The 72,089-nt window shown below is 40.2% G+C and overlaps 2 protein-coding genes across 2 annotated transcripts in view; one reads left to right on the top strand and one right to left on the bottom strand.

Annotated features, from left to right (window-relative positions):
• Positions 1–24,626: 24,626 nt before the first annotated feature.
• Positions 24,627–65,386, top strand: LOC105048545 (uncharacterized). The gene is made up of 23 exons (XM_010927879.4): positions 24,627–24,878; positions 26,661–26,876; positions 27,299–27,329; positions 27,475–27,656; positions 30,533–30,692; positions 32,596–32,692; positions 36,296–36,465; positions 43,427–43,593; positions 44,330–44,515; positions 44,624–44,713; positions 46,542–46,622; positions 48,575–48,718; positions 52,635–52,717; positions 56,747–56,885; positions 57,019–57,102; positions 58,877–59,038; positions 59,122–59,209; positions 60,823–60,900; positions 62,202–62,268; positions 62,346–62,445; positions 64,639–64,755; positions 64,845–64,901; positions 65,029–65,386. Exons 1-23 carry the CDS (start codon positions 24,765–24,767, stop codon positions 65,167–65,169), a joined length of 2,754 nt encoding a protein of 917 aa, XP_010926181.1. The 5' UTR covers positions 24,627–24,764; the 3' UTR covers positions 65,170–65,386.
• A 6,326-nt stretch (positions 65,387–71,712) lies between these two features.
• Positions 71,713–72,089, bottom strand: part of LOC105048543 (putative pentatricopeptide repeat-containing protein At1g10330) — a 1,963-nt gene continuing 1,586 nt past the window's right edge. Inside the window, exon 1 of the mRNA XM_010927878.4 lies at positions 71,713–72,089. This exon is cut by the window's right edge and continues 1,586 nt beyond it. The gene's annotated coding sequence lies outside the window, so the exon portion shown is untranslated.

Raw genomic sequence — 72,089 nt, 5'->3', positions numbered from 1 at the left:
GCCTCATGTGGAAAAAAATTTTTTCTCCTTATAAGCGTGAGTCCCCCTTAACTCATGATCGATGTGGCATTCTATTAGGAAACCTAGATGTATCTCTTGTAGAGCCAGGGTCCATAGCATTCCATTAGGAGCCCTAACTTTGGTATTACTTGAATGAAATGAATTTCTGAAGTTCTAAAATCGGGCAACCATGGCGTTCAGACTTGCATGCCAACCTTTTAGTCGGCTCTCACTTCATTCAAATCCTCCCCTATTAAAGCCCACAAAGAATCCTCCCCTCCTCGCATCCCAAAACTTCCTCTTCTCATTTCTCCTCTCACGTCCAATAACATAGACCCTTTTCTCCTCCTTCCCCTCCTATAGTTATCGATATTTGTTCATCTACCTTTAGGAATGATGGCGAGGTTTCTCCTCATTTTGAAATTAGCCATGGCTTTCACCACCTCTCCCACCTCTGCAACCACTAATAGAAATGAAGAACATGCAACCGTGGCATCGTCTTCTGATGAAGGCTTTTCAGAAGATGAATCATCTCGGTTATAGGAATGAACTGTTTCCTTGCCCGGTACGAAGCCGGAGTCCCAAGGGAAGCCCTGGCCCTGACCGCTACAAGAAAAATGTGAACGTGATGAAGGACAAACTCAACTGCGGGTGATGCGGCCTGAGGTGCCGATGCGGGACGACATGCATGCAGCGGCGGCAGATAAGTTAACGCGATGTTCGATCCCAAGAAACTGTGGGAGCTGCAACAACAGGTGAAAGAAGGGAAGCTTCGCTTAGATGGGATGTGTAACCATGCTTGATTAGAAGTTTCTTTAATTTGTGGGGATTTTAATTGATATAGCTAGCATTAATTCATATTTTTCATGGGAGCATTTCTTTCTTTCTTTCTTTCTTTTCTTTTTTCCCGAAGTTTGTTGGAGAATTGATTAAATTTGCTAAGCGAGGAAGTAACGATAGCTAATGGAATTTGACTATATTCTTTGTCGGAATAAATTAAAACATTCTATTAATATATTCCATGGCTGAGCTGCTGAACTAAATTAAACCTGTTTAGTGGGCATTAGATATCACAGAGAGTGATAATGCAGAGACCCAAAACCTTTCCCAAAAAAGATAGCTTTCTGTTCAAGGTCTAAATCCATATATTCATTCGTAAACATCACGATCGGCCCGTGATCAACTCTAGTAAACTAATACTGCAGTATCCTCTAATCCACATAAATTATGGGATGAGTCGATTTGGATACTATTTTTAGCAACCTAGTACTTCATGCAAAAAGAGTAGTCAGAAGGTATTTTTTAGGTTCCTTGGCTTTGCATAAGTATCCAAGATCTTTTTAGCAAATAATCAATATAAGTCTAAGTATATGTGTACGAATCCTCACAGATACATTGATGGATGCATGACGCTTCATCTATTTTGGATGGATGCCTTCTAAAATTTATATTGTGAAACAAAACGCAACAGCCTCCGTTCTCTAGAAAATAAAAGGTTTCCTTACCCTATGGCTTCTCCTATAATTCTCTACCCTCTTCCTTTCTCTTTGAAAAATAAAGGGCATTAGCTTTCCCACCAATAAGTACCAACATCTTCTTCTCCAACTGCGATGATAAGAACCTTTATTGAGGCATTTGATATAGGGTGATCCATTCAAGATGAAGGATGATATAGATGGACGTGATGAGATCATTGCATTTAGTTGCATTATGATGATCCTACGTGGTAGTAATTTTAAGTCACCTCTACTATTTCAATCAACCCCTAATCCAGTGATGAAACATTCATCCTTGAGGTTGGAAATATAAAATCACCCCGAACAATGATCTTGCACTGAAATATGAGGATAAAAATATCCCTCAATCTAGCAAAAAAGATTGGTATATCAATATACTGTTAATATATTATATCAATATTATATATCTGATATTATATTATATTTGATATTATATTATATTTATGATATATATTATATTATTAATCATATTATTTTCATATTATGATTCAATGATAATTTTAAAATAAAAATATCTTATCATACTTTATTTTGTATAATAAAAGTATTTAATATATTACTTCTATTTGTCTTTATTTTTCAATTAAATAAATATTTGTATTAATAAATAATATATTATAAGTATGAATAAAAATATTAATTCCATAATAGTAATTAATATATTTTTATAGAATTATAATTTATAAGACTAATAGATATATTTCTTATAGAATCTATTATTATTAATATATTAATAAATATATTAATATTTTATTTATAATATATATTACATGATTAATAAATATATTTTTATGAAATATATTCTGGATATTTTGGTATTATATAATCAGTAAGCTTAAGTTTCCATGGAATGCCAAAAAGGCTACTCATAGCTTTCTAAGGATCTTTAATTATGGGACTATGGCCTACCAAATGCAGTGATTTTATATCACTGCTGATCAGATTACTATAGAATTTGGATCATTGATGATTATAAATTACTATGGTGAACCCATTTGGATCATCAAATGCTATATATAGGTTTAAAACTTGAGCACCATCAATCACAAGCTCCATAAAAGCCCTTCATTTTTATCACCCTCCATCATGTCCTCGTTGACGGTAGGGGTGGCAATTGGATCAAGTCGGGTCATAACAGGATCGGATCAAAAAATATCAAATCTGAATCCGATTTGTTTATTAAACAGTTCAGATTTTTAAATCTGAACCTGACCCATTCAATAAATAAATCATCTGATCCGACTCGTTTAATCTATTTATTAAATAGTTAACCTATTTAATAGATTCGATCTAACCCGTTTAACTTGTTTATCATTTAATCTATTTATTAGATGAACAACCTGTTTAATCGATCCAATCCAATCCATTTAACAATTAGAACATCAAAGAATGAAAGAGAAAAAGGAGGCTCAGATTCACTATTTCATCTATAATTAAATCAAAACAACAACAATCAGTTGCCTATAGAAGAAGATCGTCCAAAATTATTGCTGTTAAAAGCAGTCGAATCAGCAAAAAGATATTCAAAAATCATCATAGCCTCCCTACACAAATCTTAAAACAAATCTCTGCACATTTTGAAATTCAGTATAAAAAATTGAAATCAAAACTCAAAAAAAAAAATCCAAGATCTCGAGTGGTCAATCCTCCTCAGCGATGGCCATTGGGGAAGAAAGGGCACCAACCACCAAAAAGAAAAAAAACATCTTAGATCTTGAGTGGCCAAGGCACCAAGTGGTACAACCGCACAAGCTCCCTCGACGACAGCCGTTAGCAAAGAAGGCACTAGCCACCAAAAGAGAAAAAGAGAGAAAAACAAAAATCCTAAATCGCAAACATGTACCTAACCTCCATAGCTCCACCTCCACCTCCGCCACGGCAACCTGGAGATTGAGGAGGAGGGGGACGTACGTCTCCTCCACCTTCACCACCAGGGAGAGGCATGCCACTACTGCCAGCCCATGTCATCCACAGACAACCCCCTATAGCCCGAGCCTGTCCGACAGGTGAGGAGGAGAACGACGAGATCTTCATCTCCAACAGGCCCATCCTTCCGGAGTAGGAGCACATGCAGGAGGAGGGGTTTGCTCCGTGGGAGTGGCATCGTGAATGGATCTGGGTGAGGCGGAGGGAGTGGGAGAGGCAGTGACAGATCATGGAAGGCACGAGGGCTTTAGGGCTTTTTAGGAGAAGGAGAAGAGGAAAAGATGGAGTGGGGGGACATGGTCTGCGTGGATCGAAACAGCGATGGAGGATCCTCGACGATGGGAAAGACGATAGGGGATCCTTATTGATGCTGCTGCCTGATCGGTCAATAGCAAGAAGAAGAGCAAGGGAGCAAGCAGAAGAGGAAGAGGAAATGGGGGCGTCACCTGTAGTCCCTGGTCGCCCGCTAGGGTTAGAGGAAAATAGAAAATAAACCAAATACGTAGTGGATTCTTTCCACCTGTGAATCGCAAATGTTTTAAATGAGTCATCCTCTCCAACCCAAATTTATTAGCCCAGGTTATATAATCTGACCCGACCCGATCCATAACTTAAACGGATTAAACGGGTTAAACAGGTCAGACACGTAAAATCTGAATCCGATCTATTTATTAAATAGGTTAAATGGATCGATCCATTTACAATCCGAATCCGCTTAAGTTAAATTCAAATCTGTTTAAAGTGGATCGAATACGGATTAAATTGATAGATCGGGTCATATTTTGCCATTCCTAGTTAACGGGCTGTTAGGTGTGGAAAAAGAAGAGGACAAAGAATGGAAGATGTTCTGTTTTGTTTCATAGTATCAGGTTACTCTAGATTACTTACGATTTTAGAAACCATCCGATGCAAAATAGATGAGGTGGCATGCATCCACCAATGCACCACCCTTCGATAACACGATATATTGTTTGTTTAGTGCATGATTGGAAAGTTACAAGCTTTTGAATTCAAGTCTTTGTGTGCTTTAACGTACAAATATGTTACGTCTTATGGTCTAAATAATTGACTTGGAAGATGGTTGCGATATTTTGGTACAGTATGGTGCCACCTCAGCCATGGACTTCAAAATTCATCCTCAAAAATTTTGCATCGACAGAAATACTGAGATGACAACATGCATTATCGAAACCATTATGGAAAGCCACTGACCTTCGAGTCAACCCCCAACTGACCCCTGGGTCTGAATTCTATTGACTTTCGCATTGATATCTCATCGTCAGTAAGAATGAAGTCTCCAACCAACACCGACCTCTGGATTGAGATTTCACCATCCACCAAGGACCAGGCCCCAGGCTCATATTGATATAGATCTAATCAGAATAGCACCTCGACTGTAGACCGACCTCAGTCTGCCAACTCATCTTGCCACGTGGGTATTCTGTTGGAATCTCCTAACAAACTTTCAAAGTGTGGCCACGTGGACATAACAAACATCCATAACTAACAACCTACGACTCAGACCTGACAACCTATAGGTCTCAGCCTAACAAACTCCGACACCTTCCTATATAAGAAGGTAATAAGAGCACCCTTAGGGCAGGCTCTGGTAAACCAATCCAAGCCACTCTCAGCTTCCATACTGTCTGTCTCTCTCTTTGTGCTCAAGCTTCAGCTAACTTAAGCATCGGAGGCCCCATCTCTAATGCGAACAAATTTTTTTTGTAGGTTCATTCCAGTGCCTCGGTGCCCAAATCTCTCTCCGCCCTTGGCTACATCAACACCTCAGGAGCCTTGAAACAACAGTGCGCATAAGTTTGCTAGTTATCCTTTGAAAACATTATGATACTTAGGCAATTAGGTGTATTATGCTTTTTCGTTAATTTAAGAGGAAGGGGTTAATCTTCCTAGGACATGATTGACATATTGCTGGCATGTTCAATAATGCATGCATTATCATGATCTATAAAAGATAAAATTAAGCCATACCATTTGGAGGTCTATTAGTTACAAGGGGATTGTTGGGATATACCGACTGACCCCTGTACGCCGACTTACCCTCAGACCGGTCCGACCGACGTCCGACTCTACCGATCGGACCGACGAACGACTCCGATAATGACGGCCGATAATGATTGTCGATAATATCCGACCGAAGGTATGCCGACTGAACAGATCCATACTGTTCCCGATCGGTCGAGCGGTCGAACCCATATCACCGACTCACTGTCGGGGGTGGCAGCCAACGTCCGACTTCCACAAGGCACCAGATCAGCCGACGGTGTTCTCGAGTCATCACCCGATGTTCCGACAGTCGAATACCGACATACAGTCGGCCAAACCGTCCAAATACCGTACAACCACTATGGGCTGTCCTCTTGCCAAGGACATATTGTACTACCATCGTGGGGCATTATCCTGCTAAGGACATGGGTTAATAACCTGACGACCCACATCAATTTGACAGTCCCCGGCGATTTGACAACTCTCCAGTTGTCTGCACCATTAATGGCGGGACCATACCGCATTCTACTATAAAACAGGGTAAGACAACAGTCTTGGTAAGCTTTCTCAAGCATGGATAAGCTCTCTGAAGCACCTCTAAGCTCTTGAGCTCTCTAGCTCTCTCTCTCTCTCTCTCACTGAGTTCCACTGTTGCCTAATCTCCTCTTTGACTTGACCGTCGGAGGGTCTCCGCCGGAGGCATCTCCGGTCAGTGAAGACTTTTCTTGCAGGTAAGCGACCTCGACGATCGGACGACGGGGGGATTGACCGCAACAGATTTTGGCGTGCCAGGAAGGGGCGACAGAGGTAAGACAGCGAGCTTCATAGAGCTTGAAAAACCTCTCGAGATGACGAAAATCAGGGCTCAGCGATCGAGAGCTACCAAATCGGTGAGGCACTTTTCTCATCGAGAAGAGGCCCCTCCTTTGCCCTCCATAGCAGAACTCAGCTCTCCACACCCGATGGTGACCACGGAGGCGCAGATCGTGGTGATCATGCGGCAAATGACCGTTCTAACAGACGTGGTCAAAAATCTCCAGCAACAACCGGCTCAGTTGCCGCAACCATCGGCGGAACAACCGGCGGTGCACCCTATGCCGTCCAGAAGCAGCCGCTGACGCCTGCATCAACTTTCGTCTCCTCCTCAAGAGCAGCCGTCTCAGCACTCCCATCGAGAAAGAGTGAGGCAGACACGGTGCGACACCCACCGATCTCGGCATCCTTCTTTTTTCTAGCTGGAGCGGGCAAGGAAGGAGAAGCGGCTGCGGACACCGTCCGTCTCACTCTCAAATTCATCGGGAGGTTCGACCCCTGGGGTTTTCCAACACCGACGGTTAGATGACTACGAACGTAAGTTCGAAAAAATCAACAGTTGGCTTGTCCAGCTCCAGGCGGATGGTCAGAAGTCTTCGAACGATGTCGACTTCTGGACCATCCAACCTCTCTCCCGATTTATCCTCGACGAACCGATCCTTAGTCGGTTCAAGATGCCTCATGTGGAGCCATACGACGGCTCCACCAACCCAGTTGACCATCTGGAGAGCGACAAGGTTCTCATGAGAACTCAAGGGGCAACCGACGCCCTCCTCTGCATCGACTTCCCCGCCACGCTTCGTAAAGCTGCTAGGGCCTGGTACTCCGATCTCCGCTCAGGATGTATCCATTCCTTCGGATAGCTCGAACATTCCTTCATGGCCCATTTCAGCACCAGTCAAAAACTACCACGAACCTCAAACAGTCTTTTCTCCCTCAAGCAGGGAGAAAATGAGACACTCCGACACTTTGTGGCCCGATTCAATGCGGCCACACTTGAGGTTCGGAACCTCAACGAAGACATGGCTATCTCAGCCATGAAGAGGGGCCTAAGGGGGTCCCGATTCACATATTCCTTGGACAAGACCCTCCCCCAGACTACGTCAAATTGCTGGAGCGCACGTACAAATACATGCGCACGGACGAAGGAGCTTATGACCGACGCCTGACCGAGGACACGGGTCAGAAGGAGAAGTGGAAGAAAAATTGGACTCCTGCTGAACCCAACAGGCCCCACCGATAGACGAGTCTCGCTCCGACGACGGAGTCCGAGACTGATGCATCGCAGGTATGACTCCTACACCCCTTTCTCTGCTCCTCGTGCGCAGATCCTGATGGAGATCGAAAGAGCAGAATATCTACGACGGCCTCGACCTCTGAAGGCAAAGGGCCTCGACCAATGCGGCTCGATCGCCGAACCTACGGCTCGATCGCCGAATTTATGGCTCGATCGCTGATCATCGAATCTACGTCGATCGTCGATCATCGAACCAACACGACTCGATCACCAAACCTATGGTTTGATCGTCGAATCTATGGCTCGATCATTGATCGTCGAATCTATGTCTCGATCATCGATCATCGAATCGATGGCTTGATCGTCGAATCTACGGCTCGATCGCTGATCGTCGAATCTATGACTCGATCATCGATCGTCGAATCGACGGCTCGATCGCCGATCATCGAATCTACGGCTCGATCATTGATCATCGAATCTACGTCGAATCTATATCTCGATCGTCGATCGCCGAATCTATGACTCGATCATCGATCACCGAACCGATGGCTCGATCGTCGAACCGACGGCCTCCGCCTCTGAAGGCAAAGGACTTCGATCAATGCAGCTGGCTAACTTGCCGACTTAGCTTCGACTAAGAAAGGCAAAATGCCAAAACGACCGTAATTCGACTTGCGACATGCTGACTTGGTCACGATCGATTGAAGGATATTCAGCTTGCCACCGTTTATCATGCACCACGACGTACCCATCCGACCAAGGTCCGGGCAACGGATATTCGACTTGCGACATACCGACTTGGTCACGATCGATCGAAGGATATTCAGCTTGCCACCGCTTATCATACGTCCCAACGTGCTATGCCCGACCAAGGGCCGGACAACGGATATTCGACTTGTCATCGTTATCCTATCCGAATACGTCGGACGCCACTCAACTATCAGACTCTACGAAATGATCATGCCAACGTGCACGCCCGACCAAGGGCTGGACAATGGATTATCGACTTGTCATCGTTATCCTATCCAAATACGTCGAACACTACTCGATTAACAAATTCTACGACGGAGATTGAAGCGGCGGAATATCTATGACGGCCACCGCCTTTGAAGGCAAAGGGCCTCGACCAATGCGGCTGGCTAACTTGCCGACTTAGCTTCGACTAAGAAGGGCAAAATGCCAAGACGACCGCGGTCGCACTCGCGACATACCGACTTGGTCACGATCGATCGAAGGATATTCGGTTTGCCACCGTTTATCATACGTTCCAACGTGCTACGCCCGATCAAGGGCCGAACAATGGATATTCGACTTGTCATCGTTATCCTATCCGAATATGTCAGACGCCACTCAACTATCAGACTCTACGAAATGATCGTGTCGACGTGCTACGTCCGACCAAAGGTCGGATAATGGATATTCGACTTGTCATTGTTATCCTATCCGAATACGTCGGACGCCACTCAACTATCAGACTCTACGGAATGATCGTGCCGACGTGCACGCCCGACCAAGGACCGAACAACGGATTATCGACTTGTCATCGTTATCCTATCCGAATATGTTGGACACTACTCGACTATCAGATTCTATGATGGAGATCGAAGGGGCAGAATATCTACGATGGCCACCGCCTCTGAAGGCAAAGGGCCTCGACCAACGTGGCTAGCTAACTTGTCGACTTAGCTTCGACTAAGAAGGGTAAAATGCCAAGACAACCACGATCGCACTCGTGACATACCGACTTGATCACAATCGATCGAAGGATATTCGGCTTGCCACCATTTATCATACGTCCCGATGTGCACGCCCGATCAAGGATCGGACAACAGATATTTGACTTATCATCATTATCCTATCCGAATACATCAGAAGCTACTCGACTATCAGACTCTACGGAATGATCGTGTCGACGTGCTATGCCCGACCAAGGGTCGGACAATGGATATTCGACTTGTCATCATTATCCTATCTGAATACGTTGGATGCTACTCGACTATCAGACCCTACAGAACGATCGTGTCGACATGCTATGTTTGGAATTGACCGACACCAGACCCGACGTGCACACCCGACCAAGATTCGGGCGACGAATGCTTGACCTACAGTCGAGACAACTCTCGACCATCGGATCCTATGCAACCTGTACGACAGTCAGGACGCTGACCTATGATCGGGGCTTGCACTGCCCTTAGCACGGTGCATGCCACTGACTATTTTGATCGGGTACACTGGATCCTACCGAACATCCTAACGAGGTATGTCGGAGCTACGACCTATACTCTTGAGGATGGCTCGGCAAATCAAATACTTTGAACCGCATGCGGGAAAAATTTTGAAAAGTCTTTGATTTCATTTAGTTGAAGTGACTTACAAAATTGGGCCGAAGCTTGATTACAAATATCAAAGATGAAACAAAAACAAAAGAATACAAAGATAATGGCACAGATACTTCGACTATTCGTCGGAGTCGACTTCTTGCACCGGGGAGAGTTCGAGAGCAACCGGTGTGCCCGCTCGGGTCAGGGTGGGACCGGAGGTTAGAGCCGCCTCACCTTCGGCAGCTCGTCCCACCGGTAGTGGGTCGGCCTCCTCCTCTGCGGCTTGGTCTTCCGACCCTGGAGGGACGACACTGCTCAGGTCGAGCTCCGGGTGCAGACTCTGAATCGCATCCCGGGCGTCCTCATACCCCACCCGATAGGAGGAGAAGCTGCTCTCGAGAAGCCCCTCTCGGTACTCGTCGGAGCCACGGAAGTCCTCCACCACCCGGCTCAGTGCCTCCTTGGCCGACTTCACCTCCGCCTTCGCTATGTCGGCTCGACTTGGGCGGAGGACAAGTTCTCCTCGGCCTTAGCCAGGTTCTTCAGGCTAACCCGAAGCTGTTCGTGCTCGGCCTCGAGCTCTCTGACGCAGCCATCCTGCTCACGCCGCAGTCGGTGAACGGAGCGGGTCTTGCGTTGGACCTACTCGCAAGCCGACTGAAGTTTGGCCTCTGAGGCGGCTAGGCCGTTGGTGAGTCGGGAGACCTCCTCCTGGAGCCTAGCCTCACGATCGACCGACAACTTCAGCTGGTCCACCAGCGTCGCCTTCTCAGCTTCGACGATTTTGGTCCTATTCTTCCAGGCCATCCAGACGTCGCCGAACCTCCGGTACCCGACCTCCAGCTCGGACATATTGTAGATCAGCTGCAAGTAGAAGGTCGGTCGTCAGAAAAATGAAATGACGAGACTAATAATGAAGAGGAAAGAAAAAGAAGAATAGCTCACCTGGATCATGGTCAGGTAAAAGGAAGAAAGCATGTCGGACATCGGCCGACCCTTCAAGAGCTCCCGGTCGGTCGAGAGAATAGTTGCCTGACACAACCTCCTAGCCAAATTGTGGTTGGCCAGAGCCGACGCTCCTTCGAAAATTCGAACGTCGGACGACGCGACGCGATCCGCCGACCTTGTGTCATCCGTCGGCACCATCGGAGCCTTCCTCCGATCGGTTGCCCAGGCTCGAAGATCGGAGAGGGATGGGAAGCTCGAGCTCGACTGAGTTCCTTTCGAGGGTGCGACGGAAGCCGCCGCAGGTCGTTCGGGCTCACGTGCTTCAGCCCGAACCTCTTCCATGGGCGGGGGAGCCGACACTCCTTCGACTGCCCCCTCTGCCGCCTCTTCCTCGGACGGCACCGCGGGTGGCACCGTCGGCACCGACAGGATGATAACCGGCTCGAAGCTCGATGCCCGTTCGGTGTTGGGCTGCACTGCTGCCGTCGCGACGCCGGCTGGAGATGATTTCTGAGGCCTCTTGGGGGGCCGCGAAGGTCCGACCGCAGGCGCTGGTCTCTTCCTCACCGCATACTGTCGAATGTCGGCATCTGTCAATCTCACCCTCGACGGCATGCCTGCAATTTCAACGAAAGATTAACACAAGTCCGAAGATGGATAAAAAAGACAAAAGATGACCGACAGACCGAACAGTACCTAAGCGAGGAATCGAACTTGCTCGGTGACGAGCTCCCTCTGCTTCAGCACCGACAGATCCTTCAGTCGGTGAAAGTCCTCTCGATCTCCAGCCTCCACCTGACTATTTTCATTCAGCTGAGTCCGAGGGTCACCCCAGCGAGAAGGAAACCCCCAAGGTAGTGGAGAAGAAGCAAAAAAAATTTGGATCTTCCACCCGTGGATCGACGATGGAAGATCGATAATGAACGAAAGACCCTTTCGAAGATTAAAGAACCACCACCCTCGGGCTTTCGGATGGGGTCGGAGGATGAAGAACGCCCGGAAGAGAGAGATGCGAGAAAAGGTTGGCAAAAGCCGACACAATAAAGCAAAACTGATTATCAACCGGACTGAGTTCGGCGCCAGTTGCACCGGGCAAAGCTCGTAATAATCCAAGACATTCCGGACGAACTCCGAAATAGAGAAGCGAAGACCTGCCTGAAGGTCCTCGACATAAAAGGCCACCTGGCCCGGAGGCGGGTTGTTAACCCGACCCTCAGCCCCAGGAGCGAAGAGTTCGAACTGCTCCGGGATACCGTACTGCTCCCTCAGTCGTTCGACATTCGGTCTCGAAAGTGAAGAAACCTCCACCTCCGGGGTCGATTGGGAATCGTCGGTCGGGTTCCCCGACTGATTTCCTCGAGGAGAGGTTCTAGCCATAACGCTAGCCCCAAAAGGAAGAGCAAAAAGAAAAATACCAAAGGAGAAAGGATGCAAGGAGACAAGAATGGAAAAAACTTTGAGAAGAGCTTTCGAAGGAGGATGAAGACGACTACCTGAAACTGGGAGACAACTCGACAGAGCCTCAGCGCCAGAAGCAGGGCAGCATAAAGTGAAGTTTTGGATGTAAGTAGCCGCATATATATAAGGCCCTTCGACGATCGAGATGAAAGTACGTCGAACGAGAGTTTTCTGGATGTCGACACATGGCAGTGCCTGGGCCCTTCCTTGGTCCGACTGTTCGACACACCTACCCCAGATCGAGCCACGTCGCCTCCATCCGCGTAAGCGATTCCGGTCCAATAGCCCCCTGACATGTGGCGGAAGAATCGTGTCTCGGAATTAATTAACCGACGGCGGTTCGCGTTCCCAATGAGACGGCGGTTTGCGTTTCCAATGAGACGTCTGACACCGGATCATCCATTGGTATGGTCGCCAGAGTCGGGGCATGACATGATGGAAAATCACTCCTTTCGCCCGAAACCGTCGTCCACGTGTTCACGCGAGCCAACACGACATCGGACTTAGGAGTGGGGGGGCAACTGTTGGGATATACCGACTGACCCCTGTACGTCGACTTACCCTCGGATCGGTCCGACCGACGCTCGACTCTACCGATCGGACCGACAGTCGACTCCGACAATGACTACCGACAATGGCTGCCGACAATATCCGGCCGAAGGTATGCCGGTCGAACAGACCCATACTGTTTCCGACCGACTGAGCGGCCGAACCCATATCACCGACTCACTGTCGGGGGTGGCAGCCGACGTCCGACTTCCACAAGGCACCAGATCAGCCGATGGTGTTCTCGAGTCATCACCCGACGTTTCGATGATCGAATACCGACATACAGTCGGCCAGTCCATCCAAATACCGTACAACCGCTATGGGCTGTCCTTCTGCCAAGGACATGTTGTACGACCGTCGTGAGACGTTGTCCTGCTAAGGACATGGGTTAATGATCTGACGACCCACACCGATTTAACAGCCCCCGGTGATTTGACAACTCTCCAGTTATCTGCACCATTAATGGCGGGACCATACCGCATTCTACTATAAAATGGGGTAAGGCAACAGTCTTGGTAAGCTTTCTCCAGTATGGGTAAGCTCTCTGAAGCGCCTCTAAGCTCTTGAGCTCTCTAGCTCTCTCTCCCTCTCGCTGAGTTCCACTGTTGCCTAGTCTCCTCTCTGACTTGACTGTCAGAGGGTCCCCGCCGGAGGTATCTCCGGTCGGTGAGGATTTTTCTTGCAGGTGCGCGATCCCGGCGATCGGACGACGGAGAGATTGGCCGCAATAGGGATCATCCACATTTCTTGTGATTCATAAATTCTGAAACCTGTATATATTTAAATTCAACTAGTTTGTATATTTTCAAACCATCAGCTAAGAAAATGCATCGCATCTTAAGTTCTCGCAAATTTATCGTTTCAGAACCACTAATGTATGGTTAGAAATCTCTCAAATATTTAACATTTTTTACTCTTTTGCAATATATGGTTCATGATATGGCCCCTAAAAATTGCTTACACGTACTTCTGTGACGAGATGGCTAGCGCAATTACTTAGCAATACTTAAGAGGATTATTGTCATCATTCCCCCCATTGGCTGGTCTACGCGGAAAAGTTATGATTATGCAAAGATTGTTGTTAAACTAACAGGTTGTCCAAAGAAGCCATTAGTGGCACCACAATTTGTTACACATTGTTATCCACAATGTGCCTGGCTTCTTCTAGTCAGGATATCTTTCTGATATGCATCGTTTAATGTTAGATGTATGCATATCTGCATCATACTTTATCAGTATCATACTTCTGTAATAAGGTAAGGTAATCATACAAGTCTAATATTATATATTTATTTAAATACATATGATAGACTTCTATTAGCAAAAAAATTATATCTTACACCATTTACACCACATGGTCATCCACTTCATTAATCATCTTGCTTGATGCACTCATTACAGTGATTAGCCCATGGGAGGAGGCATGCTCCTTGGTGCAGTGCACAGTCACATTGGTAGATATAGTGTAGGTTGTAATTTTTCCTACTAGTATATGCATCATACAATTCGTATCCAATTAAACCATTCTACTAAAAATATCTAAATAAATAAGAGCGGATCGTATCATCTAAGTGGCACGTTAGGATAACTGAAAAGGAACTTAACAAATTTAAAAAACACGTGCTCATAATTGGCTAGCATATTCCCAATTGAAGGACAGGAGGGCAAGGACTTTCCATCTCACGAGGCATGTGACAACTTCAAATTATATCATACCAACTACTTTAAACGGAACAACTCAAGTTTGAAGGATGCTAGTGAAGATCAAAGGGAAGAATTATAGTCAAGCGAAAGGCATTTATCCTAAGGTCATGTTGGGATATACCGATCGAGGATCCTGACGGACGATCCCGACGGACGACCGACGGACGACCGACGGACAACCGACGGATAACTCCGACGGACCGATCCCGACGGACCGACCGACGGACGACTCTGACGGACGACCCCGACCGACGACCGACCGACGACTCCGACGGACGACCCCGACCGACGATCAATGGACGACCGACGGACGACTCCGACGGACCGACCGACGGACGACTCCGACGGACGACCGACGGACGACTCCGACGGACGACCCCGACCGACGACCGACGGATGACTCCGACGGACGACCCCGACCGACGACCGACGGACGACCGACGGACGACTCCGACGGACCGACCGACGGACGACTCCAACGGACGACCCCGACTGACGCCCGACTTTGCCGACCGACCGACGGCCGCCGTGATCGACCAATCAACGGCTGCCGACCGACCAATCAACGGCTGCCGACCGACCGATGATATGTCGGTCGGACGGGCCTTTTCTTCTCTCCCGACCGGCTGCACTATGGAGTCCGATGCCCGACTCCTGCGACGTGCCCGACTGACTGTCGGAGGGGCCCCAAATTTTCACCCGACGCCCCTCAACTGGCCACCGACCTATGGTCGGTCGGCTCCTCCAGACGCCGTACGACTGCCAGTTATCATCGGTCGGACGGGCCTTTTCTTCTCTCCCGACCGGCTGCACTATGGAGTCCGATGCCCGACTCCTGCGACGTGCCCGACTGACTGTCGGAGGGGCCCCAAATTTTCACCCGACGCCCCTCAACTGGCCACCGACCTATGGTCGGTCGGCTCCTCCAGACGCCGTACGACTGCCAGAAACTGTCAGTCCTGACAACGGCATGCGGCACTGCCGCCTAGGGGCATTATCCCACCTAAGGCATGGGTCAACCCTAGCGATTTGACAGCCCCACGGTGATTTGACACCCTTACGGCGACTCTGACAGTCTTCAGTGAGTTGATAATTCTTCAATTATCCGCGCTATTAATGACGGCGCCATACCATGCTCCACTATATATATCGGAGAGGGCAACAGTGCTAGAGGTCCCTTCGAAACTTTTGGGCTTGCTCCCTCTCTCTTTCTCTCCCTCTCTCGTTGAGCTCCCTGTCTTCATTTCACTGTTGCCTAGTCTCCTCTCTGACTTGACCGTCGGAGGGTCCCCGCCGGAGCCGCCTCCGATCGATGTGGACTTTCTTTTGCAGGCGTACGTTCCCGGCGACCAGGCGATGAGGGGATTGGCCGCAACAGATTGGCGCGCCAGGTAGGGGGACCTTCGACAGCACCAGGGATTGTAATCCCCACGAAACTCGAAACATTCTTTCGAGATGGCAAGAACCAGAGCTCAGCGATCGAGGATCACCGGGTCGGCGAGGCGCTCTTCCCGTCGGGAAGAGGCCTCCCCTCCACCCTCCATGGCGGAACCTAGTTCTCCGCACCCCGCGATGACTACGGAGGCGCAGATCGCGGCGATTGTGCTGCAGATGACCGTGCTGACGGACGCGGTCAAGAGCCTTCAACGGTAACCAACCCAGTTGCCGCACTCGTCGGCCGGGCAACCGATGGCACGTCCGATGCCCTTCAGGAGTAGCCACCGACGCCCGCATCGATCTCCGTCGCCTCCACAGGAGCACCAACCACAGCGCTCCTACCGAGAGGAGGAGGGGCGGCCGCGGTGCGACACCCGTCGGTCCCGACGGCATTCTCCCTCCCAGCTAGAACGAGCAAGGAAGGAGAAGCGACTGCGAACGCCGTCCGCCTCCCTCTCGAACTCTTCTAAAGACTCCACTCCTGGGTCTCCCAGCACCGACGGACCGACGACTACGAACGCAGGTTCGAGGAAATCGACCGTCGGCTTGCTCAGCTGCAGGTGGACGGGCAGAAGTCTTCAAACGACGTCGACTTTCAGACCGCCCAACCTCTCTCCCGACTCATTCTCGATGAACCGATCCCCAGTCGATTCAAGATGCCGCATGTGGAGCCTTACGACGGCTCCACCGACCCAATCGACCACTTGGAGAGCTATAAAGCTCTCAGGACGATTCAAGGGGCAACCGACGCCCTCCTTTGCATCGGCTTCCCCGCCACGCTCCGCAAAGCTGCCAGGGCCTGGTACTCTGATCTTCGATTGGAAAGTATCCACTCCTTCGGGCAGCTCGAGCATTCCTTCGTGGTCCATTTCAGCACCAGTCGGAAGCCGCCACGAACCTCGGACAGTCTTTTCTCCCTCAAGCAGAGAGAAAATGAGACTCTACAACACTTCATGACGCATTTCAACGCGGCCACGCTTGAGGTCCGGGACCTCAACGGAGATATGGCCATCTCGGCCATGAAATGGGGGCTAAGGGCATCCCGGTTCACCTACTCCCTGGACAAAATCCTCCCCCGAACATACGCCGAACTGCTCGAGCGCGCGTACAAGTATATGCGCGCGGACGAAGGAGCTTCCGACCGATGCCTGACTTAAGGCACGGGCCAAAAGGAAAAATGAAAGAAAGGTCGGGCTCATGCTGAACCCAGCAGGCCCTCCACCGATAGACGGATCTTGCCCCGATGATGGAGTCCGACACCGACGCATCGCAGGTATGACTCCTACACCCCTCTTCCCGCTCCTCGTGCGCAGATCCTGATAGAGATCGAAGGAGCGGAGAATCTACGACGGCCTTGGCCTCTGAAGGCAAAAGGCCTCGACCAACGCGGCCCGATCGCCGAACCAACGACTCGATCGTCGGTCACCGAATCAACGGCTCGATCATCGATCATCGAACCTACGGCTCGATCGTCGATCGCCGAACCAACGGCCTCGACCTCTGAAGGCAAAGGCCTCGACCAACACGGCCCGATCACCGAACCAACGGCTCGATCGTCGGTCGCCGAATCAATGGCTCGATCACCGATCGCCGAACCTACGGCTCGATCGTCGATCGCCGAACCAACGGCCTCGGCCTCTGAAGGCAAAGGCCTCGACCAATGCGGCCCGATCGCCGAACCAACAGCTCGATCGTCGATCGTCGAATCAGTGGCTCGATCACCGATCGCCGAACCTACGGCTCGATCGTCGATCGCCGAACCAACGGCCTCCGCCTCTGAAGGCAAAGGCCTCGACCAACGCGGCCCGATCGCCGAACCAACGGCTTGATCGTCGGTCACCGAATCAACGGCTCGATCACTGATCGCCAAACCTACGGCTCGATCGTCGATCACCGAACCAACGGCCTCGGCCTCTAAAGGCAAAGGCCTCGACCAACGCGGCCCGATCGCCGAACCAATGGCTCGATCGTCGATCGCCGAATCTACGGCTCGATCACCGATCGCCAACCAACATGGCTCGATCGTCGAATCTACGACTCCGTCGTCGGTCTGATCGATGAATCGCCAACCCAATGGCTCAATCTACGTCTCGATCGTCGAGGACACATCAGATTCTATGACGAAAATCGAAGGGGCGGAATATCTACGATGGCCCCCACCTCTGAAGGCAAAGGGCTTCGACTAATGCGGCTGGCTAACTTGCCGACTTAGCTTCGACTAAGAAGGGCAAAATGCCAAGACGACCGCAGTCGCATTCGCGACATACCGATCTGGTCACGACCGATCGAAGGATATTCGACTTGCCACCGTTTATCATACATTCCGACGCATACGTCCGACCAAGGGTCGGACAATGGATATTCGACTTGCCATCGTTATCCTATCCGAATACGTCGGATGCTACTCGACTATCAGATTCTGCGGAATGACCGTGTCGACGAGCAACGTTCGGAGGTTGGCCGACCTCCGACCCGACGTGCATGCTCAACCTACAGTCGGGACGACCGATATTGGATCGTTCGTTGATGTGATCGCCAGAGTCGGGGCAAGACAAGACGGAAAACCACTCCTTTCGTCCGAAGCCGTCGCCCACGTGTTCACGCGAGCCAACATGACATCGGACTCAAGAGTGGAGGGGGCAACTGTTGGGATATACCGACCGACGACCCCGACGGACGACCCCGACCGACGACCGACGGACAATCGACGGACGACTCCGACGGACCGATCCCGACGGACCGACCGACGGACGACCCCGACCGACGACCGACGGACGACTCCGACGGACGACCCCGACCGACGACCGACGGACGACCGACGGACGACTCCGACGGACGACCCCGACCGACGACCGACGGACGACCGACGGACGACTCCGACGGACTGACCGACGGACGACTCCGACGGACGACCCCGACCGACGACCGACGGATGACTCCGACGGACGACCCCTACCGACGCCCGACTTTGCCGACCGACCGACGGCCGCCGTGACCGACCAATCAACGGCTGCCGACCGACCGATGATACGTCGGTCGGACAGGCCTTTTCTTCTCTCCCGACCGGCTGCACTATGGAGTCCGATGCCCGACTCCTGCGACGTGCCCGACTGACTGTCGGAGGGGCCCCAAATTTCCATCCGACGCCCCTCAACTGGCTGCCGACCTATGGTCGGTCGGCTCTTCCAGACGCCGTACGACTGCCAGAAACTGTCAGTCCTGACAACGGCATGCGGCACTGCCGCCTAGGGACATTATCCCACCTAAGGCATGGGTCAACCCTAGCGATTTGACAGTCCCACGGCGATTTGACACTCTTACGGCAACTCTGACAGTCTTCAGTGAGTTGACAATTCTTCAATTGTCCGCGCCATTAATGACGGCGCCATACCATGCTCCACTATATATATCGGGGAGGGCAACCGTGCTAGAGGTCCCTTCGAAACTTTTGGGCTTGCTCCCTCTCTCTTTCTCTCCCTCTCTCGTTGAGCTCCCTATCTTCATTTCACTGTTGCCTAGTCTTCTCTCTGACTTAATCGTCGGAGGGTCTCCGCGCCAGAGCCGTCTCCGGTCGGTGTGGACTTCCTTTTATAGGTGCACATTCCCGACGACCAGACGATGAGGGGATTGGCCGCAACATGTCATGTTATGGTGCGTGCATTCCAAATTCTTTATCCACGAGGCATGTGAGGATTGGTGCAATTTAGGATTTATTCCACTTTAACCACACCAACATCCGATAGCAATGATATCACGCAATAAGCCTTGACAGAGCAGAAATTGCATATCCCAAGACAGCCCCAATCGCCAATGAAGACAATGGATCGAAGGTTAAGAACACAAATACCGATCATCTCTGCTCCAGTGCTTTAAAGTCAAATTGTATAGCTAGTTCTCAATAATCATTAGGATATTACATTTAGAAAATCAAAGTTAGCCTTTTGACTAGACAGCAAGCCACAATATTGGACACGCTCCAAGCCATCTTTATCCATATTGACATATTAGGCTTACAAGGATTGCTAACGTACCAACTTACAAGGTTACTCAAAAAAGAATTTTTTTTCATTTGACTCATACTATAGGTTCATCAATAATTACCATAAAATAATTTGAATAATCATTATTTAAGAAAAAATTAAGATATTTCACTGTTTTGCTTTGAGAAATAAATTCTATATTGAGAAAATTTTGATAAAAAAAAACTAGCAAGTTCATATTATACTCTCTATGGATCAAGGATGAAATCTATCTCCTACTTATTCATTAAATGCGCTTTTGCTCGTAACTTATGAAACCCTATGAAAATCAAATTGAACTTGAGAGGTGGTCTTCAATATGCATGATCTTTGGACCAATTGGAGGTGTAAAAAATTTCAACCATCACAGAGCAGAAGATTAACTATAGTTGATTGCATGTTAGAAGATTTGGACGGAAAGAAATGTAAAAATCATCATCAAGAAGAAATCTTTCATTTTACTCAACCCTTAGAAAAGCATGACATATAAATCATTATCGGAAACTGTTGCGGCCAACTCCTATCGCTTGTCATCAGTATCGAGCACCTGCAAGACAGCATCCACACAGATCGAATTGGTATTCGACAAAGACTCCGATGCTTAAATCAAAGGAAGTTGGTGAGCAGTAACTTTGATTGTATGAAGTAACAGAACTTTGACTTAAAGTTGGCTTATCCATACTGTTCACTTACCTCCTCTTTTTATAAATGATTCTGGTGTAACTGTCGAGCATGTAGTCCCGCTTTTTATGACGTTAAATTGTTGGACCATAAATATAGAATTAGTGAGGCGTTACTTCTCCTTAATAGCTGCGACATAGTCGATAACCGTTTGTGACGGTTATGGTATGTTGAGTAGATTACCGACTATACATCGGTATAACCGACTTTATGTCGGTAGAATCTATGAGTGACCATCGGCTATTAGCTCTGTCATGCTAACGCATGCCGACGGTCTAAGCCGTCCGCTGTTGATCGGTGGTAGTCAAATACTAGTCGGTTAATCGATCTTAGTTGATTAGCCGACAGTAGGTTGGCGCAATTTGCTCGATCAGTCGATGAAGAATTGATACTATCTGTTCGGCCGATGAATTATCAGAGTCGTAGTAACCAAAGTTGAGGGTCGATCGATTTACCCCAACAGTTGTCCCCCACTCTCAAGTCCAAGGTGAGTCGACGTGTGAATTGCCATGTGATTTATCATATTGGACGAAGAGAGTTCTGTCACATCAAGTCTCGATTTTGATGCCATTTTCTTCGAGATATGGGTGATCGGCTACTTTATCGTATTGGTAGGTATGATCGTCTGTTATACTGACCGATCGATCTGGTATCAGTTGTTAGTGTTAGACGTCATTTCAAAAAGTCGATTCGATGTCAGACGATATGATTTTGACAAGTAGATTTGTGTCACGTGTTCGAATATTATTGGGTCAGAGTTGTTCATGTAGATAGAGGTGACGTGGCTTGATCTGGGGTAGGTACGTCAAACCATCCGATCAATAGTCGGTCCAGATATTGTCATTTGTCGTCATCTGATAGATTTTCGATTTGATCGCCTTCATCTCGATCGTTGAGGGATCCTATATATATAGGGTCACTCTCAGTCAAATTTTTACTTTTCACTATCTTTGATGCTGGGACTCTGTCAGATTGTTGCCCCAACGTTTGAGATTATCGCTCTCAACTTTCAGGTCAAGTTCATTTTTCTTTTTGAGTTCTTTCCTCTAAAATCCTCATCTTCTTTAGAGTCGTTCTTATGGCTAGGACTTCTCCTTCTCGGGATGATCGATCGGAGAATCTGACTGATGAATCCCAGTCGAGTCTAGATGCGGAGGTCTCTTCACTTTCGAGACCGAATGTTGAGCGGCTCCAGGAGCAGTTCTGTATCCCAGAGCAGTTTCAACTTTTTATCCCTGGAGCTGATGGTCAGGTGAATAATCCTCCTTCAGACCAGGTGGCCTTCTATATCGAAGATCTTCGGATGGGTCTTCAATTTTCGATCTCGAATTTTATTCAAAATATTTTGAATTATTACAGACTTTGTCCGGCTCAGCTGGCACTAAACTCAGTCCGACTGATAATTAATTTTACTTTGCTGTGTCGTATATTTGCCGACCATGCCTCGTCCTTCTCTTTTTTGAGCCTTCTTTATCCTCCGACCTCATCCGAAGGCTCGAGAGTGGTGGTTCTTCAACCCCCGAAAAGGTCTATCCTTTATTATCGATCTTCCATCATCCATTCATGGATGGAAGAACCAGTTCTTCTTTGCTTCTTCTTCCTTTCCTTGGATTTTTCCTTCTCGTTGGGGTGATCCACGAACCGGTCTCAACGACAATAGTCGAGTAGAAGTCGACGACCAGGAGGACTTTCACCGGCTGAAAGATGGCGGTCCCGAAACAGAAAAAGCTTGTAACCAAACAGGCCCTTTATGACGCCAGTCTTAGTTCGGTCCCTCATCTAGGTATAGTATTGTTGGTCGCTCATTTCTGACTTTTCTTTTACTTGCTGAATTGTACTGACTTCTGTTGTACTTGCAGCCATGCAGCAGAGGGTGCGAGTGTCGAATGCCGACATTCGTCAGCATGCTGCCAAGAAGAGGATAGTGTCTGAGGCTGGGCTTTTGCAGTCGTCGAAGAGGCGTCAAACACCAGCTCTAGTCGGCATTTCAACATCGGCTATGGAACTCGACACTCTGTTGGCATCGGTTCCCGAGCCAGTCCTGGCACTGTCGGCCCCAACAGTGCTCCCTGCTGCATCATTCCAGGAAAGGGCGGCAAGGGGAACTACTAAAATAGCATCAGTAGTCCCACCACCTAAGGAGGTTCGGGTCGAGACAGGAGAGCCTGAACAATCTACAACTGCGCCAGTTGCTTCTTCAGTTGGGGCACAGTCAAGCTCAAGCTTTTCCTCGCTTTCAAACATGGGGCTGCCGACAATAGACCGGGAGAAAGCTCCGATGACATCGGTGGAAAAAGTTGCATCGAAGGACCATATGATTTACTTCGACCTTCAAGTGCCTGTCGATGAATCGGCCCTGGTTAATTCTATACTGGCCAAGCGACTGTGCCAGGCTACTCTTTTTCTGGCTGATCAGGAGCATCAGAGGAAACGGTTGGTGGTCAAGATGTTTTCGTCCTTTTATTCGATGATCATCGGAGTAAGTTTCTTTGATAGACTCTTCTTCTTCTTCTTTTTTAAACCCGACTTATCTTCTGTCTGTAGTTGATCCACGACATGTCTGACCTGGAGGCTAGCCCGTAGTGCGTGGAAAAATAAGGTAGCAGCCGCCGATACTGAGAAAGTGGTTGCACTCGAACAACTTAAGTCGGTGGCGGAGCGGAAAGCCAAACTTCAGGAGGAGGCTTTTGACTGCCTCCGTAAGAATATTCATTTGCTGCACGAATGCAGCAATCTGGATGTCCGTGGTGATCACGGGACATGAGAAACTAGGCTCTACTACTGGAGGAGGGAGAGGAACTTCTTTCCATTGGGAAGAGTGTCTTGCTAATCCGGTTGCAGTCGAGCGTTGGGCTCTGATTTTCGTCATGATGTAATGTTGTCTTTCTCTCCTTCCTGGCGCGCCAATCTGTTGCGGCCAACTCTCCGTCGTCTGTCACCGGTATCGAGCACCTACAAGACGACGTCCACACAAACCGGATTGGTATCCGGTGGGGACTTTCCGATGCTTAAGTCAGAGAAAGTTGATGAACAGTAACTTTAATTGTATGAAGTAGCAGAGCTTTGGTCCAAAATTGACTTACCCATACTGTTCACTTACCTTTCCTTTTTATAGGTGATTCTGGCATAACCGTCGAGCACGTAGTCCCACTTTTTATGGTGCTAAATTATCGGGCCATAAATATAGAATTAATAGGGTGTTACTTTCTTTTAATAGCCGCGACATAGTCGATAACCGTTCGTGACGGTTATGGTATGTTGAGCAGATTACCGATCATATGTCGGTATAACTGACTTTATATCAGCAGAATCTATGAGTGACCGTCGGCCATTAGCTTTGTCATGCCGATGCATGCCGACGGTCTAAGTCGTCCGCTGTTGATCGGTGGTAGTTAAATACTAATCGGTCAATCGATCTTAGTTGATTAGCCGACAGTAGATCGGCGCAATTAGTTCGATCAGTCGATAAAGAATTGATACTATCTGTTTGACCGATGTATTGTCGAAGTCGTAGTGATCAAAATTAAGGATCGATCGGTTTACCCCAACAAAAATCACAGGATACTAAGAAGTTAATTGAAAGCTATGGCAAGTTGTAGAATAGCCTATTGCTTATGCATTGCTTTCTGGCCGGCAATCTTTGATAATCCCATACACCTCATCACGTAAACTCTTATATATTTTTTGATTATCTAATAAATAAATATAATTTTTTTTGCTCTCTCTCTCTTTTTACAAGAAAAAAAAAAAAGAGAAGTTAAAAAATTAAAAATTAAAAAAACGAGAAGCCTCTTGCTCCCTTTTTTTTTTTTTTTTATAACTTTCAAAAAAAAAAAAAAAAAAAAGAAAGAAGAACACAAATATCAATTTAGGTTCCGCGTATGCGTACGGGTTCAACAAGTGCACCATGGTCTCATCGCGGCTTCATCAAATCCACCGTCAACGTTTATAATAAGTGGGTCCGATGAACATTGATTGAGTCAACCCGTCGATAAAAACCGATTCGCCCGATCGACGATCGGAACGTTGCGGAACACGTTGCTCAAGACATGTACGGGGCGGGCGGCCAGTGCGTGCTCTGGCTGTCAAGAACCGGCGAGGCCGCGGGACGAGAAAAGGTCTGAGAGAGCCTCTCCGGCGGTCTCTTCGGATGGAATTCCGAGCTCGCGATTACGAAGGAGAAGAGATCGCCGCCGCGCTCCCTCGAGCGCCTGCCCTCGATCATCCACTCGCTCCGCGCCCTTTCCCGTCGTCCCAGTCCCAGGTTCTTTCTTCTCCTTGCCCCTCTCAATTTGCTTTGCTCGTGAATAGAAATCCACTACGCTTTTGTTTCTGTGATTTCGATTCTTGGAGTTTTCGAGGCTTTTAGTACATAACTATTAGGTTTTTCTTGAAATCTTGAATTTAGCCTTTAAACCCCAAGTGCTACTTAATGCGTGGTGGTAAGTTTGTGAGTCTCAGGCGAAGGTTTGATGGTAGTCTTGGATTTAGTGGTCTGTTCTTGAAATCTTAAATTTAGCCTTAAGCCTCAAGTGAGACATAATTTGTGGCAAGTGTTTGGTCACTTTTCTAAGTCTCAAACGAAAGATTTGGTGGTAGGTTTGAATTTAGTGGTTTTAAGCCCCAATTGCTACATAATGCATATAACCTTTTGGCCATTTTGTTGGTCCTACAGCAGAGATTCTGTGATAATCTTGAACTTAATAGTGTGCACTTCTTGAAATCTTCAGTTTTATATGAATCACCATTTGCTGCTTATAATACATCACAGCTTTTTCAGTAATTTTACGAGTATAAAACAAGATTTGATAGTAATCTTGATTTGAGTGGTCTGAGTTATTGAAATATTGAACTTAATCTGAAGCCCCAGATGTTACTTCATGATGGTAACATTTTTGGTCACTTTATGAGTCTTAGATAACAAATTAATGAGTTAAGAAAGGGTCCAGAGGCTACTTGACAAACATTTGCATCTCTGATCAAGATGTGGAGAGGAAGATTTCAAGAAAAATGGAGGATGGAAGAATTTCAGAAAGTGGGTCCCATCATTTGTCTTAACATGGACACTTTCCTCGTTTTAGAATAATTTGTTTGTTCTATTTCTATATTCTACTGCATAGAGGATCAAAGAAAATCTCTGGTTGAGTTTTTGATGTTTGACACAAGATTCGCCATTTTAATATTAAATCAAGAGGATGTTAGCATCACTGATACTGATCTTTAGCACAATGACAAGAGTTAAATTTGAAGGAGGCCAAACTAGAGAAGGATTTTCCTAGAAACGTTCAAAGAAAAAAATTTAGAATGAAAAGATACAGGTGTTGCTTGATTTGATCCTCACAGAAATAAATTAACCAAAAAGACAAGACATACAGGAAAGACAGGATTTCATTATTTACTCTTGGACACAGGCCAGGCCTCAAGTCAAATGGACGCAGGCCAGGCCTCAAGTCAAATAATGGTTGATAGATATGAGTGTTATAAAACTTGATATTGTATGCCTGTTCCATGAGCAAACCTTGTTGGGTATGGTGGGAAAATAAAGACTTAAGACATAAACGAGGGGAGTGTTTATTTATACATACTGTTTATTTTATTCATTTTGTTTTTGGTGGAAGGTCACAGATACTACCAATGCAAATGGTCGAATTGAAGGACCAACTGCATGTTAGGAAAACACAATGTGTTGTCATCCAAAACTTTTATTAGAGCTTGACTTGGAGATGGCTTTTGATTAGATAAGTAGTGGAACCTAAAGAATTCAGGGAAGTTTGTTGGGGTTTTTTCTTTGGTTTCTCTGCTGAATTTCATCCTTATCTTTTTTCATGAGCCTAAAGAATTATAGGAGTATGTTTCTTATACTTCTTTGATTGAATGGTATTTTCCCTTTTTAACTTTTATATTTTGTTGTAGTTCCCAAGGCATAAAATCTTAATCATCGAACTGTATCATAAATCACAAAGATTGGTATATGGCCTTTTTAAATAGCAGTGTGATATAAATATCTGTCATGCTTGACAAGAGGTGTTATTATGATATATATTAGGTTGCTGCTGCTTGTGAGAAGGTTGATTTTGATGACCCTTTAAGAGTACAAACCACAGATATAGCAGAATGTGCTCAAGATGGAAAACATGTTGATGATGACTTGAGAAGAATCCTTTCTAGTGAAGCTGGTCATTTGTCAACAAAAGAATGGGCTCTTTTCAAAAGTTCTTTGATGCAGAAATTCTCCTGCAGCAACATGATTTCTGTTTCATTTGTGAGTTTGTCTGTCTTCATGGTATCTGCAAATATTTAAAATTCAAAGCATTTTTGCCTTTTTTTAAAAAAAAAAAAAACTAAAACGGTCTTTCTCAAAAAAATAATAGTTTGATTTGTAAATACAGAAGTAGCGTCATTCTGATCTCATGTAATTCTTCATGTCGGTTTTGTAACTGAAGTTGAAGAGTTTAAAGTTTCTCATAAAACATGATTTCATTTTTTTAAATGTCAGTCTGTTCTGCATCTTCACATAAACTACGTCAACTATTAGCGCCATAAGTAACAATCAATTATCCCTTCAATAAAGGACAAATTTGATTTTCTTCTGTGTTTTCAACCGGTACAAGAATGAATATTGATTTTATTACTTCATTGCTCATGCTCTTTGCCAGTAATATTGAATCTCTCTTCCATTTGCAGACATCAGATATTTTGGCAAGAAACAGCAAGGGTATGCAGTCATTTTCATCTTGTTTGTCCTGTAGAGCTAGTACAATGCAAATTATCACTACTTGAGATATTATTTGGTGAATGCAATTGAGTCTGTTAGGCCTGCCACTCATATATCTTTCTATTTTTAATGGGGGAATTTGCAGAATATAAGACTCTGGCAGATATGCATATGGAGGAGCTGGATGACCCAGAAATGGTTGTGAGAGAGGAGAAAAAAGTAATCACGAGGCAGGAATATGTTTCACAATTACAAGAACTTAAAGGTGAAATTTCCCAAGCATGGAGGGCTGATGATCGCATTAAAGCTCTGAAGTTATCCATCAAGGTAAGCATATTTGTTACATGCTTTATGAATTTGTTGTTAAATTTATGCTGCATTATCTAGCTTTAATGTTTAATAGCCTTCATTGTTGTTTGTTTTATCTGTCCTTGATCAAACTTATATTATTTATGATTAAAGCAGAGTTTTTTTAATGAAAATATTTAGGTAATTTCTGAACTATCTTGTTCCACTCTGCTTTTCCTGTTCTGACTGTCATTAAGCAAGCTTATGTATGATTGATCAGTAGGATTTCTATCAAAGTAATTAGGTAATTTCTAGGCTATCTTATAGCAGTTGGCCAAGTGCCAAGAATGATATGCTCACATGCTTCTAAGGTTTGAAATTTACCTAAGGCTAGACAATAATGTCTTGTTGACACATTTTATCTGTTTCTCCTAGCATTCAAAATAATTCTTTTGTTTTGGTATGTTGTGTTTCAGTGTATATCTATGATATTATGTATATGTCTGGTACATACTATCATTCATTGTATTGTGAATATTGTGGCATTTTTACCACTATGATGACCATCTCTTTATTAATCTAGTTCTTTACAGATATCAGAATACCGACTTTTGAAATTGATGCTACAAAGTGCCGCATCTTTCCATTTATATTATTTAATGAATTTTGGGTGATTTGTTGTATCACTATTGTTGTTTTGTCTGAAGTCTTGAGCTTCACTAAGTTTTCCATACCAATTGTTTGAACATTTTAATGCATTAAGGTGTTTGTGAAAGCCTAAAGGACTCATTATGGTTCTACTACCTGAACCTGGCTATAATGTGATGCATGAAGTTTCATTTATGATTCATGGCCTCTCTTTTCTAAACTTTGCTTGAGATACTGAAACATAGCAACACAATATTAAGCTTTCTGTAAGTAGTGATTGGAAGGGTGCTCAAGAATGGTGTTGGCAATCTTTCCAACGCCAATTCCTGTTACCTAGTCCCTTGATAGCTAGGATCATTTATGCATGGAGTGGTACTCACCCAATGTTACTTGCTTCTGATACTTGCACCTCCACTTCCGATAATCATCATCTACTATACCCTTATATTAAAATTAACCATATCTTAATTTTATTATACCAATTGCTGTTTTGTCATTTCTTGGATTCCCCTATAATTTTTTGAACAAACAGCATGTAATTAAGAATATTTACTTATTCTCTATTTTGAGGGTATTTGGAACCTGGAATCTCATTTTTTGATAGCACTTTAAATTGCTGCTTCTCTATCTGCCATTTATTCTGGCGACTAAGCTCCCTCTGTTTTTGAAACACACTTTCAACATCGTTCCACAATCTTGTGATTGGCTTGTTCCAACCACATTGATTTGTTAGATGGTTTCAAAATCTTTGATCTAACTGCCACAATGAGCAAGTGTATGTTTTCTCCCTTTGGCAAGGCAACCATCCTCATACAAAATTCTCTAACAAGAACAACAATGATATACATTATTTATTTATATTATATTAACTTTTTGTATCACAATCTGACCAAAATAGGACTGATCTGAAGGATGTCTTATACATCATTCTTGGAGCATATCTTAATTATTAAGAACTACCTTTTGTTGAACAATAAGGCTCCTGAATTGCACACTCTATGACAAACTTTTCCACGCCCAACTATAAAAATTAAATGCTTTTTGCTTTGTTAACAATCTCCATTGAGGATGCGGGTTTCTATAGGCATGGGATAAGCTCTGGCGCTTGTAAATATTTCTTGCTTTTGACCTCATTCTCTTTTATCTCTGAATCTAAAAGATGAGCTACCTCAACTCCCTTAGTACCGTAGTAGAAGAATTCCATTTTTTCGGCCTCTGGCTTACTTCCCCAAGGTTTTTTTTTTTTTGTTGGGGGGGGGGGGTGGTGTGGTTGTTGTTAGTGATTTATGGTGATCTTGCTTGCCAAGGTTTACTAAGAGCTTTTGTTCTCTGGAAAGCATCCTTCAAACATCTGTTTTCTTTTTTCTTTTCTTTTTTTTTTTTTTTTGTGGTGGGGGTGCTTTGTCTTCTATTAAGTACAAACCAACTTGCCGCATCTTATGTACTATTATAATTTGGATTTCCTTGCCCTTTTCCAAACTGGAAGAGAGGAGAGAAGTGCTAGAACCAAAGGGCAACAAATTCAGTAGTCAGGACTCAGGAGTAAATGAACAAATTGAATATATATAGTATTTTTTTTCTGGGCACCTTACTCTGATATTTAGAAGTTCTCAGTTATTTTCTGTGCATATTAACAATTTAACAGATGTGCTATTTAATCTAATGGCCCAATCACTACACATTTTCTAGGCTGCAAGTTACTGAAGTTTTTCTTCTGTCACTGAGTCATGATAACTTATAATCTTTCATTGTTTTGTTCTTGAATATTAACAATTTTAGCAGATGTGCTGTTATTCTAATTTCCTGATCCCTGCACATTTTCTAGGCTGCAACTTATTGAAGTTTTTCTCGTGTCATCGAGTCATGATAAATTGTACTGTTTCATTCTTGAACATTTTTTCCTTTTTCCCAGTTGGTGTATATATTGTTTGTTTGAATTCTGAATTTCATCTCATGTCTAACAGCTGATACACTGAACTTGATAGTTTTTGTTGATGCTGCAACTCAACATGCCCCAGCCCTAGCCAATATGCTAAAACTCTGTATATGTTTATCTTACCTTGTTTAAAACTGCTAGAGTTAGGAACATGGCTTTAGAAAATAATCGGAAACTGCATGAATTTATCAATGACCTACTTTCTTAGGTTTATGATTCTTGAAGTAGATTTTTTTAGTATATGAATATCTGACCTGGTATAGATATAGGTTTTGGGGATTTTACCTTTTTGGCTTTCTATACGTCACTAATATTTATGTGTATCTTACAGGTTGCAAGGCTTTTATTAGACACATCTGTTTTTCAGTTTTATCCTACATTATTTGTTTTAGTTATAGACATAATGGATATGCTTGGTGATTTGGTGTGGGAGCGCATTAAGAGGAAGGCTGAATATGCTGATGATGGGACATTGATATATTCTTTGCCAGGTCTATTGCATCTCTTTCTATTAATTAATCTGTTGTAGAATCATTCTTATTATCTTTGTTTGATTTTTTTTTTTTTAATAATTTCTGGTTATGCTTCTGCTTGATATGGACACCAAATCATGTCTTTGTAAGTAATGTGGATAAAAATATATATATAGGTTGTGCAAGTATTCTACGTACAATGTTTTATCAATGCATTTTGGCTCAAGTTAAGATGCATGTATTCATGCATGATTTAGTTGGTGACTGGCTCAGTTGTTGATAAGTTTTCTATTCCAATTCAAAATTTTGACATTGATTGGACTGTTGTATTGCCTCTCTCTCTCTCTCTCTATATATATATATATATATACACACACACACACACACACACAGACACACACACATATATATATAACAAACTAACTCAACAGATATTGGCATTCAATGTAATATTTTTTGAAAGCGAGCAAATATGACATGGTTTTGACACTAATGTTCTGGCAGTTTTTGCTTAAAAGTTTATACTTTATTGTGCTAGAAATTTTACTAAATTCTAAGTCTGCATCATTCTCACACTTTGACATGATGAATTTCGCTGCATCCCTTCAGTTCAAGGCATGCATCATTTAGTTGTATTTTTAATATCTGTTGTATCGACTATCATTTTGCTTCTTTAGTTCTGCTAGGTGAAACCTGCTTTTAATGTCAGAAGATAAAGAGCTTCATCTCATCTATTTGGGGTGAATTTTATTCTACACTAATTTTCTGTCTGAGGTCTAGCCCTTAAAACAAAACATCTCTGGACAGTATGGATGCAATCCAGGGATAATCCATAGCCTATTGCAGATGTTAAACAGCTTCCTCCATGTATTGCAGCCCTATTCTTCCTAGTTTTATCATGCATGTCATAGGTATTGACATTGTTATTCTTATCTCATGCATCTATGCTCTCCTTTACTAATTGATATTCACATGCATATTGATGTTGTTATCTATTCATTGTTTAATAGTTTAATAAAATTCCCTTATCAGTCAATGATATTTGACAATCATATCACTCTAGAGGCCCTTCACCACATTTTTCACTCTATTCCTGATACAATTGTCCTATTTTAGATTTCATTTATTGTCATACTTCGTGGATGGGACCATAACTGTGAAGAAATTGCTTGTGAAAAATTTTTAGTAGTTCAATTGCTTGTTGGAAATCCCTCACCAAGATGAATTGAGGTCCTTTTGTAAATGGCTGGTGTAGATAGCATATATGGAAAGGATGGAAATTTTGTGAGCAGGTAATTAAGTCAGTAATCTGCAGCTTTGCAGCGATTATGTTATGCTTTTCCATATGAATGGGTTGCTTGAAATGCTGAAGAGAATCAAATGCGTGCAACTGTCTTTTTTTACTGCTTCACTTATATTTATTTATTGCTTTCAAGTATTGGTTGCAAGATTAGTGTTTTTAGTTCAAAGCAAAGGGTAACCAATTAAACAGCTATATTTTTTGATAGTTTTGGATGCATATGCTCACATCAGTAACTCACCATCTTTGTGAGTTACTGATGTAAGGAACTGACCTGCTGCTTCAGCCATTAGATGGTTGACCAGAGGATTGCTGGCCTCAAATTGTTTTTGGTGCATATGTTCTACAAGCCCTCCTATCCCATATTAGTTTCATTTATCATAACTTTGGGTAGAAGATCAAAGGGACCAGAACTTTTAGTATTAGTCCCAGTAAATTGCTATTTTTTTGAATGTCTACGTGAAACTCTATCTATTACTACCTTTTAGGAGAAGTTACAATCAAAAGGCTCAAGATTTTGACTCCCTCAAGAATAATTGAAGTTTGCTTTGTTCAGTTAATGCAGTATGATTGTTATTGCCAGTGTTGCTTCACTCTGATTCTTCTTGATGTTGTGTGCAGAGAAATTTCAATCTGCTGATATATGTTCTGAAGCAAAAGAGACTTGTTATAACTGGTTCTGTAAAGTTGGATCAATTCGTGAGCTTCTTCCTCGCATGTGAATATCTTTTACTTCACCTATTGTAGTAAATCATTTTGTTCTGCATGGCACTCTTTTTAACTCTTCAAAATGCTGTTCCATTCTGAGCATTCTTCTTACTTCTTGATGACTTTCATGCTGGTTTCATTTCATTGACTTTATTGGAGGTTTAAGCTTAGAAATATGGCCACCATTAACAGCAAATTTTATTTGAGAACAAATTGGTATCATATTTCTTAGCTATTTGAACAGTATTTTTGGGATTTTGATATTCAAGCAGACTGTATGATCACCTTGAATTCATTTAGGATATAATAAGCTTTATTTTGTGAATATAGCATTAGGTGGGAAGAACGGTAGATAACTTATGAAAATTTTGATGTGCTTGGAGGACACTTGGGTTCATTAAAACTCCTTTGTTTTATTAGTAATTTGTTCACATCCAAGCAATTTATCAAAAATTTCATGCCAGAGACCATGAATGTCTAAAATTTGTCAATAGATTGAGATTTCATTACAAATGTTAGATGGTTTAAGCGAAGGTTTGCCAGCACCTGGCAGCCCTCCATACTATTCTGAATACCCCCCATTGCCCTCTATCCTTTTGTTTGGGGGGGGGGCAATGGTTCATATAAAACTGAAGTTATTCTATGCAAGGTTGGCCATGCGGGTATCGGGGCCCGCACTGGTTGGCTAGTGGCATAATTCAGTATGTCCCTGTGCAGTTCTGTGTTGAGCCTGAACCAACATAGTAGAGAGAGCGGAGTAGAGGGAGAACTAGAGAGAGGAAAAGAGAGAGTGGGGGCAAAAGGAGGGAGAGGGTGGGGAGGTTGGTGGTGGCCGCCGAAGGGCCGTAGAGGCCTCAGGATGACCAAAGGAGCAGGGGAGAGGGAGAATTGGAGAAAGGAAGAGAGAGAGAGAGGAGGGGAGGGAGGGAGAGGCTGGCGGTGGCCGCCAGATGGAAACAGGTGACTCGCCCTTGCTTTTTATTTTTTGCCAACTCTCTCTCTCTCTCTCTTCTCTTCGGAGGAGGACGGAGCTTTGGCGGCCTCCCCGGCCTCCCCGGCCTTCCCTCTCCTTCACTCTCCCCCTTCTCTTTTTTCCTTCTCTTTCCTTCTCCCTTCTCTTGTCCTCGTTGGTGTCTTGTTTCAAACACCGGAACTGTCCCAGTCGGTTGCAAGTATGGTTCGGCATGCCCTAAATTGGATGGTTCGGCTATCCATGCTTCTATGAATGTTCCTTCATTCATGAAAATCGCTTGCATACTTTCATCGTCAGATAATAATTTATTACCTATAACATCTTCTGTCATGCCCAAGAAGTTTCAATTTCACATATTCTTCAACTCAAATTATTTGTTGCAAGAATATATGATACCGTTAGGAGGGTGACATGAGCTCCTTGTGATAAAAATGTCAACATATAGTTGGCTAATAACTATCTTTTTGAATTTCCTAGGGCAAAATGAAGAAGCAGAACTCTGACATGTTCTGGCTGCCTCTGGTAATGTCAGGGAAAATGGCCTTTAAAGAGGGACATAAACGAAAAAAAATTGGTGGCATAGATAAGCGAGATCAGATTTTTTTTCCCTTATAGATGTAAGCTTCTTTTAATAGCTTTCTGGTGGATTTTGAGATGTATGTTGGACATTTTGACAAAGTTTATTCCCTTGAAATGGATCTGTAGTCCTAAAATGTGTATATATATATATAACCATGGTTTGCTCTGTGCCTGCAAGTAGCTGACTTATCTTAAACATGTCTATTGCACTGTCCAAAGAAGTCTAGCAAACTAATGCTAACTAGCATTATCTTAGATTAAATACTAAGATAATAGACACTTGGGAAATCTGGGTAGAAATCTAGAAAGCCATATAATCAGTCAAAAATAATGAGATGTTATAAGTAGCATGCAAGCAAAAAATAATAAATAGCATCGAGCAAACTGAGCACTAAACTCGGGTTTTGTATGGGTTTGTACCATAATATATTAGACTGATGCTGCAATGCGAGCCAATATCATGTGATACAATTTCATGCTACTGGTGCTTGTGATGCATTTCCTGTACTGTGCTGACTGTTTATCAGCACACTATACCATTCAATATTGTACGGTATCACCTAGTATTTTCGGAATGTGTGAGTTAGGTGGTCCATTTTCATTTGGTTGTTAATAGAAGGGTCAATACGCCCTTTGCATGACATGAAATTATTGGCATAAGCTATATACAAGCAAGTTGACTATCCTTGTTTGGTGGGAAGAAGGGAGTGAATGAAGAAAGTTTGTCTCCCTGGAAAAAGAATGGTGGAAGGAGAAAGTAATATGAATAATTTCTATAAAGTGACAGATTGATGCATGTAAATAGAGAACCACACGGTTAGTCATTGCCACATTAAACAGTCGAAGTCTGATTTCTACAAGAATTCTTTAGTGTAAAACTCCAATTTGCTGTGGCTGTTCTACAGAAGCACATAGCATGCCTCATAAAGGGGTAATAAATGTGTGTGAGAGAGAAAGAGATAGGTAGAGAGAGAGAGAGATCCAAAATTTTTATCAGGTCAAATCTGATAACAGTAATTTGTGGATAAATAAGATATCAGTTTTCTGATTTTGTCCTTATGTCATCTGGTGCTAGAATTTCCGGTTTAAGGTGCAGAATCTGATGATCTAATGGGACAAATAATGAAAGGACAAGATATACAAATAAGTTACTGATCAGACTTAGGCTTTGATATGAAAGAGAAAAACATGAAAGGAAAGTGAGTGTTTAGATAAAACAGTTTGAAATACTGAGAAGTCAACAGAGAGTCATTGTTGATCCTATTTCTTTCTATGTAAACAAAGTCTTTGTGAAGGGAACAACAGATACAGAATCTTGTAAGAAGATGATTGGGTCATCATCCTTGTCTTATATCCTCGATGAGGTATGGTTATTATCCTTTCTTTCCTCACTTCACTAGATGAAGCATTGTGTTGATTATATGAAATATGACAGGTATAATCATTCTGTCATATGGTCAGCAAATTCCAATATTTCAGTAATAACTAATAAGATATTTTAATTACTCTTTCTGTAATCTAAGTTATATTCACCCTCTGAATCACTGATTAATCACTGGATTATGTGGCAATTAGATGGTGGCATGGTGCATTTTATTGGTTCACCTTGTAGATTGTTATCCAACTGTCACAATTTAAAAATTGAGTCCCAGACACAGACAAAGAAAATGAGCTAATGTTGGACAGTACTGTGTTCCAGATACAATTGGACATTGAAGATATCTGTTTTTGATTATTGACATGCTTAGATATTTTATAATTTCAATCATGCACTTAGTGCAATTCTGAAATGTGTTGGTCATATAGCCCTCCTGTTAACTTTCTGCTTTATATTTTCAAGTCCATGGGATGTTAGGTTTGTAATTGGGACCATTATACCTGGTTCTTTAAGATTTAACCTTGATACTAATAAGGTGTAATCTGATGCCATTAGGATTTCTCTCTAGCTTCTGGGTCTAAATTTATGCAAACTTTGTCATATGTAAGTGCTGTATCATATTTGTATGTTTTGTGTCATCAAAGGGAACTTATGTTATGCTTATAATTTAAATGTTGTCCCAGATACTTGGAACTTGCCATTTTACGCTGCTGGCGCTTCCTGGAAGACAATTTTTTGTTAAATCTTCAGCGCTTGGCTATGATGATGAGAGGGCTGGCAGATCCACTTGCATCTGCCTATTGTCATCTTTATATGGCCCACTGTGCAAGAACACTGCATCCAATAGACGTAGGTAAGAGAAGAAGCATATTGATAAATACTATGTGGCAGTTGAATGCAATGAAATATTAAGCCACCACATTTTTGTTTCCCAAATGCATAATACATTGAAATATGCATTTATATTGCCATACCTTGATCAATGCACATAAAGAAACCATCATGCTTCTCTGGTATTTAATCATTGTGCCATGAGCCTAGTAGAAATTCTGATTTTTTGTCTATGACCAAACTGTCTAGTGCTTGCTTTTGTATGACTAGAATGACATCCAAGTGTTATCACCTCACACTCTATAAGCAGTTTGTTTGGATGGAAATCACTTCGTTGGAATTTACAGTCTAATTATATGAAGGAAATTAAACCTCAGGGATGAGGCTGCTGATCTTAAAAGATGATATGGTTCCGAAGAAGTCCCTATAGAGCCAAAGTTAATGGGAGTCAAGGTGTCCTATCACTTTTGTGTGTGTTAAGCATGACAATATAGTTTTATGCATTTTTGAACAGAAAAAATACAAACATATCCAAAGGACAAGAGTCTTCACTAAAATCAACAAGAGACTTCCTAGGATTCAAGAAAACATAAGACAGCCTTCCATATTCTCATAGGAAGATCCAACATCCTTTTAAGTATTTTTTTGTCCATGGATTTTTTTTTTCAATAAATGATGCTTTTCATCCCTTTCCCCCCTTTAAACTAACTCATGGGGACAACCAAAACATGTTCAGGTATATCTTTGATGCTGGAGCACCTAGGGTGCATGCCTCGATTGCACGGTTTGCGGGTCTATCCCAGCTGCACGGGTCACAGAATCCAACATCAGTTTAGTCTCGTTAGGAAAGTTTGATGTTAGTTTGGATTTTTGTGAATTTTCTTTTTTAGAACTTTTGATGTTATTAGGAAAGTTAGTAGTTAGGGTTTTTTGAGTTAGAATAGGACTTGGAATCCCCACATTGAAAGGTTGAAGAAAAAATTCCTCTTGTACTACTTATATCTACTCCCATTGGTGCTCTTTTTGTAATCATACTAGAGATACTTGCAATCAAGGTTTGCTGAACTGATACCGCCGGCCGGCCGAAACGGCCGACGGTACGGTTCGGTATGGTTTCATACCGTACCGAACCGACGACCCGAACCGGAAGAAGAAAGTGAGAAATTGAGAGAAATAGAGAGAGAGAAAGAGGAAGAAAAAAAAAAGAGGGAGGGGAAGGAGCCGGCGGGGCCGCCGGACGGCCTCCGACTGGCCGTCGTGGCCGTCGGAGGGCACTGTCCACGCGCGCGGTGCCGCAGGCGTGAAACAGGGGCATCGCGATGCCCCTGTTTCGCAATTTTTTTTAAAAACGTGGTTTTAAGTGAAGTCGGCAAACGATTTGCCGGCTTCACGATTTTTTTTTTTTTTTTTTAAATTCTTAAGTCGGCAACCCAGTTGCCGACTTCATAAGTTTAAAACAAAAAAAAAGAAAAAATCGAAACAGACGACGTCTGTTTCGAAAAAGAAGAAGGGGGCGGAGCCATGGAGGGGCTCCGCCCGCTCGACCGCCCTCAAGCCGTCGGCGTCGGCTCGCCGGCCACCAGGAGCCTCGCAATGGAGGCACCGTCTGTCCAGTAGGTTCTCCACCCCCCTCCGAGCGCTCTCTCTCTCTCTTTTGCTCTCTTGAAAGCCCTATCGGGCGATACGGGGTTCGGAAGCCCTCCGACGGCCGCAGTCGGCCACCGCCGGCCTCTGGCAGCTCCCACCTCCATCTCTTCCCTCCCCTCTCTCTCTCTTTCTCACTTTCCATTCTTTATTCGTCGGTACCGCCGGTGTATCGATTTTACCGACCGAATCGTGCCGGTTCCCCATCGGTCCGGTACGAGATGGGGTGTATCGGCCGGTTCGGCACGGTATGGCAAATCTTGCTTGCAATATTGATTAGTGAAGGTTCTATTGGGAATTATTCTTCCCTTGTTTTCTTTCTATTCTCTTTGGTGGATTCCTAGGGTTAGCGAGTGAGCATGTGAGAGCTGTATCCTTGGAGTAGCCAGCCAAAATGGTGTTTTCGGCTTTGGAAGAGAGTGATCCATATCTGCTCCTCTTCTAACTACAGTCCACTTGTGTCGTCTGTGCTAGAGTGGGGTTTCTACTTTGCCACAATCGGTTGTGCTGGCATACCCTTCCTCTGAGTTTTTCAGCTCAAATTCGATACCTCCCTAACGCCATTCTTGCCTATTTCTAGTGCTAGAAGCTTTAAAGAGGCATTTGCTAATCTAGGGTAAAATGATACATAAGAAATGGTTACATTGCTCAAATAGAAAAGCTAATAAATTAAGAAAACCATAGGATACAAAATAATGTCTATCACAAAGTTAAAACCTAAAAGGAATAGAATCTAATATATATATATATATATATATATCAAAATGGAGGCCTCTTAGTGCAGAGGCCTCCGTTTGCCACATTGCAACTTTTGCACGCTGCCATATTGCAACTCTCGCGTGGAAGAAAAACCGCACACCCATGGAGATCGGAGGGGTTTCTTAGGTTTCGGTTGGGGGTTTTTCTCGAGCATATAGATTTTTGTGCGACTTGTGGCGGTGTGAGCAGCAGAGGGCCGAGGACATTGAGGGTAGGAGCATAGAGGGAGGTGTTGCGGTGACCAAGGAAGGCAGCGAGGTGAAGGAGGCAGTGGTAGAGCGAAGGTCGTGGAAGGAGAAGTAGGGGAGGGAGGAAGCAGTGGGGGAGTCGAAGGTACAGTCACAGGTGTGGCGTGGCAGAGGGAGCGGTAGAGGTAGAGGAGGAGGCAGAGGGCGAGGATGACGAGGGGGGTGGAGGCTTTTGATGCGGATGCCAATGGTGCAGCAGAAAGCTTAGGTGAGGCATTTCTCACTTTTGCTTTCTTTGCCAGTTCTCGAAAGTCGAAATCCATCGGAAACCCGAAGAGGATATTGGTTCTTGGGCAGATCTTTGTATGTTAGAGAGAGGGGAGGAGTTCCGGAGAAATGACGATTTTGTCTAGGGAAATCGGAGTTTCGAAGGGAGGAGATGGACCAAAAGCATATGTTCATGTCAGCCTTGGGTTCAGGGCTCGACGTCGGGGTGGGGCTTGGGCTGGCCTTCAGGCAGACGGCTGGCAAATGGGGGGTGCCAGCGAGCTCCTACGCTGATGTGATGGCAGAGAATGTCGAGAAGGAGCTAATGAGGTAGGTCCTGGATGGGAGGGACAGCAAAGTTATCTTCGATTTGTTCCCTTATTACCTTAGGTAAAAGCTTTCCTTCTTTTTTAAAAGCATTTTTTGTTATTTTTCAGCCGCTCTTGATTCTTTCACACCTCAAGATTTCGTTATTATAATGGTACATTAGTTGTCATTAAGATATTAGTTGCATCATGAGGGCCTTCGAAAGGAGAACGTTCTTGATTCCGTCATTGCTTTATTTAATGCTAAGGTTTTTGATTTTCACTTTCTATTAGCCATTGTTGATTCTTTTCAACCTCAAGATTCTGTTATTTAATGTTACATTGATTGGCGTTAAGATATTAATTGCATCATGAGGGCCTTGGGAATGGAAGCATTCTTGATTCCCTGATTCCTTTATTTAATACCAATTTTTCATTTTAACTTTAAAATTAGATTTTTAATTATTTTGTAGATACATATAAAATAGATTTTAATAAATTAATAACATAAAATATTTTTTTAAAAAAATTGCATTCTGTGCATGGCATGGGGTTATAAGCTAGTTTGGTAATAAAAGTGGGGCTAGTTGCAAAAGACTATACTTAACTCTTTAATTTGATTGAGTAGAGATATTTATGCCTGTGAGCAAGTTGAATTCATTTGGAATCCCATTCTTTGTTGCTGCAAATTATTTGGAAGTTGCATCAGCCAGATGTGAAAAATGCATTGTTTAATCTCAGTGCTTTGTGAGAGGTTCCCAATGGAGACCAATGCAATTCATATTCACATCTATGTGGATTGTGAGCAACAAGGAAAGCAATGGCTGGTGATTCACTTCTTGATGTTTGGAGACTATCTTTGTAGAAAGTGGATGAAATCAGTGAAAAGTTGCCTTTGATCTAAATTGTGCACAGAAAATTTGAGACAAGCCTCATGAGTTTCTTTTGGGACTTGATATCATGTCAGTTAATGAAGGATCTCAGATAGTGTCAACATGTTATTGGCGAAATGGTCTAGGTGACTACATCTGGACTGGACATATGTTGTTAGGATCGTGAGTCAGGGCATGAATTCTCCTAAAAGACCTCACTAGGAGGCTATTTATCAAATCTTTTGCTCTCTCTATGGTATTTAGTGTGCTTCTTATGCCATCTTAATGCCGCATATTATTTTGGGATAGATTTTGCTGATTTACTTGTTACTGAAAAATGAGGTTTGCTTCAGGCTTTTGAATTTCTCTTTTGGGAAATCTTGTCACATTTAGGAGCACAAAGAAAAGGAAAAAATGTGGGAATTGTAGCAGAGAGGTGCAATCAGCCTTGCTAATTGTTAGCTGTCTTGATTTTACAAACTTCTATAAGAAAATTGTTTGTGGTGATCGATGCTCCTTAATAATTAGGTTATTCCTTAACTTGCATTAGGTCTAATGTTTCTTGAGCATGCGAAACACATTAGAAAGTTTAGTGATTTTGTTTGAGGAGAAATAATCAGATGCCTTCCTCCTTTTATCCTGATCAAGGATATTTTCACTGCAGAGTTTGGACTACATTATTGGAAAATATACCTTAAATATAGCATAAATCAAATCTAGCCACGAAGTTCAAGAGGTATTTTAGATGGTCTAACATTACTTGATTTGGTGTGTCCTTTTAATCAGGTAGAGCACTAGAAATAGATTTAGAATACTTAGGTAGATTTATAATAGATGGCCTATGATAATTTTGCACATGATTACCATAAGTTGTGCCTGATACCATATTTTCGTACTTACAAGTTTCAATTAGCTCTAGCAAATTTCTAGAGTTTTCATATTGCATAGATTTCTTAGTGTGAAAGGGTTTCAACCATCTTACAGATGAATCTGTAACAAATGCACTGGGTGCTTTTGATTCTCACAACCAAGGTTCGCCAAACCGTCTCGAACCGGATGGTTCATGGTGTTCTAAGCCATACCGATGGCAAATTGGGATAGTTCAGACAGGTAAGTCGAAACATCAGACGATGAAGAGGGAAAGAGAGGAAGGGAGAGAGAGAGAAGAGGATGGGAAGATGGGACAACATCATCGGAGATCGTCGGAGGGCTGTGGAGGCCTTCATGGCTCGGTGTCATCCGATAGGACGTTTAAACAAGAGGGAAGGAGAGAGAAGGGAAACGATGATATCGGAGCATGGTGCAGCTGACGGAGAGGCTGTCGAAGGGCGTCGGGAGGCCACCATGGCCATTGGGCGGCGAATGAAGTGGGTGGAGCCACGACCGCGGAACAGGGATGATCGCCCCTATTCTCTCATCGCATTTTTTTTTAAATGCCAATGAATGGTTAAGTCGGCAAACCCATTGTCGGCTTCACCATAATCTGGATTTTTAAAAAAAAAAATTCATGAAACAGGGGCGATCGCCCCTGTTTCACGCCCACGGTGCCGCAGGCGTCGATTGTGCCATTCGATGGCCACAACGGCCAGTTGAAGGCCCTCCGGCGGCCTCTCCAACGGCTTTTCCTCCCACTTCTTTCTTCCCCCCACTCTTTCTATCTCTTTCTTTTTCTGTTCCTCTTCGCTTCTTTTCTCCTCTGTGTCGATCCGCCAGCTGGTCGACATAGGTCCTAATATCAGTTCCGCCTTTTTTTCTTACAACATTAGAGAATGTTTGTTTTATATAAATGTCTCTTTTTATGTTTTATATACAAAACTATCCGATGATACTAATGAATTTGTTAAATTCTTGATACATGTTGCTTTTCTCACTTGAATACTTTGTACAACTAGAAAAGCAAAATTGTTTCTTCGTACATAACATACCAGCAAGGTTTGCGGTGTTGGTATTGCGGTCGGATCTGGTTGGCAGACGGCATGGTTGGTATGCATCCATCCTGTTCTGTGTCGGGCCTGAGCCGACAGCCTAGAGGGCGGGAGAGAGGGAAAATGGGAGAAGGAAAAGTGAGAGAGGGGGAGGGAGAGGGAAGATGTGAGAAAGAGAGATAATGAAGGATAGTGGAACTCGTACCAACATGGCAGTGAGGGCGAAGAACGTGAGAGAGGTAGAGGGAGAGAGCGAGGGTTATCAAAGACCACTGGAGGCCCGTCGAGGCTGTCAGAGTGATGGAGGGGCTCCGCCCTCCTCTCGCTGGAAACAAGTGCGGAAGCCCCTATTTCTTTTTTTTTATTTTTGTGATTTCCAGTGAAGTTAGCAATACTGTTTTCAATCTCCTCCTCCAGCCCTCTAGCAGCCTCAGCAGGTCTCCAATGGCCTCGGTGGCCTCTAGCAGCCCCCTCTCCCTCTCCCTCACCCTCTCCTTCCCTCCCCTCTCTCTCTCTCTTCCTCTCTTTTCTATTTCCTCTCTCCCTCCACCGATTTCTCATTTCGAATGTTGGAACCATCCTAATCCACTGCCGGCACGGCTGTATACCCCAAACTGGATGGTTTGAGATAGTTATGCAATCCTTGCATGCCAGTTCTGGTTGCCAAATTGTTTTTTGTTAATTGAACTTACCTAATTAAGCCATTTTTTAGGTACTCAATATCCAAATAACATTGTAAATGAATGGTACAACAGATATATGTGCATCTCATCTTCCCGATGTTTTTAAATGGTTAGAATCTTTTGTAAATATAAGTCTCATCTCGATACATGTGTATTTATGTACTAATGCAAAAATTGTTTGGGACACTACATTCAAGTGTTCATTTAGTTTTTTAGGTTTTCTGATTGAAAATTGTATAATCATCTTGTGGCCTTTCATTTTTTTAAATGGATAGCATTAACCTACACATTGTTTTCAGATATTCTTTTGATCACTTGCTCACAACATTATTCTCGACAGGCTATTTGATCATGTCCCTTAGTAATATTGGAATTCTACTGCAGCGTATTATTGTGGACAAAGAAACATTTAACAGCCATTATTACAAGAATAAGAAAATGCTAATAAGCTTAATGGAACCGGCAATTGAGTGGATCATGAAGTGCATCTTTATGGATGGTTATCAGGTTAGCATTGGAAAATTGTTTTATTTTTATTTTTTGGTTTTGACTATTGTAATAATTTAACTCAATGATTTGTGTACCAAATAAACATGATCAAAGTCTATATTATTAAGTTTGCTTTTCTTTATTTGTAATTGCCATCTTTCATCAAGATGTTAATTTGTTCTCTAGCACTGAAAATTGCTTGTATCTTCTAGCGTTTGGTTTTGAAGTTGCTATATCGTTCTTTTCTGGGATCTTGAATATCTTCACCTGTGTACTCAACATTTGTGCATTAGCTCTAGAAATGGTATCAGAGGAAAAAAAATACGCTTGTTTACGTTTCTGGTGAATTCAATGAAATGCCTGTCAATAAATAATCATCACTGAATGCGAAATTATATTCGATAATATTTCCAGTGAATCCAATGATGCTTAAATGTTATTTCATAACAAATGTTTGGCAATGTATTGGCCTGATGAGTCTTAGAAGTTGCAACATATGAGTTGAATGTGCTTTTTAAAATATTTGATATAAAGAAGACCATGGTCTCCTTCAGAGTCTGTTGAACTTCAGGGTACTGATCATTTATAGTGTGACTATATTGTCTGTATGTCACTGTTCTACCGTTCAATGTAAAGTTCATACATGAGCCTTCTTCCCGGTATGCATGCATCTATTCTGTTCTGATCTCATTTCCAAGTATTTCTTGTGTAAGTTGACAAAAAATTGACATTATATCAGTTGTGTTTGATATAGAAATCTGGTAATATCATTTCGGAGTTTGGAATTGGGGGAAATCTATCACAATCAACCTGGAATATCCCATGTATTTCAGTTATTTTGCATTGTTTGCTCAAACAACTTCCAGCTGAAGTGGTCAGCAACAATGCTTTGGAGATTGCAGAGCTTTTTGAGAAAAATATAGATATCTCACTTGATCAGGTATGTCTTCTACGAGTACTAAACTGCCATACCATGACAGATCATATGATTTCCAATTTTTTGCCTTCTGCTGCTCCTTTGTATTTATTCTTGACTGTCAGTGTGCAGCATTTCAATTACAGGCTGCTAGGAAATAAATTATGTGAGAGTCTTCCCCCTGTCACTTCTGCTGTAGCTGTATTGGACAAAGTTATGCAGGTATTTTGGATATCCTAATTAAGGACCTTTTTTTTGTTTTTTGTTTTTTGGTTACATATCCTCTTCTGTTCAGGGAGATTATTCTTACAATTATTGATTGTTCACAACATAACTTTTTATTTTGTCTTATATATATATATATATATATATATATATATATATATATATATATATTTATGCACACTCTTTCAACAGATTCTTCATTGTGGTGTAAGTTAGTTATAATTTAATGAACCTTCATGTCGAAGTATGATCGCAATGTACATTGGTTAGGAAATAGACTTTGGAGATCTAAGCCAGTCAATATTCTGCTGTTCTGGTATCCATTCTGGAAAGCAGATGGTTTCCTAAGCTAAGCAATACTTTGTACTACTTCTGGTCGAAGTTTTTGTTTGCAATATCTACAAAATTCTCTGTACTTATGCTGTTCTCTCGTGGGGCCAATTTATTGTTAGCAAGAGCAACACTGGTTTTGATTCTTTTGAATTCAATTTCCTCTTTCTATCGACTGCATTATGGAGCTTTTCATAATATTAGAAAAATTCAGATCATGATACTTCATTATTTCATACAGGATTTGAATTGCTGGCACGTTTTACTCTTTTGATCCCACTATATCTAAATTCCATATTCAACAAGTTCTAGCTGTCTTTAAAATCTGGTGTTATAGAGTTTAATGAATCAGTAACACATCGGCATAAGAGGAGGCATTCAAACTCTTTAATGCAGAGAAGCTTCACAGTCTGAGCTGAGCTGTATTTTTTTTTTTTCTATTGCATTTGTAAAATAAGTTATAATAAACTAGGAAACATCATGTAGAAAAGCAAGATAATAGGATATGATTTGCTTTGTGTGACAATATTTTGTAAAGGTTTAACATCTGGCTTATTATTGTCAAGTGTTTGTTGTATAGTTTAAGCAAACAAAGATTTATTATACCACAGCTAAGCTTGGCATTTGATTACACATGGAGACATCATTCAGTGGTCAATATAAGAAGATCCTTTCCCTCTACAAAATGATCAAATTCTGATATCGTGCCTCAGAAAGAAAGGCATAGGATGAGGTACAAGTTGTGTTACATGAGCTTCTTTATGTGATGCGATGCACTACTAAATATAGCCTCTCTCATGAGCCTCAAAATGTGTATGAGAGCTTTGCCTTGAGGCTTGTGATGAGGTGAGCCTTCGAGCTAGACACTGCTTCTAAACATCCTATTATTCTGCCTTTCTTTAGCAGTTCTAGAAGTTTATCATTGTTCGGGTAGATAATTGCTGATATCTTTGTTACTGGCTCACTGCTAATGGAAAATTCTATGAGTGTTGCTAAAGTTTCTACTAGTTTCAAATTTCAAATGTTAAGTATGACACTGAGGTGTCTTGGCATTTACTTTCCACCAATTTTTGCTGCTTGCAATTTTAACATTATCGTACTTCTGACAGAGTATTTGAGGCATACCAGAAGGTAACTTTTGTTTTTTTATGTTGCTGATGAACATATTCTAGTGATTGAGCAACGAACCTGATAATGTGTTTGGCAATTGATTACTAAATTTGTATTTGCAGCTTGTTATGAATGCATGCCTTGATTTATTTGCACCTTTTTGAGATTGATATGATGAATAGTTTACCTTGATTTTGGTCATTTACATTTTACAAATTGAAATATGTATATGGCAAGTATGTGAAATAATAATCTGAGATGATGATCAGGCTTCATCAAAGTAACTTTTTTTTCCTTTTTTAATAATGTAAATGTTTTTTCAATCATGTTTAATCTTTTCCATCTCTGATGTGTATTTGCTTTTATGCTGCATCACTAAATGCAGGTGATTTCTCAATACAATCACCTTAACGAGTACTTGATAGTAGCAGATGCTTATTTAGACATCATCCTTCAATATTCAATGGTAATCTTGAAACTATCTTGAAACTTTGACTTTTCATCTTTGTCACAATGTTTGTATCTGCCTTTTCTTTTGGTTGTTGGTTTCTTTATTGTATTTAGTGCAGCTTTTACTTTCTTCTGGATTGTGGTTTTTCCTTCTTTAAAGGTCTACTGCCAGACAATTTGTTTCCCATGAGTTTCCTTTTTGATTATTATATCTTCCATTTGTGGTATTGATTAAGAGTTGGGCAAAGTTTTCCCATCACAGGAAGGTCTTACCTGATGAAGTTTATTCAGAAAGTGGGCCGATTTTTATTAGGCTAGAAGTTATCTGGAGAATAACTGGCTGTAAAATTTTTGTTCAATGAACTATGCTATATAACGGAACATGCTTTTTAAATATAATGTGGAATAAACAATCCAAGCATCACAACTTATTCTTGCTTTGGTATGATTAAAAAATTAAGAAGGTCATAGCATTGTCTCTTGTTTATATTCTTAACCTGGTGGATCTCTATTCTTGTCTAAACATTGAAGAACTCAGTAAGCTTATTGCATATTATTCTGGATAGGATTTACTTTGGATCACAACCATCGAGCCTTATCCCAGTTTTTTGGGGTTGGCATAGACAGAGGATGACATTTTCCTACGTGCATTTAACAACCTAGAAAACTTTCAGGTTAGAGCAGAACTTGTAAAGCCAGTGGGTGTTGGGCGGCGTCATGTAGGGGCCTGCAGACAGTTTGTGATGGGTTGATCAAGAGCATCACTGCATTGTGTGGGGCAGGGGCAAGGCATGTGTTGTTGTCAGGTTAAGATATGACTAGAGTGTGACAGTAAAGAAAGGGGTTCCACTTGTGGGTGTGGACCAGGCTTTTGATGACCGTCTCAGGTTGGAAGTCAGTATCATTTGGTGGTTCACCCATTTGCTTGCATGCTGTAGTGGTTGCCTGCTGCAATGTTGTCTGCTGCATGAGGAATAATGGGAGACAGCAAAGTTGGGTAATTTCATGAGTCTGAAATATGTTTCATTCCAAAAGAGATTCAATTCTTGCTCTCTTTGCCAGCTTAGGTAGTAGTTTATTTTAATTTAATTTAATTAAGTTTATTTCCTATAATCAGGTTATTGGGCTTGAATCTGTGATAACCAATCATCTTTAACTATATGCACTCTTCCCTAAACTTAGAACCCTGCCCAATAATGTATGAGTTGTTGGCCTAAAGTTGGATTGATTTCGGAATGTGTTTTGGGCTATCGGCCGCTACTGCAAGCCCTAAGGATTAAATTTCACGTAGCTATCTTCGTGTCAAATGTTTTGACTTTAGCATAAAATTTTACTGAGGACGGAAATTTGGAATCTCAAAGAGTTAGAAGTTGGAATACATTTAATGATTCCTTGAAGAGTCCTTTATCCTAGACTATGATAAAGTATTTGGTACCAATCCTGTCTTGTCTTGTTAGTTGAGAGTTAGAGATAGCATGGCTTAAGAAGGAACTCATGTCAATGAGGTTCATGTAGAGAGTTCATCATAAGATAACTATCATTAAGTGGTGAAGATACATTCGATAACAGTTCTAGTGGACGAAATTGGTTTGGTAAATTGAATTGTCCATGTGATGGACAAAGTCATCCTGTGTGGATTGGATATGGCATGTTATTTTGTGGTTATATTGAATGATTATATCCTTATGTACCAGCTTGGTCAACAAATTATCCTCATAATCACATCTCATACTCCATTCATGCATGTCAAGCTGCCTCGCAGAGGTAACGCATGTCCATGACATTTTGCTAGTTTTGGTCCAGTGTAGCATTTATTTTCATGTAAGCTGAGGACAGTATATAGATTCCATTTGTGGTGGGTTATAGAAGTGCAAGGACTAAGCTGTTATTATAGGTGTACAACTACAACTTTATGCTACTTTTTGACTTTTTGTCTTTGTTATTGATTTTTTTGAAAATATATTTCAGGATTACCATCTATCTGTCTTTTTAGATGGCATTTTGAAGCGAGCAGAAATCAAAAGAGCTGATGAACATGAATTGGAGAGTCTGCAGTCTATTCTGGTTAAACTTGTCAATCACTTTGATGGATTGGAAGATGCGTTTGCTTTGGTAATTACTTTCTGAAATATATTCTTGTAAATATCTTTCTTTTAGTTTTAAATGGTTATACTTCTGATAAATGGCCATGTAAATGTCTGTTGGTTCTCTATTGAGAACTTTTTGATGAAGTTTTCTAAAATGGCATATCAACATGGTGCTATGGATTGAATTTGGTTTGTCATTCCGTCCATTTTCAATCTCATAGTGACAGGGAGTGTTCAAGCTGGATGCATGATGGCTTCTGACTCAAAACCCTTACAATAATGCTATACTGAGTAAAAAGAAAAATGACATGAATCCAAATAAGATATTGCTTCCTAAACTAAAGTAATTGTAGAAGATATTGTTTGATGGAATGTGATAATAAGCGTAATCATCGATGACCATGCATAATTTTTAATTACACTAGGAATGTTGGTACAATGTTACACAAAACTACTTTCCAAATCAAGCATTAGTGAAAATTCTCTGATCCATTTGTGAAAGAAGACTGTGATTGCTCATAAGGATTGCTTTCACAGTTCCTCCTTGATCTATGGTTGTCTATAGGTTTCAAAATTTGTGAAGCATATTATGATTCTATTGAAGTAAACAATCTTATGTGAGTGACAGGAACATGGGGATCAGATCTACACATGATGATTCCTTTGGGACAAGATTTATGGAATCTGCTTCTATAGTGTTATTGTCCATGGTCGTGTTAAGATGGACAATAATTCAGGATATTAAGGTCAATGATCCTCAATTAGGTTCTGATATTTGGGGCAAGAGCTGATGTTATTGCTACATAATTCTCAAGATCTTTATGAACTTGAAAATACTAATCAAATGTAGATGGACATATTAGTTTCTAATCAAGGAACTACTTTCTTTTGGTTGAACTAAGGTAGCTGAAGATGAAGAAGTACTATGAATCGAGGTAGCTGAAGGTGAAGAGATGTTAGGAATCCACTTCTTCATGGTGAGTTCTACACTCCCGCTTGGGTTAAAATAGTCGAAGTGATAGCTTTCACCTCTTTTCTATGTGAACAAGAAAACTCAGAAAGGGGCAATGAAGAACCATAAATTGGTTTTGTTGTCAGATTGGACATGGATTTCTATGTTTCATCAATTCTTGAATGGAGAAATTGCCTAAATCCAGAGCTTATTTAAAAATAATGTTCCACTATTTCCAGCAAATGGTTGCATCCAGATAAACAATACACATCATGTAATCCTTCTGAATCAATATTAGGCCCTGGGAGTTGTGGCAGTGGCCTTTGATTATGGTACATAATTCTCAGGATTTTCTTGAACTCAAAGTACTGATCAAGTAGCTTCTTTTGGTGGACCTAAGGTAGCTGAAGATGAAGTACCAATAATCTATTTCTTTATAGTGAAGTTCTCCACTTCCACTTGGCTTGCAGTAGTCAAGTGATTAGGCGATAGTTCATAGTTCATACCTCTTTTATCCATGAACAGGAAGACTCAACAAATGGCAATGAAGAACCATATCTTGGGTTATCACTGTCAGATTGAACTTGAATCTTGTATCGTCCATTTGTTCTTTGAAAGGAAAACCTGCCTCAATCCACAGCTTATTCAGGAAAAAAAATAGTATATTAACTACTTTCTCCCAGCTCCATAAACTTGGAAAAATGTTTGTATGAGCTTGAAGACCAAACTCACTCTAAAACTTGATGGTCTTGATAACTAGAACTCTCTTGGGAACCAAAATTGGTCTCCATGAATGATGAAACTCATGTTACCTAGGAAATCAAACTCGCTGCATAAGGAGAATATAATTTGATACCTAATTGTGTAAAATCTTTAAGCTTGAAAAGCAAATAATGTACAAGATTGAAGAAGACCAAGAAAAAATAGAATTGGGCTAAGAAAAGGGGGGAAGAAGGCTGAAGGACCCATTAAACCATAGGGTATGTAGGAGAACACTATAACACTATGTGATGATCATTTTTTCCATCAATTTTCAGCAGTAGAACTTTATTTTCAAGACTGTCTCATGGCTTTGATTAAGAAAATTTCAGAAATGAATCCTGACATAGTCACTTGTGGTTGTTTATTGTAAACATTTAAGAAGCCTTGAATTCTGAACCATAAGTCATACTAAACTACTATAACTGTTGCTAATTGAAAAGGTAGGAGAAGCAGCCTATAAAATAGCCCAGACTCAGTTTTGGTTGCCACTTGGCACAAAAATGCAAAATTGTGATCCTTAGCAATCTTGCTGATTGTTTGAATAAAAGAAATTTTTAGGTGTATATTCCTCATCCAAAATCCAAGTTGAATGATTCTTGATTTGTTTGGGAGCTTATTAAATGTGTGCTTTCAATTTCTTCATGGTTATGTATATCATCCATTGAGTTTCAGAAAAATCTTTTATCATCATAATCATCAAGCCTTGTCCCAATATTTACATGTCAGCTTTAGATTACTAAATAATGCTAATGCATAAATAGAGCATGTTTATGTGACATCAATGACTTAATCCATGACAATCATTTCATAATTTGATTCTGATTTCTCTGAGTTCACTAGTGACCATATCTGTACCCATCATGTTTGTTTATAGATTTGTATGTGTGAGTGCAGCATGATTTCTGTTCACCAGCTTGCACACATTTATAAAGATAGTATTATGTCAGAGCCATACTTTTTAATTCAAATTTCAAAGAATCTGATGTGTTATATTGAGTTCTCATGAGAAACTCATGTGACTAAGCAAAGTAGGTAAATTGTATGAAAGTTTCTCTTCACTCTTAATTCTGGTCTTAATCGTGTTCTATAAATCTAATGCATGTGGACTTCGTACGACCGCTGTTGTCCTTTTTTAACTCTCATTCTTCCATTCTTTGATCCTAACTATTATTGACACATGATAATTTTACTGCAATAGTTTATTCTAACAGAGGGTTTATCTTGTAACTAACTTATTATTGTTGTGCCTTTTTCGTTCCTGCCACACAATGCAGATTCAAGGAAGGAACAGACTGGTTGTTATGTTCTGAACTCTGAAGCATACTACGATCTTAAAAAATAAGCCAAATTATAGGGATATTAGTTAGGAAACTAAGTTGTCTCTTTTGGATTCATGGACAAATGCCAAAGTTTTTTATGTAGTATGACCATGTAGGATAGGCATGTGAACTTAGCACTAAAATTATGAGTCAAATATTCTTTTTTTTTGAATTTTTAATGATTGCAAAATTGTCAGCATCACAACATAGTTAAAATTTTCTCAAAAAACAAACATGTGGTAAATGATGTTCTGAGCCAGGCACTAAAATTATTAGTTGCTTCTAGCATTTGTTAGTGATTTGTTTTTGTCATTCCATCAGTAGAATATTGCAGGAACTTGAGATTGCATTTTTAGATAATCAGGAAGTTCGATAACTTAAACAGCGGTTGAGGATCTGGCAGGAGGTTACAGTTTGTACTGTCACGAGATTCTTATTGCTTTTGATTCTCTTCTTTCTATTATTAAACAAATCATATTTTGTAATTTCAGGGGAAATTTTTAAATTATGCATTACTTCATTCTTAATTTTGACGAATACTTGATTTTGTTGTATACTGAATTTATCATTTTAAACCTTGTTCTTTTAATGGTAATATACTGCAATCTCTCTTTTCCTTTGTCCCACTGTGTGCAAATTATTTCCAGTCATAGTGCAGCTGTTTTAGTAATCATTATCATTCATATTCCATCACACTTGCATTCTACCGTATGTATTGCTTAGCTTTGTAAAAAATATTTTGAAGAAATTAAATCCTCTCTTCTGCTTTGCGGTGCAAGCTGATGTCTGAGGTACCTTTTGTTTCTTAACAAAATTGTTAAATTTATTATAGCACTTGTTTGAGCACATGAAAACCAGACAGATTATGACTGCTGCTTTGGGAGTTTGACTCCATGTTTATTTTGCAGAGCCAATTTTTGGAGATTCTTGATCTGCTGTATGGAAGCACATGCGACATAACCAATATGCATATTCTCCTAAAGGCAACAAGGTATTTCATCCTCATTTTCTATGTTTTATCTCCTATCATGAAATGTCATCTTGTCTAGAGGTTCCCAATTGTCATCTCCGTTGATGTAAAGAACTTTCTGCAACTGCCATTGACTTCCTATATGATGTTGAATTCAATATGTTTTTTGTGAGTTGGACTCCAATGGATTTTGAGTTTAAACTTGCATGTAGTGCTCTGAGATTTGCAACTAAGGATGAGTGCAGGCATATTAAGTATAAGTGTATAACCCTCTGAGCTCGGCTTTTATGGAACTCATCAAACATTACTTGCATAACCCCTGAAACTGAAACAACACAATTGTGAGCAGTAGTGTTCAAATTATGGTCATATCAATTATTGTTGCCAAGACTTAAGTACTTGAATCAGGAATGGGTGTGAGAGCTGATTCAAGTGGATGTACAGAGAACTGAGTATATTGCAGTTCAGGAAGCAAAAGTGCTTAGGAAGCCTCTACATGAATAGCAATAATATGATATTCTTATTTAAAATCTTTTGTTCACTGGTGGTTATTTCTTTATAATATACCTATGCTTATTATACATTTGATACATGATTTCCGAAAATGATACAATTATACATTACTTCAATTGAACTATTTGTCTTGGTGAAGTATGGTAGCTAATTTTCTTGTTTGAAGTGTGTATAAAAGCATTAAGAGGGATGTGGGTGAGACACCATAAGTAGAAAACTCTGGCTACTAAGGCGCCATTTTGCTTTTGGAGGGCCAAAATCTCTTTTGGATGATTCTGAATTGTTTGGTAAACAATTTGTATTAGCTTTCTAGCTCCTTCAAAAGCTGAAAAAGGTTTACTAGGAAAAGTTCCAATTTGGAGCTTTTAGGCCAAACGATGTACTTGAGATGCATTGGAAAGTTATTTTTGAGCAAGAGCTTAACCGAGAGGCCTAGGTTTAGGTGCCAGCAACAGAATTTTTAAATAATTATTTATTTTTTAATTGTCATAATCATTTAATTGGCATCTTTTTATTGCCATAATCGTGCATAGCATTTTGAGTTTAACCTTATGATGATGGGTGGGAACTACCCTTCTAATTGTTTGGAGATTATAAATTACCGGAAGAAACGAACGTGGAACAAAGCCAAACATTGAATAACCATGGGATGAATGTTTTGCATGATCATATTGCTACACTTTTTATAAGTCGCTAACTTGTTTATATAGAATATTATGCTTGTAGCATAGATGTTGAGAAATATTAGTGAACATTTATATTGCTATCATGATTGTGGATATATGAACAGTTTATTGCAATTTTGTATATTGGTGAACAAAGTCAAACATTTATGTTGTTATTAGAATCAATAACCACTTATATTGCTGTTATAATATTCTTTGTTACTTGGCAATCACCTATAGAAAACAATGACATTATTTATTATATTATTTAGATTAAAATAGAAAAATAATTTATAAATTAGCAATTCCTTATAATAACAATGTTTGATAGCACAAAATGGCAATAAAGTATAATATAATAATATAGTAATATATTATTATAAATCTTTTTATATTATAATAATCATATTAGAATAAAATAATATTATATTTTATATAGTTTTATAATATAATACTATCATAATATTATTTATCAAAATAAATAAGTCATGAATTAAAAGTTTCTGATAGTAAAAATAGTTAGACAATTGAAGTACTATGCAATGTCCTTTGTTGTCATTTCATCATGCTAAAAGTACTTTCTCAGTTTGGTTACCAACAAGATGTTAAAGTTCCATAGCTCTTCAAAATTATGGTTACTAAATAGCAAACAACTTTATATTGAAAGCTCTACTAGCAAAAGCTCTACTGCTGAAAGTTCTATAAACAAAAGCTTCACTACCTGTAATAGTGCCAAACGGGCTCTAAATCTTGAACTAATGCAAGTAGATGTTGCTTTAACTTTTTACTCATGTTATTTTTCTTGTCACTCTTTTGCATCATCTTTGAAGAGTTTGTTATAACATTTGCTGTACAAATAGATGTGAATAGAGACTTTGCCGCAAGTACCAGATTTTCAGTTCACATTGCCCAAAAAAAATCCTAACTGGCTAAAGTTGGTGTCATGCCTCTTTATTACTTGGGCACAATGCCATTCATGGGTAAATAAATAGCTTCACGACAATGTTCAAAATACTGTTTACAACCCTGTCCCGTTCAAGGGGCAGTACCATATGTGCATTAAGGTGTCAACTGGTACACCTTTGAGGTGAACGATATGCCCCTAGGATGACCTATTTTAGCCTCAAAAACTATTTGTTGCATTTATTATGCTTTTTTTGTCCTAATCCTATGCATCCACAAGAAATATGGTAGGGGCATTGCTTTAAGTGCGCCGGTCATTTTTGGATGTGCCTTGAAGTTTTGGAGTTGCTAGTCTATTATATAATGCCACATAATTTGTAATAAAGAGTACATTGAAAACAGACATTATAGATTTAATGGTTAAAATTCAATTATGTTATTGGAAATCATTGAGTTAATGAGTGCGATGTTTCCAATTTGATAAATCATGCTAGTTTGTGTTTCCAAGAAATCATGAAATCAACATTAATGATTGAATGATTTCATATGATTAATTTTCTTTAGTTCATTTAACTAGAAAACATATTTTGAACAATATACGGCAAGGGTGTAAATTAGCCAAGTTCGAGTTGAGAGTCAGGACAAACTCGAGCTCGACTTGATTATTAACGTGGCTAGCTCGAGCTTGAGACGAGCTGAGAGTACGCAACTTGAGCTCAGCTTGTGGTAACTTGGGCCAGTTTGAGCTCTCCTCATTAGTACATAAGCTAGCTTAAGCTCAGCTTGTTAGCTCGTTTAGGGTCACAAGATGCGGAAGGAGATGGTGAGGTCTTGGAACTAAGGGACACAGCTGTTGAAGTAGACGTGGATAGAATGGGATGATTTTGAGTAGATCGTGACAAGAGATGAAGATGAAAGCTGAAGAGAAGGGGATATTGTGACTTAGCTAGCATCGAAACCAAAAGTCGGAGTTTTCTTTTTCTTTTTCTTTTTTTTTTTTTCTTGGGGGTGTGGGGGAGTGGAGGGGAGGAGGGGGATGAGAGAAGAAAAGGGTCCCTAAAGAGTGTAGATGGGGAAAAGATAGGGTAGGCGGCTCTTGCTTCTATCACAGCTCCCGTTAAATATTCATCTTAGTTGCTAGATCTTGATCTAAGTCGACCTAAAAAGAAGATGGCCCAATGCATGAGGCTCCTGCCATTGAGAGGGTTTGGGGAGGGTCACACACACGTAGATTGGTTGTTTCCATGCTTTTTGAACTTATGATCTTTAGAGCATAATGGAGCAACCTTACCATTGTGCACCAAGGCTAACCTTCTGTCAGACAATCGAGCTAAACACCTTTATATGTAATAAGTTAAAAGATTAGTAAAATATTTTTATAATGAATATGTATACTTATCAAAAATTCAGATCACAGCGGGACTTCCCGTGGGACACCGGGACGGGTACCATCCCATACGTCGGGATAGGGCCATCCCGCTAAGCATCCCAGAATCCCATTCTAAACATAGGTTTAGAATGGGAACATGTCTGTTTGTATCTAAGCGATCTGCATGGGTATAGTGTGATGCACAGCAGGACAGGTTAGTATTATTTGACATAGGAAACAAGTCTATAAAGACATACCAATATGATAGTCGGTGAAATTTGAATGCATCATAGGGTATTAGTTATTCCATGTTGACACTTAAATCTTTGAGTTTAAATTGCTGTCACTTGGCGGACAATGAAAACCTGGTCAGGATAAAATAAGTCCTACGACAAGACCTTATTGTGATCTTGAAGTATTTCTTTTTTTCCCTCAATTACTTCATAATGACTTTCAAAATTAGCTCATCTGTCATTGTTTTTGTATTTACTTATTAAATTGTCACAGCCAAATTGATTACCAAATTGTAGAACATATCTTGCACATTTCCATTTATTGTTGCTCCAGTTAGTAAACTTTTTATTTTATGGTGCTACACAGGACTGGTCATGTTCGTGATCCTAGAGCCATACAATTTCTCTTCGAAATTTCTCAAGCCCTTCATGGTAGCATTGATATTTCAAACACAAATGATGATTATCAACAAAGGGCATTCCTCGTATCTCGTTTTATTCACTTGGTAGATAAATCTCCTTGAAGTTAAATAGCTCTTCCATGTATCATATTTTTGGTTGTTATAGGAATTATAGTGATAGATCATTCGCATTTACAAATCAACAAATGGCAATTCAGAAGGTGTTTTTACATCTTAGGTTGATTTTGGAGCTGAAATGGAACGCCATTTAACATTTTTAATAGAATGCCGTGCAGCTTTTCATCATATTAATGAGCTTAAGGTCAGTATATCCCATGGATGGGCTTTTCTTGTCCAGTTATTTATGGTTATAGTTGCAGATACTACTCCATTTAACCATTTGTTGTATCACCTGTCTTTTCTGCCCATCTAACTTGTGCAATCAGAATAATCTTCAAGACAGCTCACTCAAAATAGAAAGCTAGTAAGTTTAGATTTTTTTTTTTTTTTAATGGTCTGTGTGAAGGACTGCTAGTTATAGTATGGCTTTAAATTGCAAAGCAGTTCTTTTTTTCTGACTAATATATGTCATCAAGGCAACAGGGAATGTTCTCTTTATGAAGTAATACATTCCCATCCATCATTCCATGTCTAGTAATATTGAATTTGATGAGCATTATTGCTAGTTGACATAATTGCGAAATCCACAATAAAAGGAATTTGGTATGACAAGACAGATTCCTATTTAGTATATGGGGATGAAGCCTGCTTGGGCTAGATCTTCATCCCCATGGAATGTCATTATTTAATACCAAAACTTAATGAAGATTTATGGGGATCGAAAGTCAGAGAGCCATCGCCATGATGTTTGCCAGCACAGTGCAGTGCAATAGCTGAAAGAATAAAATTGACTCAGGTGACTGAATTCTGTTGATCTTCCACTACAATGAATATCCTCTTTCTTTGTTGTGGGGAAAGAGGATAGGGGACAGAGAGACAGCATCACATTAGACAAGTTATTTATGTGCATATAGTAAGGACAGCTACTTATTGTGGTGGTCCATGAACTTGTTGCAGTTTTTATTTTATTGATAATACTCTTAAACTTGCCTTTTTTGTTGAACCAAATAGACAGAGTCATGATACAAGACAGAATGGTTTTTAGCAAGGTTTTAAATACTGGTACCGGATCCTGTGTCCGTTGCTGATCGGTATGGTACGGTACCATACCGGCCTGCACCGAAAATAAAAAATTCAAAAAAAATCTCATCCAATGGCCAAAAAAAAAAAAACAAGCTGTACCGCATCGTATTGCATCGTACTGGCCCATACTATGCGGTTCGATCCGATTCAAGCCATTTTTCGAAAAATCGGTCGGAACTAAATCGGTTTTCCATCGGTACGGTACGGTACGAGGTGTACCTGCAGGTTTAGGCTGGTATGAAATACTATGGTTTTTAGATTTTAGACCAAGATATTCCATACCATACCGAACCGGACGGTATGGACTATGGAGCATACCGTACCATACCGATTCGATATCGGTATGTGGTACGATGGTCATGCTGACACTCGATATGCGGAACCAGCCCTAGATCGACATAGTAATAGGGTGGCACCACTATGGGGTCCTTTACTGAGATGGCATACCTTGCTTTAGACTATGCAATTTTGTCTAAATACAATTAAATCAGCTTTTTGTTTGCATGTCTTCAGCATTATGCCTTTAGTTCATATTTTTTCTTCTTTAATTCTGAATTAGAATTGAACTTTTATTTTCTGGTATCTCCCATGACCCATCCGGGGTATTGCACCTGGAATCTCATACTCTTGCAACCATATCAGCACATGCTGCTTAGCTTTTTGTCTCGGCTCAAGCTGAATTTTTGTTCTTTATCTTCTTTCTGCAAAATTAGAAGATAAGGATTTTATACAGTACTAACTATTTAGTTTTATCAACCTTAGTTCATTCATTAATGTCTTCACTAGCTTATAAGTATTTGTTTAAATTGTGCACTTCATGGATCACATGGATTATGAACTTTTGTTTGTTTACCAGTGGACAAAAGTTTTCTAACTGTTTGTCTGGATTTCAGGATACTCTAGTTCATTTGAGCAATAATCTAGCAGTCAAAGCAATTAAAGACACAGACAAGCACTTGAGTTTTCTTAAATCTTGTGTTGCTTTTAATGAAGTTACAATTCCTTCCATTTCCAATGGCATAAGGCGCATGAGTCTTTATCTTGAGACTGCTGAGGTAATTTTTTTCAGTCGACAGATCATTTTCTTCCTGCAGATTCTCATCAGTGCTTCCATACAATTTCCCCCCTGCATGAACAGGTTGCATTATTTGGTGGCTTAGATTCTCATGCAGAAGGACTTGTTAATTCAGCTATCAATTGCTTGCAATGTTTAAACGTCACAGCTGGTAAGTTTCATGTATTCTCCTATACTTTTAAAGATTAGATGAAATTATTATGAAGTAGTTACAACGTTGCACTTTCAATGTTGTCCATACTTGATATGGTCTTCTTAGACGAGATGGACTACAAAACTGTTCTCATTCCTCTTAAGAAGAGCTTCCTGATTCAATTTTTGAAGTTTTTGTAAGTTGTTGATATAATTCATGGCAGAAACCTTGAGATAAGGTGCATAAAACTTCTGTGAGCTTCAGTATATGGCTTCTTCTGTTATCTGCCCCTAAGTAAGCTAGTCATGGACTGAAAATTGATTTGAGTATCCCCTGAAGTTGGAATGGTGATCAGTAGAGTAGTTTATATTGTTGTACCTTCAGAAGAACATATAAATGCTTAGTATGCCATCCTTGTTTTGTTGAGTTCTTTTCATGCATCATCTTCATCCTCAAGTATTTTTTGGCTTCATGACCTAAACAGGAGTCCTCTTACTTGAAAACATGCTAGTATCAAGGCCTACAACAGCGGTCTTAAGCAACTGAGTTTTGTTCCTGGAAGTTCCTGTCACTTGTGGATGATTGCCATCTTATTTTGCACCAGCATTGTGAGATTATCATTGTCAGTCATTACTATTGCAACTGTCTGACCACTAACATTACCAGAATTTGACTTTCAATGCTGCCACTAACTTTTCATGAGTCCAAATTTTTTTAGGGCATTAGAGGAACACCTGAATAAGAATGGCACCTTTGGACTTATTTGCCTATTGCCCATCCCCTAGCATGTGCTACGTGCTACATATGAATGGTGAAACCAATCAATAATGCTAGTGCTATGCATACCTGCCCATCATAATCAATGCATGCAGGGGTGGCAAAAACTGATCTGGCCTGATCTAAACTTGTCTGGTCTGAGTTTGGATCAAGGGCTTCTCAGTTTTGATCCAATTTGGTAATACGTCTTGGTCTGGCTTTCACTTTTTTTTTTATTTGGAGCTTTGACCTGATTCAGTCAAACAGAGTTTGATTTGTCAGGTCAGGTTGGGAACCAGGACAAGTCATTAGGTCACCTTGTTATTTTTTTGTTTAGTTAGAAATACTAAACTAGAGTGAGGAACTTAAATTCCAATGAATACGGGGAATAAAAACCCTGAAAAAATCACCTCTATAGGCCATGCTATAGATTTTTCCTCTCTATTGTTTTATTAGATTTCTCAGTTGGGGTTTGGGACATGTTAGGTTGGATTTTTATCCTAAAGTAGGCTATGGATTAGTAAGATTGGTCATGTCTTGGCAATCTGTCTGCCAGCAGGTTCAGGATAAGGAGTCCTGCTGCAATGTCAGGCCAGGTTACAAGTCAGACTAGCAAATGATATTTTTCAACGTTTTAAGTTGATCTGACCTGACCCATTTCCCCTCCCTACATTCAAGCTTGTACTATCAGCCAATACTGTACTGTACGATAAATGATTTCATTTCGGTGCATGGCACACGCAGTCCTGTATGCAATACCTTGATGTGAACTGTCTCTGCCTTCCTCTTCTCTTGTTTTAAGCTGTTTTACATGTAGGTCTCCTTAGTATTGCTTTTTCCTTTGTTCCAGCTAATCTACATGTTTACTATCGCAGGTGTTCACAAATCAATCGATGTGGATCAAGTTATGTCATTAACATGCAAAACATGCAGTCTATTAGTTATGATACCAGGTCACTCAGATTTTTTCCCCTTCTAACAATTGCACTATGATATTAAGAACTTTCCACTTATTGGTATCTAAAATTTGTTATGTATGGAGATTTGCAAATTCTCTATTAGCAATTAGAAGTTCCTTTACGACAATGTCCTTGTTAGTTTGAAATCCTAAAACTTTCATTGTTGCACCTGATAGTCTGTCCATGAATGAATCTCACACTATCTTGCCAAACGTCAGGTAGGTGAATTTAATGAATCTAAGATGGTTGTATCAACATACCATTACAAAAGCAATTTATCTGTGTATCAGTAGTCAGCTTCTAATATTCCACAATGCTTTTTGTTTATGCCATTTAGGATTTTACTGGTGTACTGGATATTAATCCATATAATAAGAGTACATCAATGAAGGTGGTCGTATAAGAAGGCAATATGGATAGGGTTTGTATAAATAGATATGGTATTAAAATACCTTTGCGAACAAGTTATGTGTTGGTGTGTCAGTTGTTATCATCTTGCAACGCTTTTGTTTGTCATTGTATCTTTCAGAATTTTTAATGAAATACCATGTCAGATGTTACTGGTGTATTGGAGATTAGATCTAGATAATAAGCATCATCAGTGACTAATTATTAATAACCTATTCATCATCATTCCAAGCAGAAAATATGGGCTTCTTTCAGCTAAATAGGTACTAAATATCATATCATACTATGCCAAATGTTGGCACATACTAGTTAATGAACAAGGGTATGTTGCCAAGGCTAAAAGTTACAAGGTCACAGTATACCCAAATGTTTATTCTTGGGCCAAATATAAGAATTTTGGCACAGGAGAAGTGGACACTAATCAAGCAAAGTCAATTAACAGTTAGGTTTATTGAATGTCCAACACAATATATTATCATATTTTGTAGTGCTTTTGGAGGACTTCAATTCCAAAATGATTATCCAATCCTTTTTCTTAATTCACAATTTTTATATGTCAAGAGTTGAAATATTTCAGGAGGTTTTTGGTTGTTAGGAGGATATTGAAAAAGGAAGAGCTTGTGAACTCTAAACAATTATACTCAAAGTAAAAATTTCTATTCAAAGTTTTGAGGAATTTTGTGAAATTTGATTATACTACAGAAGACCCAGTTGTCTAAAATCATTACTTGTCTTCAAAAATAGAAAACACAAAGAATTCACAACATATGATGATTTTTTAGTACATCTGAGTGCACCTGATAGGGAGGGGACAAAAAACTAGAAGGGTGTTAATTAAGTTTCTTTCCAGATTTTTTTTTTAATTCTATTGCTTTCTATTATTGCAGGTATTCATGAAGAAGGGATTGCTTTCTTTGTGCGAAGCTTAATATCGGTTTTAAATTATCAGTCATTGTAAGTCTTAGGCAAGAAAACTGCCTTACTATATGTTGGATCTTGTTGTGACTTATATCTCAATTCTATTGCTTTAGGACATCATCAAGAATCAAAGTAAAGATATTATGTGCTGTCATCTTGCTGTCTGCAAGTCTGTCTCAAAACCGGCTTCCTTACCATGCAATCAGTGCTGAGGTATGAGTTTTTCAATAATGGGAGCATTTAACCAAATGTACTTTTCATGTACAAAATAAGATTTGTGAGGGGTGTAATTGAGCCGAGCTGAGTTGAGTAACTAGAGGCTCGAGCTCGACTCGATTCAAAATACTTGGGCTCAAAACTTGACTCAAAATCGATTGAGCCTTAATATCCAAACTTAAACTTGACCGATAAAAATTATAAAAAAAAAGAAAAAAAAAAAGAAAAAAAAAAAAGAAGATCAACTCAACTTGATTCGAATATCAATTGAGCTATACTCGACTTTGAGTTAGAGCTTGAATTTGAGCCTTGGTTATAATTGAAAAATATGGTTAAAACAAAATATTATATTATATTTTAATTAGTAAATTAATTATTATATTATAAATAAAATATAATATTATTATAAATATACACTTAATAGGCTCATGAGCCTTTGAGCCAAGTATTTTGCTATTCCGTACTTGAGCTCGGCTCAAGCTCGATAATAGTCAAGTTGTGCTCGAGCTTGGGTTGTGATATTGCCTTGGATACTTGGTAAAATCTTTCAAGTTTTCAGATCTTGGATTCTCTTTAGGCGAACACAAAAGTCTGTAAAAGTATAACAAGCATCATAGGGAATGTAGTGAAATCAATGAACAATTAAAAAGGGGTTGGGGGTGGGATGGGAGACGGCAGAACAGTTTCTCTGTTTAAACCAATCTTATTATCCTGTAAATGCTCTTATAAGGAACGAGTTCACGATAGCATCCATCTTCTTTATCAGCCTGTTATATACTCATGATGGTTGATAGAAATAAGAATTTTCTGAGAAGAATTGGAACTACAAAATAGTATGACTTGGTGAAGAATAATCAGAGATATGGTATTCTATGTGCTTTACCACCTCGTTGGAATTTGGATTATTAGAAATATAAATATCGTTTAAATCATTGAACTAGGAAGGGATTGGAACAGCAATTATACTAAAGAATATGATATAATTGCATTTATGTCATTGTATCAAGTTTTAAGAACTAAAGAATATGATAGGCTTGTCTGGATGGTGATAAAGTTGATTGTTCCTAGCAATCCAGCTCTGATGATATAAAATTGAGGAATCCTATAAGGTAGACCATATTTCATACTGTGAAAGAAACCTTGATTTAATTAATGAAGTTGACTTTGATCATGTGAGGTGAGAGTAGAATAGTTTTATAGATGGACTTTCCTAATGATCATTGTGTTCTAATTGTTAGGGGCATGCTCCATATCAATTGGATTGCTTAATTATCTTTCGCATTGGTGCTTTTTCTGTGGAGTAGCTATTTCAGTCTTCCTTAGAATTTCATGTAATTTCTTTTTGTGACAGTTCGCGTTTTTACAAATAAAATAATAAATTGCTTCCTGCTGCTTGTTGATAGAAACTCTAATGGCTGGAGATGATTTATGGATCTTTTTTTTCAAAAAAAAAAAAAAATGGTGATTACAATATGAACTTCTGATTTTTTTTTTTTCTCAGTAACAAAGATATGGTGCTCTTCATATTCAGTTTCTAAATTATTTTAGTTAATGCTCCATTTCCAAGAAATTAATGAACATAAATTGTCAACTGATTTTTTTTTTTTTTTTTTAAAAGTCTTCTCTTGTTTGGGTCAACTGAGAAAGTCGCAGCGGAAGTAGGTGGGATATGGTTGAGTTTCTGATTGACTTCCGTTATTTTCTGCAATATGTCCATGTAAAGTACAGGAAATATTCTGCGCCTCTTAAAGAAAACTTTGCCTGTTAATTTCTCCATATTTCTCTGTCTTTTAACTTTCTTCTCATTGCTGAATATTGGAATTATTATTGTCCTGTAACTAATCTTTGTTTGTTGTTCTTTTGCTACGGAAAAATGAAAGAAAGGAAAGGAAATTCAATGAGAGGACAAAATAAAAATCAGGAAAAAAAAAAAAGAAGAAGAAACGAGAAATTTCTCTTGTTTCTTTAACTAGGAAAATAACAAACAGAATTTGGAGAACGTTGTTTGGATGTTGGTTACTATCTTGATCTACTTGACTTTTATTGTTTTCTTTAAAAGCTTTTCCTGAAACAGATGAAATTAGGCCTTCGAGATTTTTGATTTTTTTTCCTCCTACTTTTTAATTATCAAATAAAGCCTAAATTTTGGTGATGCCAACATGCATTTGTTTATTTTATGTATCTATTCAGGTTGTGGGCAATGATCAGTTATTCTATGGAGAGCCATCCTACCATCAAGAGCTTTCATCCATCTCCAGTCTTGCTCTTCAGAATCTGGATGATGCTATTGGACAAGAATCCCATTTGGTAAATGCTCATTTAATTGCTGATTACTAACATCATAATACATTTTTCCTGTGACCTGCTAAAGTTTCATTTATCGATGCTTTGACAAGGTTACACGCGGAAGCTTGGCTCTTGAAGCTTGTAATTGCCTACTTGTGTCTTTTAACGTAGGTCCTATTACTTGCCTTTCCATGTTGGTTATGTTAGTGAACTTTAAATCATCAAATTGGTTGCTTTGAATACATAGGTGCAGATTATCTGCTAATCTTAGAATTTTCTCACTATGATGCTCAGGGAAATCGTGAACTATTTTTGAAATGCTCTGGACTGATTGAGATTGCCAAGTCATGTTTGCATCCAAAGGATAAGTATCTACAGTCCACGGTTAACTTCTTTGATAAATTCTCCAAAAAGGAAGGAGTTGCCTTCAGTTAAAATTGATTGTTTGTTAGTTCTTCATATTGCCGTGATAATTTATATATATCCACACACTCATTTCCATGTAAATCCTTCATTTTTGGAAAAGGTCGGACTGCTAAACGAACCTAAAAAGGTTGGGTCTACTTTTGTCCCAGTCCATCTGTGCGTATTGTTGGCTCCTTTTTATTACACCGTCTTAAAAATAGGTGAAATGAATTATGTTTCAAATGAATTTTGTGGAAAACTGTCATAGGGTCATTTCTAGTTCGTGTCATCTTTGTTAACTTTGTTTTTCTTTAACTTGATTAATGATGATTGAGTTCCTGTTGGGTCCTGGTGGTTGTCAGTACCATACTTTCAGAATTGCGTATCCAGGTAATGGGAACATAAAGCTCCAATTGTATGTCTTCGGGAAGTCGATCATTGCAAAATGGGTTTTTACGGCTGTGGACTAAATGGTTACGAGACAAGCCGAACCCAGACAATGCTTGCAAGCCTCAACGAGGCCTGACCATGGTTAAGTACGGATTCTGATATGCATAATATGAAATATAAACCATTGTTTTTCTATAAAATATAGATAAACTCGTCAATTTTCGAACTTAGATCTTCTCAATTAAGAAAACAAAGTGCAGCCTCTTGGCCATGGTCTCTCTCTCTCTCTCTCTCTCTTTTAATTTTTTGTTGCTTACGGTATCGAATTACATCACCCAGATATGCGTTCAAACGTGCATAAAGAAAAAAAAAAATTCTACGCGGTCGATATTGAGAGTATAGAAAATGGTTAGCTGAGCCTGCCTTTTTGTTTATCATGGAATAGGATAGAAGTGATACGGTCTATCCTTTTTTTGGTGGGGGGCGGGGTAAGCTGAGTGTATCTTCATTAATATTGAGAACAATTACAGATGGAAGGGCATGAGAGGCTAAATAACAAAAGGAGCGGTAATATACTTAGCCAATGTGTTGAGTGTGATTTAAATTTGATGTGATCTATGAATTTGATTCATTTTAGATTTTAATTGGTCGGTTTGGATATTTTAATTTTTTTTATTTTAAAATTTAGTATATATATATATATATATATATATATATATATATATATTGTAATCATGATTTTTATCATTTTGTGGGCCGTCTTTTGTTATTTAAGTCATCATATATTTTTTGTACTTTATCTTTTTTAATATAGTGAAATATCTCTCCATCTTTGTACATAGATATAGGCCAAAAGATGAACTATGTAAACTATTATGTTGATTTTTAGTTGTTATTTCGGATTTTACACTAATTAAAAAGTAGTCTTAAAATAAACTGTTACCAAAGCTTGAGATTCATATTTGTTAGGTTTGTTCATCAAATTTATTTTGGGTTTTGATTATATGTTGATTATGTTTTGTGTTCTTCGCAATTTCTTCGTGATCATTGTGAAATTTGAGATCCAAAAGTTTAATGGAAAGAATAATTTCAGTATTTAGCGTGTGAAGATGTGAATCCTATTGGTTCAACAGGATTGTTAAAGATGCTAAAGGGTAAAAATGTTTTGCCATCTCCTAGAGTGTGCATATAGTGCGATTTAGTTGTCTCTGGCAGATAAGATTATGCAAGAAGTTGTAGACAAGTTATCTGCTATAGTGTTGTGGCTAGGTTGGAGAGCATCTATATAGTCAAGTCTCTAACAAATCAGCTCTATTGAAGCAACTGCTTTATACTTCTCGGATGAAAGAATGTATGCTACTTATAGATCATCTTGATGAATTTAATAAAATTATTTTGGATTTAAAAAATATTGATGTGAAAATTGATGATGAGGATCAAATCCTCATTCTATTGTGTTCATTGTTTCTCTCATTTGAGCATTTTGTTGATACTATGTTATATGGTCGGAAATTTTTTTCATAGAAGATGTGAGAGTTTCAATGAACTCAAAAGAGTTAAAAAAAATGATGTCTGAAATTTGGAGTGAAAATCAGACGGATGGCCCGGTTGTTTGAGATATAGATCAAAAGAAAAGAATTTAGGTTTAAGTTCCTAAAGTAATAGAGCCAAATCAAAATCTACAGAAAAAAAATGTAAATGCAATTACTGTAAAAAAGAAGGGCACTGAAAATTTGATTGTCTCAAATTCAAAGAAACGAAGGAGAAATCTGACAGCATCTCAAATGTTGGTGATTTGACCAGTATAGCAGAGGATAGTTCTAATAATATCGATGTCCTCTCAATATCTATCAATTTATGTGGAGATATTTGGATTCTTGATTCAGCATATTCTTGTCTTTGTATTATCATTAAGATTGGTTTTCCACCTATCATCCTATTGACGGTGGTATTGTGTTTATGGAAAATAATATGTTTTGTAAGATTATTGGTACAGGAACCATTCAGATCAAGATATATGATGGTATTATTAGGATCTTATCTGATGTGCGACACATACTAAACTTGAGGAAGAGCATGATTTCTTTGAGTATTTTTGATTGATATAGTTTTAAATATTTTGGTAAAGATGGAGTTTTAAAGATTTCAAAAGATGCTCTTATTGTGCTTAAAGATAAATTATCTTATGATCTCTACTTATTTCAGGATAATACAATCATTGATGGTACATCAGTTTTCTCATGAGATCTAGATTCAAATAATACTCATTTATGGCATATGTGTTTGGGTCATATAAGTAAGGCTGATATATTTATTTTGAGCAACTGGGATCTATTGTATGGTCAGAAAATCAAGAAACTTAACTTTTATAAGCATTTGTCTATGGGAAATAGTTTAAAGTCAAGTTCAACACAGCCGTCCATAGAACAAATGGCATGTTGGATTATATCTATTATGATCTTTGGAGTCCTGTACCTATTTAATCAAAAGATGATTCTCGATATTTATTGACTTTCATTGATGATTTTTTTAGGAGAGGTTGAGTATACTTTCTGAAGCATAAAAATGAAGTCTTTTCCACTTTTAAGAAGTGAAAAATATTTATTGATAAACAATCCAACAAGAAGATCAAGAGAGTAAAAACTAATAAAGGCATGAAGTTTTATAAGAGTCAGTTTAATGAGTTCTACGAGGTTAAAGGTATTGTGAGATAACGCATAATTATGAAGACACCACAGTAGAATGATGTTGTAGAACGTATGAATATGACTTTTTTAGAGAGAGCACGATATATACTTTCTCAATTTGGTTAATCTCGAGATTTTTGGGTTGAAATTGTTAATACAGCCTGCTACTTAGTGAATAGGTCTCCATCCACTACTGTTGAGTTAAAGATCATTATTGAGGCATTGTCTGGCACATATATTGATTATTCTATTTTGAACATATATGGTGGTCCTGCTTATGCACATCTTAGTGACAGTAAATTTAGGAAAATAAAACAAATATGTATCTTCTTTGGTTATCAGTCTGAATGAAGGGCTATAAATTATAGTATATTGAGTCTGGTCCTCAAAAATTTATAATCAATAGAGATGTTATCTTTGATGAAAATGCTATACTTTATTCGAGAAATGAGTAGTTGCTGTAAACAAAGATCATAATGTTGATAAGCAGATGGAGCTTGAGATTAGACCTTCAATTCATCCATTATATGATAATACTTTAGTTCAACCTGTTTAGGGTTATGAGCCAGAGATTAATGATGAGAGAGATGCCCACAGGAGTAATAATACATCATAACCATTGATAGATCAAAGAGGTAGATTAGACCACCTTAGATATATAAATATGTAGATTTGGTCTCTTTTACATTGTTGACAGAATCTATTGAGATTTAAGATGATGTCAATTATCATAAAGGCAATTATTAGTAGTGAGTCTATACAGTAGTCTACTATTATAAGTGAGAAAACTGAGTCTGTTCACAAGAATTAGATATGAAAGCTCATGAAACCGCCATAAGGCCAGAAGATTGTTGCACGCAAATAGGTCTTCAAGATGAAAGAAGAAATTTCAGAGGTTGAAACAGCAAGATTCAAAGCACGTTTGGTTGCAAAGGACTGCGGTAAGCAGAAAAGTATAGACTTAATAAAGTTTTCTCACCTGTTATGAAACATATCTCTATTCACGTGTTGCTTGCCATTGTTAGGTTATTTGACTTAGACCTTAAGCAGCTTAATATCAAAGCAAATTTCTTATATGGTGAGCTTGAGGAATAGGTTTACATACAGTAGCTAGAGGAATTTGTTTCTTAAAGTAAGGAGGACCATATTTGCTTTTTAAGAAAATCATTATATAATTTGAAGTAATCTCTGAGACAGTGGTATAAACGGTTTGCTTATGACAATTGTATTTATTATAGGAGACTTTCAAATGATTCTTTTGTTTATTTATTGCTCTATATTGATGATGTGCTCGCTATAGCAAAAAATATGTTTGAGATTAAGAAGTTAAATACTCAGCTTAGCAGTAAATTTGAGTGCAGCAAAAAAATTTTGGATATAAAGATTCACAAGGATCGATGCATAGGTAGATTATTCTTGTCATAGAAAAAATATATTCAGAATGTGCTTGAGCATTTTAGTATATAGGATTGCAAATCAATGAGTACTCTACTTGCAGCATACTTCAAATTTTCAATTGTTTTGTCTCCACTATCAAATAAGGAGGAATACATATCACGTGTTCAATATGCTAGTGCAATTGGAAGTATCATATATACCATGATCTGCACACATCCAAATATCCCATAAGCCATCAGTGTTGTTAGTAGGTACATGGGGCATTTAGGAAGGATCCATTGGTAAGCTATAAAATAGATCTTACGCTATTTGAGAGGCACCATAGATATTGATTTGGTATATAATCGAGATTAAGACACTTGCTGTAGTGTTATTGGTTACGTAGATTCTGATTATACAGGTGATTTGGTGATTTGGACAAGAGGAGATCTCTGACAGACTATGTCTTCATTTTCTCTCAAGTTATGCCATTAATTGAAAATAATTTTATAGTCGACTATTGCTTTGTCTACTACAAAAGCAGAGCATATAACGATAGCAGAGGAGTAAAGAAAGCTATTTGATTGTAAGATTTAGTTAACGATCTTACCTTACAGTAGGATGCGACTATTATTTATTGTGATAGGCAAAGTGCCATACATCTGATCAAAAATCAAATGGGTATAAGAGGACTAAGTATATTGATGTCAGATACTATTTTATTCGAGATATTGTATCACAAAAGATTATTTCATGAAAAAAAATTTCTGCAGTAGATAATCTAACAGATATGATGACCAGCTACGTACCACTCTCCAGTTTAAGTATTGCTTGGACTTGATTCGTGTTTTGAGATGCTTAGCTAGACCCTTAGAGATATTGTTGGAGGAAATGAAGATAAGTTTACTATTTTATGTTGTAGGTTGATGGAATTCAAGCTAAAGTAGAGATTTATTAAGTGTGATTTGAATTTGATGTGATTTATGATACAAATCCAATTCATTTTGGATATTAGTTTATCTGTTTAGATATTTTGATCTTTTTATTTATTTTAAAATTTAATGACTATATATATATATATATATATATATATATATATATATATATATATATATATATATATATATATGCAGCTCTCTGTATTCCATCTTCTTTTGATATAGCAAAATCTCTTTCCATTTTTGCCTATGGATGTAGGTTAAAATTTTATTTTTCTGCTTGTGATTGTTTATTGTTATTTAGAATTTTACACTAGTTAACAAGTAATTTTGCAATAAGACCTACAAAACCAAAATAAAAAAAAATTATGGTATAATATATCAACACCTACAGCCCGGTAGAGATAGACAAGCTGATAAACAGTATCCGTGTCAAAATTGGTCGATTGAAGAAAGAAACTGTGTGAAGAACACTTTACAGTAAATTGATTGATGGCTGTGAGGTGTCAAGCAGCTGTGTTGAGGGAAAATCATGGCATGGAACGGTGAAATACATCTGAGCAGATAAAAAATTGAGTGATCTTTGTATATAGCCAAAAGAAAACCTGGGGAACATCTGTAGTAAAATGTAAAGCGAAATGGATGCATAACAGTCTGAAGATAGATGGCTTGCTAACAACTGTTCCAGCAAGTTGTTCCCCGATTTGCAGCTGTAAGAGCCCACAATTAAAAAACAGCGAAAGGTGAGATGCGACCAAAGGACATACGCTGCTGAAGGTGTGACCCTGTCTGAGATGTGAGCAAACCAAATACTTGCAGCATAAGACAATAATGTAAACAAACAATCTTTATAACATAAAGAAGCAGGCAGCAGATAGAAATGGAGGTCCCATCGGACAAGCAGCAGCAATGATAGAGATTGAACCTGGCATAGCTAACAACATGAGAGATAGGCCTGGCAAGTACTACCAGAGCATAGAATAATAGCAATGTTAGCAATGTAGATAAGAGACCAACCTCCTGCAAGCTTCTGTAGACAGACAACAGAAAACATTGAGAAGAAAGAAAAAACATGAGCTCTATATCATAAACCATGGTAACCTGAATAAAGGCAATAGGATCGTTATGAGGCATGTCAAGTCAAATTGCAAGTGAACAAAACAAAAATACATCATATACATATAACATCGAATCATTCACGAAACCATGCGAGCTCACTAGTGGTAGGACATCTGGCTAAGATTTGGATGGAAGTTGGGGAACTCCATTTGGCAACAAGGCATGCCTAGGCCTTCATGCGCCATACCACGAACGAGTTGGAGGAAGATCAGAGAGACAACCCCACCGACGTCCATAAGGAGCAACACAATGTCAACATGATCGCAGGACCAGTTCAATTGCCGAGTGCTAGAGAGAGAGAGACCCCAACTTGCCATCCTTGACACAGGCTACCTCTTCCTTATGTTCTTTAGAAGGAAATCGGCATGGCATCCTGGCTCTATAAACATTATGGCAGATGGGTACTTGGGGCATACACTTCTTGTTTGTTGAAAAACAT

Source organism: Elaeis guineensis, chromosome 7 (assembly GCF_000442705.2).
Source record: "Elaeis guineensis isolate ETL-2024a chromosome 7, EG11, whole genome shotgun sequence".
In the NCBI taxonomy this organism is placed as follows: domain Eukaryota; kingdom Viridiplantae; phylum Streptophyta; class Magnoliopsida; order Arecales; family Arecaceae; genus Elaeis; species Elaeis guineensis.
This window is presented reverse-complemented; position numbering and strand designations above follow the sequence as displayed.

Bases quoted from the DNA above. Each gene is read 5' to 3' on its own strand.
- LOC105048545 (XM_010927879.4), top strand. From the start codon at position 24,765: ATGGAATTCCGAGCTCGCGATTACGAAGGAGAAGAGATCGCCGCCGCG. The intron at 57,103-58,876 runs GTCAGTATATCC...TCTGGATTTCAG, and splicing joins ATCATATTAATGAGCTTAAG to GATACTCTAGTTCATTTGAG. The intron at 64,756-64,844 runs GTAAATGCTCAT...TGCTTTGACAAG, and splicing joins TTGGACAAGAATCCCATTTG to GTTACACGCGGAAGCTTGGC.